The sequence below is a fragment of the Cavia porcellus genome, unplaced genomic scaffold (genome assembly GCF_034190915.1).
Source record: "Cavia porcellus strain 051 isolate PalLab524CR breed Dunkin Hartley unplaced genomic scaffold, mCavPor4.1 scaffold_23, whole genome shotgun sequence".
NCBI lineage: Eukaryota > Metazoa > Chordata > Mammalia > Rodentia > Caviidae > Cavia > Cavia porcellus.
The window spans coordinates 16,350,455-16,411,402 of NW_026947506.1; the positions used below are offsets into that span (position 1 = coordinate 16,350,455).

Consider the following 60,948-nt stretch of genomic DNA (forward strand, 5'->3'; position numbering starts at 1 on the left):
TCAAACATTTCATCCTTAGAGAGTTTCTTTTGGATCCAAACAATGGGCTTCTCTCCAATGACAAGCTTTCCTTCTTCTGTGAAGTGAAAGTAGCACAAGATCCCACCAATCATTCCAGCCAGAATATTAGGAAGCTGGTTAAGGTTCCTGAGGGCTGCTTGGCAGAGGATCTAGGAGGACTGTGGGAGCGATCCCAGCTCACAGACTGTTGCTTGTGTGTGGCTGGCCAGGAATTCCAGGCTCACAAAGCCATCTTAGCAGCTCGCTCTCCAGTTTTCATGGCGTTGTTGGAACATGAAAAGCAAGGAAGCAAAAAGAATCGTGTTGAAATCAGTGACATGGATCCTGAAGTTTTTAAGGAAATGATATACTTTATGTACACTGGAAAGGCACCAAACCTAGGGATCATGGCAACTGAACTGCTGGAGGCTGCAAGCAGGTTTGTTCTGGAGCGCCTGAAGCTCATGTGTGAGAACCACCTGTGCAGCAACCTCTCTGTGGAGAATGCTGTGGAAATCCTCATCTTGGCTGACCTCCACAGTGCACATCAGTTGAAAACCCGGACACTGGATTTCATCAATTTTCATGTTTCTGACATCCTGGAGACCTCTGAGTGGAAGGCCATGGTGGTGTCCCACCCTCACTTGGTGGCCGAAGCCTATCACTCTCTGGTTTCCATGCAGTGTGCATTCATGGTACCCCCATGCAAGCGTGTGAGACTGTCCTGAGATCCCACATCTATCTCCATTTATCTTCCCAAAACCCTGGCCACATTTGCTGCCCCTGAACCATAATATGCTAGGGCAATCCGTGGAAACTTCACTCTTCTATGTGGAAATATTAAATTGTGCCTCTCTAGGGGAGAGAAGGGACCACCGTCTTAAGGTCAGAAAAAGGAAATGCGATACTGAGAATTTAGAAGTCGTGTATCATGCATTTTCAAATTTGTGTTTTATAATATTGAGCAAAGTGGGTTTTTACAGTGTCAATGCCAAACGGAAACCAAAACTCCTGTCAATGTTGAAGGCAGACCTGGGGTGGGGCTACCCTTAGAGGCAGGGACCATGAACTTCACTCTGTAAATGCAAGACTCCTTCCTGGCTTTCTGCACCATCATGCATCCCTGGGCACCCCACTTTAACACGGGCTTTTTGCTGTCCCTCACTTTTCTCTGTAAATAAACCTGAATCTTACTTTGTACAGTTGTTTGGCTCCTCATCCTTTTTCTGTATGTTAGATTCAGAAGCTAAGAAAAATTTCAGTGTGCTGATGATTTCAGGCCCATCCACGGGATGAACACAGTGGATGTACAATGTCACTAATTAACATAGTAGATGGCAGAAATAAATGACCCAGAACTCAGGCTGCTGAAGCCAAAGGACAATCACACAATGCAAGTCTTTGCTCATGTTGTCCTGTCCCAGTGACACAGACAGGCAGCACAAGCACTACAGCACATTCCCGCAAAATCTAGGCCTCTGAGCGAGCAGTCCAATCATGGTCCTGGAGAAAAAAGAGAGGAAAATGCTCAGATTTACGAAAATGGCATGAAAGAGAATTAAAAGTAGAAGTGTTTTATGTATTTCAGAGGAATTCATGTTGAGGAAGCAAAATTTATTACTTACAACTGCACTGAGAAATGGCTGTTGGCAAATTCACACTATAAATCTCAAAAAGAGCTTTCTCACTGTGAACATTTAATATTCATAAGAATAGAATACATGTTTCTATGGTATTATGAAGAATAGAATTAAAATTAAAAATGAAAACGTAGTGGGTTTCATCTCAAAGTTTGGGCTTTTGTAAAAATCATTAGTGGTGTTACTCTGGAATCACCTAGAATCTGTAATGGCTCAGAGCTTCTAAAAATATATAAAGAAATGGATCCCCTTGTCTTGAACAGGTACAGATTTCAAAACATTTGTTTAATCAGGGCTTACAGCTGGTAACCCTTTATGTGCTGGTTGTGCAAATCTTCATGAATGTCAATATGGGATAACAACCTGTATAACAACTATGCAGTAAAATCACTAAGAGTTTTGTCTCTCTCTCTTTCTCTCTCTCTCTCTCTCTCCCTCTCTCTCTCTCTCTCTCTCTCTATATATATATATATATATATATATATATATATATGTCTATCTGTCTGTCTGTATGTCTGTCTATCTATCTCTATCTCTCTCAGTCTTTATCATGGCTTGAACTCACAACTCACAACCTGGTTATTGCCAGGCAAGTGCTTCTTTGGCTCAGTTTACTGCCTGACTTTTGCAGATATTTGGCATACATATGTCCTATTCTTGTGTCCTTACTCCTAGAAGTGTCCCTTTCTCACCTCAAGCCGACTGAGATTGTTGAAAATGAGACAAAATAATTCACTCTGTGTGCATATTTCTTGAAAAGAACTATGGTTCTTAGATGTTGTGGGAATATGTGTTTTGGTATTATAACCCTCAAGTTTTATTTCACGTCCATTCTCTCCTCCTCATTAAAGAGAATAAAACAGGAAAAGCTTTAAAGGAGGAAAAAAGGAAAATTTTTATTAATTTTTTGTGTGAAAACTTTCAGAACACAGATTCCTCAGCTGTCCATACCTGACTTGCTGATTATGTAGGAGTCATCCCAGTTGCTTGGGAATCGCTGTTCATCCTACAAGGGAGAACATTCAAATGTTAATTTTTTTCTTTCAAAATATGTAAATAATTATTATCTTTTACATGAAATGTGGAAATTAAAAAGTATGAGTTTCTATCACTGCATCAAATGAACAACAAAAAACATTGAAAATAACTTACAAAGTGTAATTTCCTCATAGTGAAATGAATGGAGCAAAGTGGATTAGGGCAGAAGATTTTTCAGGGCAAGCACAGGTCTTCTCAGCTTCTCTGAGTACAAATATGTGTTACAGTGAATTATTGTCAAGTGCTTCATAGAAACAGAAGTTATATTGAATGTACAAATTGACCAAAAGAATGTTTTCCTTGCAATTCTACAGAGGAACCAGGCAAGAATTGCAGCTTAAGTGGCTGAAGGGCAACCAGTGAGATATGGCGCTATATTAACACTCTTGTGAGAATGACATGCCAGCTGTTAAGCATTAGGAGTTAGGACTGAGAATGCCTGTTCATTCCCTCAGTTGGTGTCACAGTTGTGAACTCTTGAAGGCTGATGTGCTCCCATTTCCAGAAAACAATCATCCCTCTGTGATGTTGGGATTCGATGGGGGTTAATGCTAATCCAACATTACTAGCAGAAGACTTTTTTGAAGAAACCACTTGTTTGACTGCTTAATTCTAAGAAAAATATATGACAGAAGATGAACAAGAATTTGCCATAACTTTACAGGCATTCTGAAGCAAGGAAATCACCAACTGCATTTGGCAAGCACTGGAAGGCCTGCCAAAGTCCCCGGAGGCACCAATTTACCTGTATCATCCAAAGTAGTGTGTCACACATTCTCGAGCTACTAGTGAAGGCATCTTGTGACACTTCTAACTCTTATGTGCAAACAACACACTAATAAATAAAGTATCTATCCAGGAGTCCGGGATGATGAAAGTGGTAGGAGACTAGTGACAAATAGTAAAATTGCATGAACCATTTCGTTTCCTTCATTCAACTCTAATCACAATATGACTGATTATTTATGTGTATAGTTAGCATGTAGTGATCTGTCAGTCAGAAAATCAACAACCCTAGGAAAACATGGAAGAGATTTAGAGTTTTCTAACCAAAATGGGAAGCAACAGGAGCCAAATGTACCTGACCTTGAAATCAGGCACATGGATTAGCCTTATCACACCTCTGTGGAAGACATCTCGGTCTAAATTCTTAGGTACTGTAACCCTGAATCTTTAAAGTTTCTATTCCTCTTTACTTTCCATTTTGCACTTGTCATTCATCCTACTGTCATCTTGTAATCTCAATAAACCGCAACTTACTATGTATCACAAGGTATATGCCAGGCAATACTTTTGTATCTATACACAAGAATTTAGAAAAATTTTTGCCCCTTCAGTTCTAACACAGCTCTAGGGCTGGATTATAAACAAACGCAGCATTTTCCCACCTTTCATCAGCCTGGTTTAAAAGGCATTGGTACAGAAAAAGAATTCATGAAAAAATGTACAAAATGTTCCTACAAGGCTGATGACATTTTCCATGCAAATGGAATTCCACAGTGGATCCAAGGAAGAAACTTATACCATATTCTAAGAAGGGTTAATTTTGGAAAAATTTTACCATATTTAAAAGGCACATGAAGAACTTGCATTTCGTTAGCTTTACTACATTTTGTGTGTGTGTTTGTGTGTGTGTGTGTGTGTGTGTGTATCTCTAATAGTGAGCGTTATGCTCATATTTATAAAAGTAGCTATAGAGAAGAAAATTTATTACAAATTACCCATGATTTCTATTTTTCTTGTCATTTTGTACAAGAAAGTGTCTTCTTAATGTAGAAATATCAAAATCTACACAACTGAATTACAACCAGTGCACATATTTTGTATAAAATTCAGAACCTAAAATTAACTAAGAGAGCACAGCAATGATGATTGTTGGGTATTGTACTGATAGGGGCATTGAAGCTATTTTGGTTATGCTAGTTATTGCAGAATCAGGAAATCATCAACACTAGTGAGGGGAGATGTTTGGACCTGGGGACTCTTGTTCCTGGTAACAGTGGCAGCTAGTGAGGCCAGTGGACAATGCTGAGAGACTCGACATTGTAGGTAAGCAGCAGACATCGAGGTCTTTACTTTCTGGCACAGAATAGAGAAGGATTTTGTCATTCATCGGGAGGGAATGTTTGGCGGGAGCCATGTTGAAGTGAAGTCAGATGAACCTTAATCAAAACAGCTGCTGGCTTCCTTTACAAGACCCTAGTTGGGTGCAGACACATGGAAATTGATTGGAATGAGCTTATTCAAATGAGCCTCCTCTTGAGGCATGCTGGCTAATGCTGTCTACTACTCCATCATAAGGCAGTGCCTGGTTTGAAGGGAAAGAATGGCGGAACTCAGAACACTGTATCCATAGGGCATCTAATAATGAATCCAGAGAGAATCCTGGAAGAGAACGATTTTTTTTCCATTCATTTTTCTTTTTGGTTTGGTATTTTCTTGATTTATTCATCTGCTTTTTATTTCTCCTTTATTTTGTTCTTAATTTCTGCGGGTTAGTGTGATTCCTAACTTCCCTGTGGGTATGCTTTTGTTTGGATTTCAATTTTTCTCTTTCAAATCTCATTTAGTCCTTGCATCAGTTTCCCCCAGTAGGTGGGATCCATCTACCATCTCCGTTGTATTGTAATCTCTTTCCCTTTGGCCATTACTCTTCTTCCTCTGAAATATATTTTGAATCTTAACCCTTGAGGACAGATTGGACAAATCATGAATTCATATATTGTTTATGATTGTTTGCATTCTGTTTTATCGTCCCGAATTCAGATCATACTGTTAGGAAACTACCAAGTATCACTCCAGGAATTCAGTTGAAACAGAAAAGACATGAGAATACACAAATCAGACTAATCCTCTGGCACCCAGGCCAATAAAGCAAACCTGGGGGGAAATGAGGTTGCAAAATTTGAAAACCCAATGGTAGGTTACTTCAATGTGGCAACAAGGCAATTGAATGAGGCTGTGGAATATATTAAAACAGAAGTAATCTCTCAAGTAACCACAACTAACTACAGAGATTACCAAAATACACAACATTCTTAGTGATGTTAGTTCAGACACAGCCAAAAAAAAAAAGGCGAGCTTACAAGAACTGTTGAAGCACAACCTAAGAAATAAATGAACCCATTAAATAGATTCAAGCCGATATGCAAGAGAAAAAAATCCATTTTAAAAATTCAGAGCACTTTAGGCCAGTTTGAGGAAAGGACTTCACATACTGAGTACAGGCTGGCACTTAGTGACGAGGAGAGACAACAAATGACATTAAAAGCACTTTGTAGACATCATGACAGAAAGCTTTCCTGGTACAGAAGAGGATTTTAAACTACCAATAATTGAGGCAATTATTTCTCCAGTTAGCAGTGATTAAAAGAATTCTACCTGCCCATGTGTAATAGACAAGTTTGCAGACATTCAATAAAAAATAGAGTATTAAATTCTGTTAGGAATGGGCTGGGGATTTCTCTCAGTAGCATAAGCAACTTCCTGGCAAGCTGTAGTCCTGAGTTCTATCCCTGGTAACAATAAAAATGAAAAAGAGAAAAAAAAAATATCTGTTAGGCATGAGGACTGTTGTGCTCCTTCCAATAAGGTCCCCAAGTACATGAGGGAATGTAACACTTGTGAGGCTGGAGGAAAACTGGATCACACTCTGAGTATGTAAAACAGAACAAAGAGAAGCTTTGGAAGAAAGCCAGTGATATCTATCCCTGAAGTTGTAGCCCTTCTTACTGTCTACCTTCCTTCCTTCCTTCCTTCCTTCCTTCCTTCCTTCCTTCCTTCCTTCCTTCTTTGCTTCCTTCTTTCCTTCCTTCCTTCCTTCCATTCCTCATTCCCTCTGTCGTTTCATTCTTTTGATTTTTAATTCAAGTTAGTATTTAATCCCACATGTCCTTGAAACTGCAATGATATTCCTGCCTCAGCTTTGAGAGTGCTGGGATTAATGATGTGTTCGCCCACACCCTGCAAATCAGCATTGTTATTTTGTGCGAAAGGAGATAAAATTAAACACAACAAAACAGAGCAAAATTGGACATAAGAACTCAATGTAAGAGATATAAATTTCAAAACTAGATAATCTGAAATCTTCCCTATCTATCATGTTGTCTCTTGTTTTCCTCCAAATAGTTGTCCATGTCTTGCCACACAGAGAATTCATACTGAGCAACCTAGTATAAAATTAATCCAAACAGTCTGAGAAAGGAGTTTTAGGTCTTTAAAATCAGACAAAAAGGAAGTCACTAATGGCTGTGCTAGAATCTGTTGTTTGCTTCAAAATGCCTGTGCATACTTTCATGTATGTGGAAACTCAGTTAAACACAACCAGCTTAAAAAAAAAGACCATATTATATAGAACAAACCAAAACATGGATAAAAGTATTGGGCTTCAAAGAGATGATAGAAGGAAATCCCCTCCTTACTACATTGCCTAGGGTCAACCTCTCAAGGGACGTCCAGATTACTGGCTCCGACTTGCTAATGGGAGAGGGGGAGAAGATGTGATGTTTGTTTCTCAGCCTGCAGGCTGGCAGACTCACAGCTGCTCATGGTGGGGAGAGGGTTTGCCTGGACTCCTGGCACTCCCAGCATGACCCATGTCCCAGGAAATGCCAGTGGAACTCAGTAACATTACTATTTCCAAACATTGGGTCCAAGGAGTGAACTAGGTTAGTAGGAGATCTAAGAGCTCTGAGGAAGTAGCATTTACAGTTGTCCCACCCTAGACTTTAGGTTTAGAGACATTCTGACAATCTTCACGGTTTGTACCTGTCCCAAATCCATGTCCCTTGCTCCCGACACTGTATCAGATTACCCAGAAGAACCACCTCTTCACTCCCAGCACACCTATTTCTCATGGAGCCTTGAATCTGCTCCCTTCACATTACTTCCCTGCAACTGGCTTTCACCCATATGTGATCCCAAGGGAAAAGGTGCCTTATTGACCGATCTGTCCTGCTTTGCTCCTTACCACCAAAAAGGAATAAACACAGAGGGCCTACTGAGAACAGTGGCATGCTGGAGTTACTATCCTCCACCCTAGCCTCTCGTCTTCTGGAAATGGTAGGAAGACGATAGACCAGAGAACTCCCCCATATGAATGAGACAAAAGAAATTCTGGGCTAGTCAAACAGACTGTTTTCATAAACATATAGAAAAGACAGGTAGGATGAAAATTGACTGACTCTCACATTTTGAGTGAGACACACCTAGGGCAATTGGATTAGAATAGGGTGGGAAGAACCACCATAGGGTGGATCCTGTCCTAAGAGTTATAAAAGGGACACCAAGAAGGAAGAATCCTTTCTGTTTCCATGATGAGGTGGTTCCCTGTTTGAAACTTGGAATTCATATCCTTGCTTCCAGCCCAGATGAATTAGCCTCCTGAAAGGAACTCAGACGGGACTCAACAAGGCTTCGTATTTTAAGGTCTGTGCATTTTGGTGAGCTATTTCTTTGAGTGATCAAGAAACATTTCAGAATTGACTTATATACTAGGAAATCTCAGTCAGCTTATTTCTAAATAAGTATTTATTTTAATCTATAAACTAGGCTCTCTACTTGTGATTGCCATACTGCCCTGCCTGTCTTGGAAGTGCTGACTGCAGTGAAATTTGTGCCATCTGGTGAAGAAGAAATTTGATTCCTGTGACTTGACAAGCTTGCTGCACTTTCACTCTGCTGATGTTAAGCGTTTCCAGTACCGCAGGCCCAGCAGAAATGTCACAGGGGCCCACAGTGGACAGCAGGTACACCACAGACATCAAAGTAGTGAACGTGTCCTTTTTGTGGACCATTGATAACATTAGATTTTGCCTAAAGGAAATAGATGACTGCATTCAAAGTTCAATCTTTTCAGCTGAAGGAAATGATCAAGTGAAATGGTGCTTACGACACTACCCAAATGGTCTTGATGAACAAAGCAAAGATTATGTGTCCCTATACCTGGGAATGATCTGCTGTCCAAGGAGGGTAGCTCATGCAAAATTCACCTTTTCCATTCTGAATGCCAAAGGAGAGAAAACCAAGGTGCTCTCAAGTCCACAAGCTTATACATTTGTGCGAGGAAAGGACTGGGGATTCAAACATTTCATCCTTAGAGAGTTTCTTTTGGATCCAAACAATGGGCTTCTCTCCAATGACAAGCTTTCCTTCTTCTGTGAAGTGAAAGTAGCACCAGATCCCACCAATCATTCCAGCCAGAATATTAGGAAGCTGGTTAAGGTTCCTGAGGGCTGTTTGGCAGAGGATCTAGGAGGACTGTGGGAGCGATCCCAGCTCTCAAACTGTTGCTTGTGTGTGGCTGGCCAGGAATTCCAAGCTCACAAAGCCATCTTAGCAGGTTGCTCTCCAGTTTTCATGGCATTGTTGGAACATGAAAAGCAAGGAAGCAAAAAGAATTGTGTTGAAATCAGTGACATGGATCCTGAAGTTTTTAAGGAAATGATATACTTTATGTACACTGGAAAGGCACCAAACCTAGGGATAATGGCAACTGAACTGCTGGAGGCTGCAACCAGGATTGGTCTGGAGCGCCTGAAGCTCATGTGTGAGAACCACCTGTGCAGCAACCTCTCTGTGGAGAATGCCGTGGAAATCCACATCTTGGCTGACCTCCACAGTGCACATCAGTTGAAAACCTGGACAATGGATTTCAACAATTTTCATGTTTCTGACATCCTGGAGACCTCTGAGTGGAAGGCCATGGTGGTGTCCCACCCTCTCTTGGTGGCCGAAGCCTATCACTCTCTGGTTTCCATGCAGTGTGCATTCCTGGTACCCCCATGCAAGCATCTGAGACTGTGCTGAGATCCCACATCTCCATTTATCTTCCCAAAACCCTGGCCACATTTGCTGCCCCTGAACCATAATATGCTAGGGCAATCCGTGGAAACTTCACTCTTCTATGTGGAAATATTAAATTGTGCCTCTCTAGGGGAGAGAAGGGACCACCGTCTTAAGGTCAGAAAAAGGAAATTCGATACTGAGAATTTAGAAGTCGTGTATCATGCATTTTCAAATCTGTGTTTTATAATATTGTGCAAAGTGGGTTTTTGCAGTGTCGATGCCAAACTGAAACCAAAACTCCTGTCAATGTTGAAGGCAGACCTGGGGTGGGGCTACCCTTAGAGCCAGGGACCATGAACTTCACTCTGTAAATGCAAGACTCCTTCCTGGCTTTCTGCACCATCATGCATCCCTGGGCACCCCACTTGTAACACGGGCTTTTTGCTGTCCCTCACTTTTCTCTGTAAATAAACCTGAATCTTACTTTGTACAGTTGTTTGGCTCCTCATCCTTTTTCTGTATGTTAGATTCAGAAGCTAAGAAAAATTTCAGTGTGCTGATGATTTCAGGCCCATCCACGGGATGAACACAGTTGATGTACAATGTCACTAATTAACATAGTAGATGGCAGAAATAAATGACCCAGAACTCAGGCTGCTGAAGCCAAAGGACAATCACACAATGCAAGTCTTTGCTCATGTTGTCCTGTCCCAGTGACACAGACAGGCAGCACAAGCACTACAGCACATTCCCGCAAAATCTAGGCCTCTGAGCGAGCAGTCCAATCATGGTCCTGGAGAAAAAAGAGAGGAAAATGCTCAGATTTACGAAAATGGCATGAAAGAGAATTAAAAGTAGAAGTGTTTTATGTATTTCAGAGGAATTCATGTTGAGGAAGCAAAATTTATTACTTACAACTGCACTGAGAAATGGCTGTTGGCAAATTCACACTATAAATCTCAAAAAGAGCTTTCTCACTGTGAACATTTAATATTCATAAGAATAGAATACATGTTTCTATGGTATTATGAAGAATAGAATTAAAATTAAAAATGAAAACGTAGTGGGTTTCATCTCAAAGTTTGGGCTTTTGTAAAAATCATTAGTGGTGTTACTCTGGAATCACCTAGAATATGTAATGGCTCAGAGCTTCTAAAAATATATAAAGAAATGGATCCCCTTGTCTTGAACAGGTACAGGTTTCAAAACATTTGTTTAATCAGGGCTTACAGCTGGTAACCCTTTATGTGCTGGTTGTGTAAATCTTCATGAATGTCAATATGGGATAACAACAGGTATAACAATTATGCAGTAAAATCACTAAGAGTTTTGTCTCTTTCTCTTTCTCTCTCTCTCTCTCTCTCTCTCTCTCTCTCTATCTATCTATCTATATATATATATATATCTGTCTATCTGTCTGTCTGTCTGTCTGTCTGTCTGTCTATCTATCTCTATCTCTCTCAGTCTTTATCATGGCTTGAACTCACAACTCACAACCTGGTTATTGCCAGGCAAGTTCTTCTTTGGCTCAGTTTACTGCCTGACTTTTGCAGATATTTGGCATACATATGTCCTATTCTTGTGTCCTTGCTCCTAGAAGTGTCCCTTTCTCACCTCAAGCCCGCTGAGATTGTTGAAAATGAGACAAAATAATTCACTCTGTGTGCATATTTCTTGAAAAGAACTATGGTTCTTAGATGTTGTGAGAATATGTGTTTTGGTATTATCACCCTCAAGTTTTATTTCACATCCATTCTCTCCTCCTCATTAAAGAGAATAAAACAGGAAAAGCTTTAAAGGAAGAAAAAACGAAATTTTTTATTAATTTTTTGTGTGAAAACTTTCAGAACACAGATTCCTCAGCTGTCCATACCTGACTTGCTGATTAGGTAGGAGTCATCCCAGTTGCTTGGGAATGGCTGTTCATCCTACAAGGGAGAACATTCAAATGTTAATTTTTTTTTCTTTCCAAATATGTAAATAATTATTATCTTTTACATGAAATGTGAAAATTAAAAAGTATGAGTTTCTATCACTCCATCAAATGACCAACAAAAAACATTGAAAATAACTTACAAAGTGTAATTTCCTCATAGTGAAATGAATGGAGCAAAGTGGATTAGGGCAGAAGATTTTTCAGGGCAAGCACAGGTCTTCTCAGCTTCTCTGAGTACAAATTTGTGTTACAGTGACTTATTGTCAAGTGCTTCATAGAAACAGAAGTTATATTGAATGTACAAATTGACCAAAAGAATGTTTTCCTTGCAATTCTACAGAGGAACCAGCCAAGAATTGCAGCTTAAGTGGCTGAAGGGCAACCAGTGAGATATGGCGCTATATTAACACTCCTGTGAGAATGACATGCCAGCTGTTAAGCATTAGGAGTTAGGACTGAGAATGCCTGTTCATTCCCTCAGTTGGTGTCACAGTTGTGAACTCTTGAAGGCTGATGTGCTCCCGTTTCCAGAAAACAATCATCCCTCTGCGATGTTGGGATTCGATGGGGGTTAATGCTAATCCAACATTACTCTCAGAAGACTTTTTTGAAGAAACCACTTGTTTGACTGCTTAATTCTAAGAAAAACATATGACAGAAGATGAACAAGAATTTTCCATAACTTTACAGGCATTCTGAAGCAAGGAAATCACCAACTGCATTTGGCAAGCACTGAAAGGCCTGCCAAAGTCCCCGGAGGCACCAATTTACCTGTATCATCCAAATTGTGTGTCACACATTCTCGAGCTACTAGTGAAGGCATCTTGTGACACTTCCAACTCTTATGTGCAAACAACACACTAATAAATAAAGTATCTATCCAGGAGTCCCGGATGATGAAAGTGGTAGGAGACTAGTGACAAATAGTAAACTTGCATGAACCATTTCGTTTCCTTCATTCAAGTCTAATCACAATATGACTGATTATTTATGTGTATAGTTAGCATGTAGTGATCTCTCAGTCAGCAAATCAACAACCCTAGGAAAACATGGAACAGATTTAGAGTTTTCTAACCAAAATGGGAAGCAACAGGAGCCAAATGAACCTGACCTTGAAAGCAGGCACATGGATTAGTCTTATCACACCTCTGTGGAAGACATCTGGGTCTAAATTCTTAGGTACTGTAACCCTGAATCTTTAAAGATTCTATTCCTCTTTACTTTCCATTTTGCACTTGTAATTCATCCTACTCTTGATGCTGTCATCTTGCAATCTCAATAAACAGCAACTTACTACGTATCACAAGGTATATGCCAGGCAATACTCTTGTATGTGTACACAAGAATGTGGAAAAATTTTTGCCCATTCAGTTCTAACACAGCTCTAGGGCTGGATTAGAAACAAAAGCAGCATTTTCCCACCTTTCATCAGCCTGGTTTAAAAGGCATTGCTACACAAAGAGAATTAGTGAAAAAATGTACAAAATGTTCCTACAAGGCTGATGACATTTTCCATGCAAATGGAATTCCACAGTGTATCCAAGGAAGAAACTTATACAATATTCTAAGAAGGGTTAATTTTGGAAAAATTTTACCCTATTTAAAAGGCACTTCAAGAGCTTCCATTTCGTTAGCTTTAATACACTTTGTGTGTGCTGTGTGTGTGTGTGTGTCTGTGTGTGTGTGTTTATCTCTGATAGTGAGTGTTATGCTGATATCTATAAAAGAAACTATAGAGAAGAAAATTAATTGCAAATTACCCATGATTTCTATTTTTCTTGTCATTTTGTACAAGAAAGTATCTTCTTAATGTAGAATTATCAAAATCTACACAACTGAATTACAACTAGTGCACATATCTTGTATAAAACTCAGAACCTAAAATTAACTAAGAGAGCACAGCAATGATGATTGTTGGGTATTGTACTGATATGGGCATTGAAACTATTTTGGTTATGCTAGTTATTGCAGACTCAGGAAATCATCAACACTAGTGAGGGGAGATGTTTGGACCTGGGGACTCTTGTTCATGGTAACAGTGGCAGCTAGTGAGGCCAGTGGACAATGCTGAGAGACTCAGCAGTGTAGGTAAGCAGCAGACATCGAGGTCTTTACTGTCTGGCACAGAATGGAGAGGGATTTTGTCATTCAGCGCGAGGGAATGTTTGGCAGGAGCCATGTTGAAGTGAAGTCAGATGAACCTTAACCAGAACAGCTGCTGGCTTCTTTTAGAAGACCCTAGTTGGGTGCAGACACATGGAAATTGATTGGAATGAGTTTATTCCAATGAGTCTCGTCTGGAGGCAGGCTGGCTAATGCTGTCTACTACTCCATCAAAATGCCATGCCTGGTTTGAAGGGAAAGAATGGCAGAACTCAGAACACTCTATCCATAGGGTATCTAATAATGAATCCAGAGAGAATCCTGGAAGAGAATGATTTTTTTTATTCATTTTTCTTTTTGGTTTGGTATTTTCTTGTTTTATTCTTCTGCTTTTGATTTCTCCTTTATTTTGTTCTTAATTTCTGAGGGTGACTGTGATTCCTTACTTCCTTGTGGTTATGCTTTTGTTTGGATTTCAATTTTTCTCTTTCAAATCTCATTTAGTCTTCTGCATTAGTTTCCCCCAGTAGATGGGATCCATCTACCATCTCCTTTGTTTGTAATCTCTTTCCCTTTGGCCATTGTTCATGGTACTCTTCTTGCTCCAAAATATATTTTGAATCTTAATCCTTGAGGACAGATTGGACAAATCATGAATTCATATATTGTTTATGATTGTTTGCATTCTGTTTTATGTTCAGGAATTCAGTTCATACTGTTAGGAAACTAGCAAGTATCACTCCAGGAATTCAATTGAAAGAGAAAAGACATGAGAACACACAAATCAGACTAATCCTCTGGCACCCAGTCCACCAAAGCAAACCTGGGGGGAAATGAGGTTGGAAAATTTGAAAACCCAATGCTAGGTTAATTCAATGTGGCAACAAGGCAATTGAATGAGGCTGTGGAATATATTAAATCAGAAGTAATCTCTCAAGTAACCACAACTAACTACAGAGATTACCAAAATACACAACATTCTTAGTGATGTTAGTTCAGACACAGCCAAAAAACAGGCGAGTTTACAAGAACTGTTGAAGCACAACCTAAGAAATAAATGAACCCATTAAATAGATTCAAGCAGATATGCAAGAGAAAAAAATCCATTTTAAAACTTCAGAGCACTTTAGGCCAGTTTGAGGAAAGGACTTCAGATACTGAGTACAGGCTGGCACTTAGTGACAAGGAGAGACAACAAATGACATTAAAAGCACTTTGTAGACATCATGGCAGAAAGCTTTCCTGGTACAGAAGAGGAATTTAATCTACCAATCATTGAGGCAATTATTTCTCCAGTTAGCAGTGATTAAAAGAATTCTACCTGCCCATGTGTAATAGACAAGTTTGCAGACAATCAAATAAAAATAGAGTATTAAAATCTGTTAGGGATGGGCTGGGGGTTTCTCTCAGTAGCATAAGCAACTTCCTGGCAAGCAGTAGTCCTGAGTTCTACCCTGGTAACAATAAAAATGAAAAAGCCAAAAAAATATCTGTTAGGGATGAGGACTGTTGTGATCCTCCCAATAAGGTCCACAAGTACATGAGGGTATGTAACATTTCTGAGTCTGGTGGAAAACTGGAGCACACTCTGAGTATGTAAAACAGAAAAAAGAGAAGCTTTGGAAGAAAGCCAGTGATATCTATCCCTGAAGTGGTAGCCCTTCTTCCTGTCTACCTTCCTTCCTTCCATCCTTCCTTCCTTCCTTCCTTCCTTCCTTCCTTGCTTCCTTCTTTCCTTCCTTGCTTCCTTCCATCCCTCATTCCCTCTGTCCTTTCATTCTTTTGGTTTTTAATTCAAGTTAGTATTTAATCCCACGTGTCATTGAAACTGCAATGATATTCCTGCCTCAGCTTTGCGAGTGCTGGGATTAATGATGTGTTCGCCCACACCCAGCAAATCAGCATTGTTATTTTGTGTCAAAGGAGATAAAATTAAACACAACAAAACAGAGCAAAATTGGACATAAGAACTCAATGTAAGAGATATAAATTTCAAAACTAGATGATCTGAGTTCTTCCCTACCTATCATGTTGTCTTTTGTTTTCTTCCAAATAGTTGTCCATGTCTTGTCATACAGAGAATTCATACTGAGCAACCTAGTATAAAATTAATCCAAACAGTCTGATAAAGGAGTTTTAGGTCTTTAAAATCAGACAAAAAGGAAGTCACCAATGGCTGTGCTAGAATCTCTGGTTTGCTTCACAATACCTGTGCATACTTTCATGTATGTGGAAACTCAGTTAAACACAACCAGCTTAAAAAAAAAAAAAACGTATTATATAGAACAAACCAAAGCATGGATAAAAGTATTGGGCTTCAAAGAGATGATAGAAGGAAATCCCCTCCTTACTACACTGCCTAGGGTCAACCTCTCAAGGGACATCCAGATTACTTCCTCCGACTTGCTAATGGGAGAGGGGGAGAAGATGTGATGTTTGTTTCTCAGCCTGCAGGCTGGCAGACTCACAGCTGCTCATGGTGGGGAGAGGGTTTGCCTGGACTCCTGGCATTCCCAGCATGACCCATGTCCCAGGAAATGCCAGTGGAACTCAGTAATATTACTATTTCCAAACATTGGGTCCAAGGAGTGAACTAGGTTAGCAGTAGATCTAAAAGCTCTGAGGAAGTAGCATTTACAGTTGTCCCACACTAGACTTTAGGATTAGAGACATTCTGCCAATATTCACTGTTTGTGCCTGTCCCAAATCCATGTCCCTTGCTCCCGACACTGTATCAGATTACCCAGAAGAACCACCTCTTCACTCCCAGCACACCTATTTCTCATGGAGCCTTGAATCTGCTCCCTTCACATTACTTCCCTGCAACTGGCTTTCACCCACATGTGATCCCAAGGGAAAAGGTGCCTTATAGACTGATCTGTCCTGCTTTGTTCCTTACCACCGGAAAGCAATAAACACAGAGGGCCTACTGAGAACAGTGGCATGCTGGAGTTACTATCCTCCACCCTAGCCTCTCATCTTCTGGAAATGGCAGGAAGACGATAGACCAGAGAACTCCCCAATATGAATGAGACAAAAGAAATTCTGGGCTAGTAAAACAGACTGTTTTCATAAACATATAGAAAAGACAGGTAGGATGAAAATTGACTGGCTCTCACATTTTGAGTGAGACACACCTAGGGCAATTGGATTAGAATAGGGTGGGAAGAACCACCATAGGGTGGATCCTGTCCTAAGAGTTATAAAAGGGACACCAAGCAGGAAGAATCTTTTCTGTTTCCATGATGAGGTTGTTCCCTGCTTGAAACTTGGAATTCATATCCTTGCTTCCAGCCCAGATGAATTAGCCTCCTGAAAGGAACTCAGACGGGACTCAACAAGGCTTCGTATTTTCAGGTCTGTGCCTTTTGGTGAGCTATTTCTTTGAGTGATCAAGAAACATTTCAGAGTTGACTTATATACTAGGAAATCTCAGTCAGCTTATTTCTAAATACGTATTTCTTTTAATCTATACATTAGGCTCTCTACTTGTGATTGCCATACTGCCCTGCCTGGCTTGGAACTGCTGACTGCAGTGAAATTTGTGCCATCTGGTGAAGAAGAAATTTGATTCCTGTGACTTGACAAGCTTGCTGCACTTTCACTCTGCTGATGTTAAGCGTTTCCAGTACCGCAGGCCCAGCAGAAATGTCACAGGGGCCAGCAGTGGACAGCAGGTACACCACAGACATCAAAGTAGTGAACGTGTCCTTTTTGTGGATCATTGATAACATTAGATTTTGCCTAAAGGAAATAGATGACTGCATTCAAAGTTCAATCTTTTCAGCTGAAGGAAATGATCAAGTGAAATGGTGCTTACGACTCTACCCAAATGGTCTTGATGAACAAAGCAAAGATTATGTGTCCCTATACCTGGGAATGATCTGCTGTCCAAGGAGGGTAGCTCGTGCAAAATTCACCTTTTCCATTCTGAATGCCAAAGGAGAGAAAACCAAAGAGCTCTCAAGTCCACAAGCTTATACATTTGTGCGAGGAAAGGACTGGGGATTCAAACATTTCATCCTTAGAGAGTTTCTTTTGGATCCAAACAATGGGCTTCTCTCCAATGCCAAGCTTTCCTTCTTCTGTGAAGTGAAAGTAGCACAAGATCCCACCAATAATTCCAGCCAGAATATTATGAAGCTGGATAAGGTTCCTGAGGGCTGCTTGGCAGAGGATCTAGGAGGACTGTGGGAGCGATCCCAGCTCACAGATTGTTGCTTGTGTGTGGCTGGCCAGGAATTCCAGGCTCACAAAGCCATCTTAGCAGCTCGCTCTCCAGTTTTCATGGCGTTGTTTGAACTTGAAAAGCAAAGGAGCAAAAAGAATCGTGTTGAAATCAGTGACATGGATCCTGAAGTTTTTAAGGAAATGATATACTTTATGTACACTGGTAAGGCACCAAACCTAGGGATCATGGCAACTGAACTGCTGGAGGCTGCAACCAGGTTTGGTCTGGAGCGCCTGAAGCTCATGTGTGAGAACCACCCCTGCAGCAACCTCTCTGTGGAGAATGCCGTGGAAATCCTCATCTTGGCTGACCTCCACAGTGCACCTCAGTTGAAAACCCGGACACTGGATTTCATCAATTTTCATGTTTCTGACATCCTGGAGACCTCTGAGTGGAAGGCCATGGTGGTGTCCCACCCTCACTTGGTGGCCGAAGCCTATCACTCTCTGGTTTCCATGCAGTGTGCATTCATGGTACCCCCATGCAAGTGTCTCAGACTGTCCTAAGACCCCACATCTCCATTTATGTTCCCAAAACCCTGGCCACATTTGCTGCCACTGAACCATAATATGCTAAGGCAATCCGTGGAAATTTCACTCTTCTATGTGGAAATATTAAATTGTGCCTCTCTAGGGGAGAGAAGGGACCACCGTCTTAAGGTCAGAAAATGAAATGGGATCTTGAGAATTTAGAAGTCGTGTATCATGCATTTTCAAATCTGTGTTTTATAATATTGTGCAAAGTGGGTTTTTACAATGTGGATGCCAAACTGAAACCAAAACTCCTGTCAATGTTGCAGACAGACCTGGGGTGGGGCTACCCTTAGAGGCAGGGATCATGAACTTCACTCTGTAAATGCAAGACTCCTTCCTGCCTTTCTGCACCATCATGCAGCCCTAGGCACCCCACTTGTAACAAGGGCTTTTTACTGTCCCTCACTTTTCTCTATTGATAAACCTGTGTCTTACATTATACGGTTGTTTGGCTCCTCATCCTTTTTCTGTATGTTAGATTCAGAAGCTAAGAAAAATTTCAGAGTGTGCTGATGATTTCAGGCCCATCCACAGGATGAACACAGTGGATGTACAGTGTCACTAATTAACATAGTAGATGGGAGAAATAAATGACCCAGAACTCAGGCTGCTGAAGCCAAGGACAATCACACAATGCAAGTCTTTGCTCATGTTGTCCTGTCCCAGTGACACAGACAGGCAGCACAAGCACTACAGCACATTCCCGCAAAATCTAGGCCTCTGAGAGAGCAGTGCAATCATGGTCCTGGAGAAAAAAAGAGAGGAAAATGCTCAGATTTATGAAAATGGCATAAAAGAGAATTAAAAGTAGAAGTGTTTTATGTATTTCAGAGGAATTCATGTTGAGGAAGCAAAATTTATTACTTACAACTGCACTGAGAAATGGCTGTTGGCAAATTCACACTATAAATCTCAAAAAGAACTTTCTCACTGTGAACATTTAATATCCATAAGAATAGAATACATATTTCTATGGTATTATGAAGAATAGAAGTAAAATTAAAAATGAAAAGGTAGTGGGTTTCATCTCAAAGTTTGGGCTTTTGAAAAATCATTAGTGGTGTTACTCTGGAATCACCTAGAATCTGTAATGGCTCAGAGCTTTTAAAAATATCTAAAGAAATGGATCCCTTTGTCTTGAACAGGCACAGATTTCAAAACATTTGTTTAATCAGGGATTACAGCTGGTAACCCTTTATGTGCTGGTTGTGTAAATCTTCATGAATGTCAATATTGGATAACAACCTGTATAACAATTATGCAGTAAAATCACTAAGAGTTCTCTCTCTCTCTCTCTCTCTCTCTCTCTCTATATATATATATATATATATATATATATATATATATATATATCTGTATATCTGTCTATCTGTCTGTCTGTCTGTCTGTCTTTCGATCTCTATCTCTCTCAGTCTTTATCATGGCTTGAACTCACAACTCACAACCTGGTTATTGCCAGGTAAGTGCTTCTTTGGCTCAGTTTACTGCCTGACTTTTGCAGATATTTGGCATACATATGTCCTATTCTTGTGTCCTTGCTCCTAGAAGTGTCCCTTTCTCACCTCAAGCAGGCTGAGATTGTTGAAAATGAGACAAAATAATTCACTCTGTGTGCATATTTCTTGAAAAGAACGATGGTTCTTAGATGTTGTGGGAATATGTGTTTTGGTATTATCACCCTCAAGTTTTATTTCACGTCCATTCTCTCCTCCTCATTCAAGAGAATAAAACAGGAAAAGCTTTAAAGGAGGAAAAAAGGAAATTTTTTATTAATTTTTTATGTGAAAACTTTCAGAACACAGATTCCTCAGCTGTCCATACCTGACTTACTGATTATGTAGGAGTCATCCCAGTTGCTTGGGAATCGCTGTTCATCCTACAAGGGAGAACATTCAAATGTTAATTTTTTTTCTTTCCAAATATATAAATAATTATTATCTTTTACATGAAATGTGGAAATTAAAAAGTATGAGTTTCTATCACTGCATCAAATGAACAACAAAAAACATTGAAAATAACTTACAAAGTGTAATTTCCTCATAGTGAAATGAATGGAGCAAAGTGGATTAGGGCAGAGGATTTTTCAGGGCAAGCACAGGTCTTCTCTGCTTCTCTGAGTACAAATATGTGTTACAGTGACTTATTGTCAAGTGCTTCATAGAAACAGAAGTTATATTGAATGTACAAATTGACCAAAAGAATGTTTTCCTTGCAATTCTACAGAGGAACCAGGCAAGAACTGCAGCTTAAGTGGCTGAAGGGCAACCAGTGAGATATGGCGCTATATTAACACTCTTGTGAGAATGACATGCCAGCTGTTAAGCATTAGGAGTTAGGACTGAGAATGCGTGTTCATTCCCCCAGTTGGTGTCACAGTGGTGAACTCTTGAAGGCTGATGTGCTCCCGTTTCCAGAAAACAATCATCCCTCTGTGATGTTGGGATTCGATGGGGGTTATTGCTAATCCAACATTACTAGCAGAAGACTTTTTTGAAGAAACCACTTGTTTGACTGCTTAATTCTAAGAAAAATATATGACAGAAGATGAACAAGAATTTGCCATAACTGTACAGGCATTCTGAAGCAAGGAAATCACCAACTGCATTTGGCAAGCACTGAAAGGCCTGCCAAAGTCCCCGGAGGCACCAATTTACCTGTATCATCCAAAGTTGTGTGTCACACATTCTCCAGCTACTAGTGACGGCATCTTGTGACACTTCCAACTCTTATGTGCAAACAACACACTAATAAATAAAGTATCTATCCAGGAGTCCCGGATGATGAAAGTGGTAGGAGACTAGTGACAAATAGTAAAATTGCATGAACCATTTCGTTTCCTTCATTCAACTCTAATCACAATATGACTGATTATTTATATGTATAGTTAGCATGTAGTGATCTCTCACTCAGAAAATCAACAACCCTAGGAAAACATGGAACAGATTTAGAGTTTTCTAACCAAAATGGGAAGCAACAGGAGCCAAATGTACCTGACCTTGAAAGCAGGCACATGGATTAGCCTTATCACACCTCTGTGGAAGACATCTGGGTCTAAATTCTTAGGTACTGTAACCCTGAATCTTTAAAGATTCTATTCCTCTTTACTTTCCATTTTGCACTTGTAATTCATCCTACTCTTGATGCTGTCATATTGCAATCTCAATAAACAGCAACTTACTAAGTATCACAAGGTATATGCCAGGCAATACTCTTGTATGTGTACACAAGAATGTGGAAAAATTTTTGCCCATTCAGTTCTAACACAGCTCTAGGGCTGGATTAGAAACAAAAGCAGCATTTTCCCACCTTTCATCAGCCTGGTTTAAAAGGCATTGCTACACAAAGAGAATTAGTGAAAAAATGTACAAAATGTTCCTACAAGGCTGATGACATTTTCCATGCAAATGGAATTCCACAGTGTATCCAAGGAAGAAACTTATACAATATTCTAAGAAGGGTTAATTTTGGAAAAATTTTACCCTATTTAAAAGGCACTTCAAGAGCTTCCATTTCGTTAGCTTTAATACTCTTTGTGTGTGCTGTGTGTGTGTGTGTGTGTGTGTGTGTGTTTATCTCTGATAGTGAGTGTTATGCTGATATCTATAAAAGAAGCTATAGAGAAGAAAATTAATTGCAAATTACCCATGATTTCTATTTTTCTTGTCATTTTGTACAAGAAAGTATCTTCTTAATGTAGAAATATCAAAATCTACACAACTGAATTACAACTAGTGCACATATCTTGTATAAAACTCAGAACCTAAAATTAACTAAGAGAGCACAGCAATGATGATTGTTGGGTATTGTACTGATATGGGCATTGAACCTATTTTGGTTATGCTAGTTATTGCATACTCAGGAAATCATCAACACTAGTGAGGGGAGATGTTTGGACCTGGGGACTCTTGTTCATGGTAACAGTGGCAGCTAGTGAGGCCAGTGGACAATGCTGAGAGACTCAGCAGTGTAGGTAAGCAGCAGACATCGAGGTCTTTACTGTCTGGCACAGAATGGAGAAGGATTTTGTCATTCAGCGCGAGGGAATGTTTGGCGGGAGCCATGTTGAAGTGAAGTCAGATGAACCTTAACCAGAACAGCTGCTGGCTTCCTTTAGAAGACCCTAGTTGGGTGCAGACACATGGAAATTGATTGGAATGAGTTTATTCCAATGAGTCTCGTCTTGAGGCAGGCTGGCTAATGCTGTCTACTACTCCATCAAAATGCCATGCCTGGTTTGAAGGGAAAGAATGGCAGAACTCAGAACACTCTATCCATAGGGTATCTAATAATGAATCCAGAGAGAATCCTGGAAGAGAATGATTTTTTTTATTCATTTTTCTTTTTGGTTTGGTATTTTCTTGTTTTATTCTTCTGCTTTTGATTTCTCCTTTATTTTGTTCTTAATTTCTGAGGGTGACTGTGATTCCTTACTTCCTTGTGGTTATGCTTTTGTTTGGATTTCAATTTTTCTCTTTCAAATCTCATTTAGTCTTCTGCATTAGTTTCCCCCAGTAGATGGGATCCATCTACCCTCTCCTTTGTTTGTAATCTCTTTCCCTTTGGCCATTGTTCATGGTACTCTTCTTGCTCCAAAATATATTTTGAATCTTAACCCTTGAGGACAGATTGGACATATCATGAATTCATATATTGTTTATGATTGTTTGTATTCTGTTTTATGTTCAGGAATTCAGTTCATACTGTTAGGAAACTAGCAAGTATCACTCCAGGAATTCAATTGAAAGAGAAAAGACATGAGAACACACAAATCAGACTAATCCTCTGGCACCCAGGCCACCAAAGCAAACCTGGGGGGAAATGAGGTTGGAAAATTTGAAAACCCAATGCTAGGTTACTTCAATGTGGCAACAAGGCAATTGAATGAGGCTGTGCAATATATTAAATCAGAAGTAATCTCTCAAGTAACCACAACTAACTACAGAGATTACCAAAATACACAACATTCTTAGTGATGTTAGTTCAGACACAGCCAAAAAACAGGCGAGTTTACAAGAACTGTTGAAGCACAACCTAAGAAATAAATGAACCCGAGATCTGGGGTGCCCTCACTGGCCTCTCTGCGTGTCTGGAGGACTCTGGATTTCTGCGCCCAGACTGCTGGAGTTCCCTCAGGCTTCCAGGTGCAGCGAAGGCGAGAGGTGGGTTTGAGGCTTCCACATTAGCCTCCCCATTCCAGGCTTCATTTGGAGACCTGCTGAGCTCCCAATAGGTGGGCTGGCCCACACAACCAGCCTAGCCCAGCCTGTTTAGCTGCCGCGCCTGGCCACAGGTCTGCAGAGGAGGAGCTGGGCAGATCTGGGGTGCCCTCACTGGCCTCTCTGCGTGTCTGGAGGACTGTGGATATCTCTGCAACCAGGGAGGGTCCACAGGTTCCTGAAGCACTGCGGCCTGTGGTGAGTACCCTAACCCGGCTGCGATTGAAGAACTGTGGAGCTTCCAAGGGGCAGGTGGGCGCACAGTGTCCCTGAGGCCCAGCTTGTCTGGAACTGTGGAGTTCTGAGCAGGCAGAGGAGGGCCACTGGTTCTGTAGGCCTAATGGCTTGGAGTAGCGCGGCGCCAGAGTCCCAGTAGCTCCAAACATAGAAGGGGATTTTCAACAGGTCCTGAGGAAGCTTTCAAGTAACACTTGAAACACAGAAATATAGGAAAATGACAAAACGAAAGACCAAATTACAACCTCAAACCTCCAGCCCATCTCAAGAAACCCTAGGAGCGATGTATATAGAAGAAAATATATCCCATCCACCTCATATATCGGACACAATAGCCACTGAAATTGACAAGCAACTCCAGGAAGCTTTAAAGAAATTCAAACTCGAAATAATCTCCCAGATAAAAGAAGAAATGATAAAAGAAATGAAAGAGATTCTAAATATATCTAAAGAAAACACAGATAAAAAATTGGAGGAACTAAACAAAAAGATAGAATCCCTAGACGAGCAATATAAGAAACAAACAGAATACATAATGCAGATGCACAGAGATATACAGGAAATAAAAAACTCCACTGAAAGTTGTAAAAACCGCCTTAATGAAAGTGAAGATAGAATTTCAGACCTTGAAGACAGGATTGCAGCTAGTGAACAGGAAAGGAAAGATCTTTTAAAAATAACAAGGAACCAGGAAACAACAATTCAACAACTGCAAGACGATAGAAAGAATAACATAAGAATGATAGGGATTAATGAAAGAGAGGGAGACAACATGAAGGATGTCAGGAGGATATTTAGAGAAGTAATAGCTGAAAATTTCCCAAGCATGAGATCAGAAACTGACATCAGGATCAGTGAAGCATATAGAACTCCAAACAGTCATAACCAAAATAAAACTACACCCAGACATATAATAGTCACCACCCCAGAAATCCAACACAAGAATAGATTATTAAAAGCTGTCAGAGAGAAAAGACAAATCACTTATAAAGGAAAACCTATCAGAATCACAGCAGACTTCTCAGCACAAACGATAAAGTCAAGAAGAGCATGGAGTGAAGTATTCCAGATCCTAAAGCAAAATGATTTCCAACCAAGACTGGTATATCCTGCAAAACTATCATTCAAAATAGATGGTGCAATACGATACTTCCATGACAAAGAACAGCTGAAGAACTTCATGAACACCAAACCAACCCTGCAAAAAATATTGAAAGACAGTTTAGATACACAAAGGAAAAAACCACTAAGCAAAGCAAATAATTAAACAGAACACAAAGATAAAGATGCAACAGCAGAGAGATAACATTCCTACAATTAACCAGCATTTAACAGTAATAACCATTAATGTAAATGGTCTCAATGCACCAATCAAAAGAAACAGACTAGCAGAATGGATCAAGAAACAAAATCCAACCATATGCTGTTTACAGGAAACCCATCTAACCCAGAAAGATACTCACAGACTGAAAGTCAAAGGATGGAAAACAATTCTTCATGCAGCAGGAATCCAAAAAAAGGCAGGAGTAGCCATTCTGTTTGCAGACAACGTGAACTTTAAACCAACAATGACCATAAAGGACAAAGAAGGTCACTACATACTCGTAAGGGGAAAATTCCAAGAGGAAGAGATAACTATCTTAAATATATACGCACCAAACTCCAGAGCACCCAGTTATATAAAACAATTATTAACAGAAATGAAAACTCAAATTATCAGTAACACAATTGTAACAGGAGACCTTAATACACCACTGACACCAAGGGACAGATCAACCAGACAGAAAATGAGCAAAGAAATAACAGAACTGAATCACACCTGTGAACAAATGGGTTTGATAGACATATACAGAATGTTCCACCCAACAACATCAGAATACACATTCTTCTCAGCAGTACATGGATCATTTTCTAAAATAGACCATATATTAGCTCACAGAACATATTTAAGCAAATGCAAAAGAGTTGAAATCATCCCTTGCATATTATCAGATCATAGCGCTCTGAAATTAGAAATTAATGACAAAGGATACTGCAAAAATCCCGCAAACACAGGGAAACTGAATAACACACTCTTGAGTAATCAGTGGGTCACAGAAGAAATTAAAGAAGAAATTAAACAATACCTAAAAGAAAATGAAAATGCAGATACAACTTACTGGAATCTGTGGGATGCAATGAAAGCCGTTCTGAGAGGAAAATTTATTGCACTGAGTTCCCACATCAGGAAAACAGAACGAATACAAGTAAATAACTTGATGCTACACCTCAAACAGCTAGAAAAAGAAGAGCAAGTCAAGCCCAAAGCCAAAAGAAGAGAGGAAATTATAAGAATCAGAGCAGAAATCAATGCAATAGAGACTAAGAAAACAATCCAAAGAATCAACGAATCAAAGAGTTGGTTCTTTGAAAGAATAAATAAAATCGATAAGCCCCTAGCCAACCTTATTAAAAAAAGGAAAGAAAAAGCTCAAATTCATGCAATAAGAAATGAAAAAGGAGAAATCACTACAGACCCAATAGAAATACAGAGGATCATCAACACCTATTTCGAAAACCTCTACTCTCAAAAGTTTGATAACACAGAAGAAATAGACAGATTCTTAGAAGCATATGAAGTACCAAAGCTAGATCAAGAGGATATAAAACTGTTGAATAACCCAATCTCTGCTAATGAAATTGAGAATGTAATTGGGTCCTTGCCCACCAAGAAGAGCCCAGGCCCAGATGGATTCACTGCAGAATTCTACAAGAAATATAAAGAAGACCTAATGCCAACACTCCTCAAACTATTCAATGAAATTGAAAGGGAAGCAATCCTTCCTAAGTCATTCCTGGAAGCAAATATTACTCTAGTACCAAAACCTGAGAAAGACCCAACTATAAAAGAGAACTATAGACCAATCTCCCTAATGAACACAGATGCAAAAATCCTCAATAAAATATTGGCAAATAGGATCCAGCAAATCATCAAGAAGATTATACACCATGACCAGGTGGGATTCATCCCAGGAATGCAAGGATGGTTCAACATACGCAAATCAATAAATGTAATCCACCATATCAATAAAGCCAAAAATAAGAATCACATGATCATCTCTATAGATGCAGAAAAAGCCTTCGATAAGGTCCAACACTTATTCATGATAAGAACTTTACAGAAAATTGGAATAAATGGTCTTTACCTCAATATAATAAAGGCCATTTATGACAAACCAACAGCCAGCATCATACTAAATGGCCAAAAATTGAAAGCCTTTACTTTAAAATCGGGTACAAGCCAAGGATGTCCTTTATCACCACTCCTATTTAATATAGTACTGGAAGTACTAGCCAGAGCAATTAGGCAAGAAAGAGAAATAAAAGGGGTAAAGATAGGAAAAGAAGAAGTTAAATTATCATTGTTTGCAGATGACATGATACTCTACATAGAAGACCCCCTAAACTCCATTGAAATACTCTTAGATACAATAAATAAATTCAGTAATGTGGCTGGATACAAAATCAATACTCAGAAATCAATAGCATTCCTATACACGAACAACAAAATTACAGAGAGGGAAATAAGAGAAACTGGACTATTCACATTAGCAAGAAAAAAAATGAAATATTTAGGAATTACTCTTACGAAAGAAGTGAAAGACTTATACAGTGAAAATTATAATACACTGAAAAAGGAAATTGAAGATGATCTCAGAAAATGGAAAGACATCCCTTGCTCATGGATAGGAAGAACAAACATTGTGAAAATGGCCATTCTCCCAAAACTGTTATACAGATTCAATGCAATCCCAATAGAAATACCATCAACATACCTTATAGATCTAGAGAAATCACTCCTAAATTTCATCTGGAACCAGAAGAGACCTAGAATCGCAAAGGCAATTCTAAGCAGCAAAGACAAAGCAGGAGGCATCACAATCCCTGACTTGAAGTTATACTACAAAGCAACAGTAGTAAAATCAACATGGTATTGGAATCAAAACAGAGCTGAAGATCAGTGGAATAGATTAGAAGATACAACCACAACTACGAACACACTCAACCACCTTATTTTTGATAAAGGAGCCAAGCAGGTTCACTGGAAGAACGACAGTCTCTTTAATAAATGATGCTGGAAAAACTGGCTCTCCATTTGCCGAAAACTAAAGCTAGACCCATGTCTATCACCATGTACTAAATTAAAATGTAAATGGGTCAAAGATCTGAATATTAAAACAGAAACACTAAATCTATTGGAAGACAAAATAGGTAGAAACCTTGGAGACATAGGAGTAGGTAAAGAATTCATGAACAGGACTAAAACCGCACGGGAAATACTTCCGAGAATCAATAACTGGGACCACTTCTTATTAAAAAGTTTCTGCATGTCAAAAGAAATCTCCAGCATAGTGAAAAGAAAACCCACAAACTGGGAAAAGATTTTAGTGAACTCTCTCTCAGACAAGGGCCTCTTGTCTAAAACATATAAAGAATTAAAGAAACTCAGACCTCCGAAATTCAAAGATCCAATCCTAAAATGGGCATCTGAGATGAATATGCAATTCTCAGATGAAGAAATACAAATGGCAAATAAATACATGAAAAAATGCTCATCATCATTGGTCATTAGAGAAATACAAATTAAAACCACACTGAGATACCATCTCACTCCTGAAAGAATGGCCAGGATCAAGAAAACCGACAACAAATGCTGGAGAGGCTGTGGGGAAAAAGGAACTCTCCTGCACTGCTGGTGGGAGTGTAGACTGGTACAGCCTTTGTGGAGATCTGTCTGGAGATTTCTCAAAACGTTGGGACCGGAAATCCCATTTATTCCAGCTATTCCACTTCTAGGCATATTCCCAGAAGAACTGAAAGCATCATACCACAGTGATATATGTGCACCTATGTTTATAGCAGCACAATTTGTAATCGCCAGATGTTGGAAACAACCCAAGTGCCCATCAACTGAGGAATGGATAAAAAAGTTGTGGTATTTCTATACAATGGAGTATTATTCAGCTATAAAGAAGGATCACATTGAGATATTTATCAATAAATGGGCACAGCTTGAGACCATACTCATAAGTGAAATAAATCAATCTCGCATGTGTGAATACCGAATAGGTTCCCTAATGTAAGTAATGATTCAAATATATAAAAATATGTGGTAATCATGATTCCCCATTAGGTGGCCTTGAAGCCTTATAAAGTTTTCACTCATTAATTAGAAAGGCTTTATTCTGGGCTTCTTGATATGAAAATATTTGAAGCTAGAGTATATGAAGTTTTACCCAAATATTTCAAGGAAAAAGACACTATGGTAACTACTATTAAGTCAGGTTATAAGGTGGTTAAGTACTAGGTTATTGAAACAGTCATGCTGTGACCTCTATTGTTATATTGTTACGTCCTGTTTTATCTCAATCTCCCCCTTATTGTTTCAAAAAAAATTATTTAGTCATTTCTTATGTTTGTCTTAATTAAAGAAAAAATTCAAAAAAATTAGGATATATAAATAGTAACTCTTTTTGATTTCCTATTAACTTGTTTTGAAGTCCTGTAGTACTCCCACGATCTTGTTTTGACTGATTAGACTCTGTTCCATTCTATATGATAGTATCAAGTTTGAAGACATAGGCAACTACTTTGAAGACAATAAGATTCACTAAGATACCCATTCTGGTTTGACTATTGTCTTCTTTGGAAGTCCTGTAATGTTTACAACGCCTAAGTTTTATTGGTCTTGTTCTCTACTGTTTTGTCCAACTTTATAATATCTAATAAGATAGACAATTCTTTTTAAGGAAACAAGGGACAACGTTGATAACCATTGTTGATAAACTTGTACTCTGTTCTACACCATGTGCTACGTCTATCCTTGGTATTGACTGACAGCTTTGTTTTGCCATATTTGACTGTATTCTTCCCCCCCCCAAAGAAAGTAATAAGCACTAAGGAGTAATAAAATCCAAGATGTGTAAATTTTGTTGTAAAAAAGAGAGGGAAAAAAAAAAGAAACGGAGCTCTAACGGATATAACAGCAAGTGTGTTTGGGGGTGTTAAATAGTTGACTTTATCAATGTTTTTGGAACATTGAACACAGCTGTTTGCAGTCTCCCTGTTTGAATGTCCACCTTGTGTTCTTTGATACTGTGATTTGAGGAACTATTTTCAAGAAAATAGTGTGTAATCTACTAGCAGGTAATTTCTTAATGTTATGGTTTTTTGTTTTGTTTTGCTTTGTTTTGTAGTTCTGTATTGCGTGTACCCTTACGCCGCTTTGGTTTGTTTTGTGTTTTTCACTTTTTCCTCTTAAATAAAAAAAAAAAAGAAATAAATGAACCCATTAAATAGATTCAAGCAGATATGCAAGAGAAAAAAAATCCATTTTAAAACTTCAGAGCACTTTAGGCCAGTTTGAGGAAAGGACTTCAGATACTGAGTACAGGCTGGCACTTAGTGACAAGGAGAGACAACAAATGACATTAAAAGCACTTTGTAGACATCATGGCAGAAAGCTTTCCTGGTACAGAAGAGGAATTTAATCTACCAATCATTGAGGCAATTATTTCTCCAGTTAGCAGTGATTAAAAGAATTCTACCTGCCCATGTGTAATAGACAAGTTTGCAGACAATCAAATAAAAATAGAGTATTAAAATCTGTTAGGGATGGGCTGGGGGTTTCTCTCAGTAGCATAAGCAACTTCCTGGCAAGCAGTAGTCCTGAGTTCTACCCTGGTAACAATAAAAATGAAAAAGCCAAAAAAAATATCTGTTAGGGATGAGGACTGTTGTGATCCTCCCAATAAGGTCCACAAGTACATGAGGGTATGTAACACTTCTGAGTCTGGTGGAAAACTGGAGCACACTCTGAGTATGTAAAACAGAAAAAAGAGAAGCTTTGGAAGAGAGCCAGTGATATCTATCCCTGAAGTGGTAGCCCTTCTTCCTGTCTTCCTTCCTTCCTTCCTTCCTTCCTTCCTTCCTTCCTTCCTTCCTTCCTTGCTTCCTTCTTTCCTTCCTTGCTTCCTTCCATCCCTCATTCCCTCTGTCCTTTCATTCTTTTGGTTTTTAATTCAAGTTAGTATTTAATCCCACATGTCCTTGAAACTGCAATGATATTCCTGCCTCAGCTTTGCGAGTGCTGGGATTAATGATGTGTTCGCCCACACCCAGCAAATCAGCATTGTTATTTTGTGTCAAAGGAGATAAAATTAAACACAACAAAACAGAGCAAAATTGGACATAAGAACTCAATGTAAGAGATATAAATTTCAAAACTAGATAATCTGAGTTCTTCCCTACCTATCATGTTGTCTTTTGTTTTCTTCCAAATAGTTGTCCATGTCTTGTCATACAGAGAATTCATACTGAGCAACCTAGTATAAAATTAATCCAAACAGTCTGATAAAGGAGTTTTAGGTCTTTAAAATCAGACAAAAAGGAAGTCACCAATGGCTGTGCTAGAATCTCTGGTTTGCTTCACAATACCTGTGCATACTTTCATGTATGTGGAAACTCAGTTAAACACAACCAGCTTAAAAAAAAAAAAACAAAACGTATTATATAGAACAAACCAAAGCATGGATAAACTATTGGGATTCAAAGAGATGATAGAAGGAAATCCCCTCCTTACTACACTGCCTAGGGTCAACCTCTCAAGGGACATGCAGATTACTTCCTCCGACTTGCTAATGGGAGAGGGGGAGAAGATGTGATGTTTGTTTCTCAGCCTGCAGGCTGGCAGACTGACAGCTGCTCATGGTGGGGAGAGGCTTTGCCTGGACTCCTGGCACTCCCAGCATGACCCATGTCCCAGGATATGCCAGTGGAACTCAGTAATATTACTATTTCCAAACATTGGGTCCAAGGAGTGATCTAGGTGAGTAGGAGATCTAAGAGTTCTGAGCAAGTAGCATTTACATTGTCCCACACTAGACTTTAGGTTTAGAGACATTCGGCCAATATTCACAGTTTGTACCTGTCCCAAATCCATGTCCCTTGCTCCTGAGACTGTATCAGATTACCCAGAAGAACCACCTCTTCACTCCCAGCACACCTATTTCTCATGGAGCCTTGAATCTGCTCCCTTCACATTACTTCCCTGCAACTGGCTTTCACCCACATGTGATCCCAAGGGAAAAGTTGCCTTATTGACCGATCTGTCCTGCTTTGCTCCTTACCACCAGAAAGGAATAAACACAGAGGGCCTACTGAGAACAGTGGCATGCTGGAGTTACTATCCTCCACCCTAGCCTCTCATCTTCTGGAAATGGCAAGAAGACGATAGACCAGAGAACTCCCCCATATGAATGAGACAAAAGAAATTCTGGGCTAGTAAAACAGACTGTTTTCATAAACATATAGAAAAGACAGGTAGGATGAAAATTGACTGGCTCTCACATTTTGAGTGAGACACACCTAGGGCAATTGGATTAGAATAGGGTGGGAAGAACCACCATAGGGTGGATCCTGTCCTAAGAGTTATAAAAGGGACACCAAGCAGGAAGAATCCTTTCTGTTTCCATGATGAGGTGGTTCCCTGCTTGAAACTTGGAATTCATATCCTTGCTTCCAGCCCAGATGAATTAGCCTCCTGAAAGGAACTCAGACGGGACTCAAAAAGGCTTCATATTTTCAGGTCTGTGCCTTTTGGTGAGCTATTTCTTTGAGTGATCAAGAAACATTTCAGAGTTGACTTATATACTAGGAAATCTCAGTCAGCTTATTTCTAAATACGTATTTCTTTTAATCTATACATTAGGCTCTCTACTTGTGATTGCCATACTGCCCTGCCTGGCTTGGAACTGCTGACTGCAGTGAAATTTGTGCCATCTGGTGAAGAAGAAATTTGATTCCTGTGACTTGACAAGCTTGCTGCACTTTCACTCTGCTGATGTTAAGGGTTTCCAGTACCGCAGGCCCAGCAGAAATGTCACAGGGGCCAGCAGTGGACAGCAGGTACACCACAGACATCAAAGTAGTGAATGTGTCCTTTTTGTGGACCATTGATAACATTAGATTTTGCCTGAAGGAAATAGATGACTGCATTCAAAGTTCAAGCTTTTCACCTGAAGGAAATGATCAAGTGAAATGGTGCTTACGACTCTACCCAAATGGTCTTGATGAACAAAGCAAAGATTATGTGTCCCTATACCTGGGAATGATCTGCTGTCCAAGGAGGGTAGCTCGTGCAAAATTCACCTTTTCCATTCTGAATGCCAAAGGAGAGAAAACCAAGGTGCTCTCAAGTCCACAAGCTTATACATTTGTGCGAGGAAAGGACTGGGGATTCAAACATTTCATCATTAGAGAGTTTCTTTTGGATCCAAACAATGGACTTCTCTCCAATGACAAGCTTTCCTTCTTCTGTGAAGTGAAAGTAGCACAAGATCCCACCAATAATTCCAGCCAGAATATTATGAAGCTGGATAAGGTTCCTGAGGGCTGCTTGGCAGAGGATCTAGGAGGACTGTGGGAGCGATCCCAGCTCACAGACTGTTGCTTGTGTGTGGCTGGCCAGGAATTCCAGGCTCACAAAGCCATCTTAGCAGCTCGCTCTCCAGTTTTCATGGCATTGTTTGAACTTGAAAAACAAAGGAGCAAAAAGAATCATGTTGAAATCAGTGACATGGATCCTGAAGTTTTTAAGGAAATGATATACTTTATGTACACTGGAAAGGCACCAAACCTAGGGATCATGGCAACTGAACTGGTGGAGGCTGCAACCAGGTTTGTCTGGAGCGCCTGAAGCTCATGTGTGAGAACCACCTCTGCAGCAACCTCTCTGTGGAGAATGCCGTGGAAATCCTCATCTTGGCTGACCTCCACAGTGCACCTCAGTTGAAAACCCGGACACTGGATTTCATCAATTTTCATGTTTCTGACATCCTGGAGACCTCTGAGTGGAAGGCCATGGTGGTGTCCCACCCTCACTTGGTGGCCGAAGCCTATCACTCTCTGGTTTCCATGCAGTGTGCATTCATGGTACCCCCATGCAAGTGTCTCAGACTGTCCTAAGACCCCACATCTCCATTTATGTTCCCAAAACCCTGGCCACATTTGCTGCCACTGAACTATAATATGCTAAGGCAATCCGTGGAAATTTCACTCTTCTATGTGGAAATATTAAATTGTGCCACTCTAGGGGAGAGAAGGGACCACCGTCTTAAGGTCAGAAAAAGGAAATGGGATCTTGAGAATTTAGAAGTCGTGTATCATGCATTTTCAAATCTGTGTTTTATAATATTGTGCAAAGTGGGTTTTTACAATGTAGATGCCAAACTGAAACCAAAACTCCTGTCAATGTTGCAGACAGACCTGGGGTGGGGCTACCTTTAGAGGCAGGGATCATGAACTTCACTCTGTAAATGCAAGACTCCTTCCTGCGTTTCTGCACCATCATGCAGCCCTGGGCACCCCACTTGTAACAAGGGCTTTTTACTGTCCCTCACTTTTCTGTATAAATAAACCTGTATCTTATATTATACGGTTGTTTGGCTCCTCATCCTTTTTCTTTATGTTAGATTCAGAAGCTAAGAAAAATTTCAGAGTGTGCTGATGATTTCAGGCCCATCCACAGGATGAACACAGTGGATGTACAGTGTCACTAATTAACATAGTAGATGGGAGAAATAAATGACCCAGAACTCAGGCTGCTGAAGCCAAGGACAATCACACAATGCAAGTCTTTGCTCATGTTGTCCTGTCCCAGTGACACAGACAGGCAGCACAAGCACTACAGCACATTCCCGCAAAATCTAGGCCTCTGAGAGAGTAGTGCAATCATGGTCCTGGAGAAAAAAAGAGAGGAAAATGCTCAGATTTACGAAAATGGCATAAAAGAGAATTAAAAGTAGAAGTGTTTTATGTATTTCAGAGGAATTCATGTTGAGGAAGCAAAATTTATTACTTACAACTGCACTGAGAAATGGCTGTTGGCAAATTCACACTATAAATCTCAAAAAGAACTTTCTCACTGTGAACATTTAATATCCATAAGAATAGAATACATGTTTCTATGGTATTATGAAGAATAGAAGTAAAATTAAAAATGAAAAGGTAGTGGGTTTCATCTCAAAGTTTGGGCTTTTGTAAAAATCATTAGTGGTGTTACTCTGGAATCACCTAGAATCTGTAATGGCTCAGAGCTTTAAAAATATCTAAAGAAATGGATCCCCTTGTCTTGAACAGGTACAGATTTCAAAACGTTTAATCAGGGCTTACAGCTGGTAACCCTTTATGTGCTGGTTGTGTAAATCTTCATGAATGTCAATATTGGATAACAACCTGTATAACAATCATGCAGTAAAATCACTAAGAGTTCTGTCTCTCTCTCTCTCTCTCTCTCTCTCTCTCTCTCTCTCTCTCTCTCTCTCTGTATATATATATATATATATATATATATATATATATATATATATCTGTCTATCTATCTATCTGTCTGTCTGTCTGTCTTTCTATCTCTATCTCTCTCAGTCTTTATCATGGCTTGAACTCACAACTCACAACCTGGTTATTGCCAGGTAAGTGCTTCTTTGGCTCAGTTTACTGCCTGACTTTTGCAGATATTTGGCATACATATGTCCTATTCTTGTGTCCTTGCTCCTAGAAGTGTCCCTTTCTCACCTCAAGCAGGCTGAGATTGTTGAAAATGAGACAAAATAATTCACTCTGTGTGCATATTTCTTGAAAAGAACGATGGTTCTTGAGATGTTGTGGGAATATGTGTTTTGGTATTATCACCCTCAAGCTTTATTTCACGTCCATTCTCTCCTCCTCATTAAAGAGAATAAAACAGGAAAAGCTTTAAAGGAGGAAAAAGGAAATTTTTTATTAATTTTTACGTGAAAACTTTCAGAACATAGATTCCTCAGCTGTCCATACCTGACTTACTGATTATGTAGGAGTCATCCCAGTTGCTTGGGAATCGCTGTTCATCCTACAAGGGAGAACATTCAAATGTTAATTTTTTTTCTTTCCAAATATATAAATAATTATTATCTTTTACATGAAATGTGGAAATTAAAAAGTATGAGTTTCTGTCACTGCCTCAAATGAACAGCAAAAAACATTGAAAATAACTTACAAAGTGTAATTTCCTCATAGTGAAATGAATGGAGCAAAGTGGATTAGGGCAGAAGATTTTTCAGGGTAAGCACAGGTCTTCTCTGCTTCTCTGAGTACAAATATGTGTTACAGTGACTTATTGTCAAGTGCTTCATAGAAACAGAAGTTATATTGAATGTACAAATTGACCAAAAGAATGTTTTCCTTGCAATTCTACAGAGGAACCAGGCAAGAATTGCAGCTTAAATGGCTGAAGGGCAACCAGTGAGATATGGCGCTATATTAACACTCTTGTGAGAATGACATGCCAGCTGTTAAGCATTAGGAGTTAGGACTGAGAATGCGTGTTCATTCCCCCAGTTGGTGTCACAGTGGTGAACTCTTGAAGGCTGATGTGCTCCCATTTCCAGAAAACAATCATCCCTCTGTGATGTTGGGATTCGATGGGGGTTAATGCTAATCCAACATTACTAGCAGGAGACTTTTTTGAAGAAACCACTTGTTTGACTGCTTAATTCTAAGAAAAATATATGACAGAAGATGAACAAGAATTTGCCATAACTGTACAGGCATTCTGAAGCAAGGAAATCACCAACTGCATTTGGCAAGCACTGAAAGGCCTGCCAAAGTTCCCGGAGGCAACAATTGACGTGTATCATCCAAAGTTGTGTGTCACACATTCTCGAGCTACTAGTGAAGGCATCTTGTGACACTTCCAACTCTTATGTGCAAACAACACACTAATAAATAAAGTATCTATCCAGGAGTCCCGGATGATGAAAGTGGTAGGAGACTAGTGACAAATAGTAAACTTGCATGAACCATTTCGTTTCCTTCATTCAAGTCTAATCACAATATGACTGATTATTTATGTGTATAGTTAGCATGTAGTGATCTCTCACTCAGAAAATCAACAACCCTAGGAAAACATGGAACAGATTTAGAGTTTTCTAACCAAAATGGGAAGCAACAGGAGCCAAATGTACCTGACCTTGAAAGCAGGCACATGGATTAGCCTTATCACACCTCTGTGGAAGACATCTCGGTCTAAATTCTTAGGTACTGTAACCCTGAATCTTTAAAGATTCTATTCCTCTTTACTTTCCATTTTGCACTTGTAATTCATCCTACTCTTGATGCTGTCATCTTGCAATCTCAATAAACAGCAACTTACTACGTATCACAAGGTATATGCCAGGCAATACTCTTGTATGTGTACACAAGAATGTGGAAAAATTTTTGCCCATTCAGTTCTAACACAGCTCTAGGGCTGGATTAGAAACAAAAGCAGCATTTTCCCACCTTTCATCAGCCTGGTTTAAAAGGCATTGCTACACAAAGAGAATTAGTGAAAAAATGTACAAAATGTTCCTACAAGGCTGATGACATTTTCCATGCAAATGGAATTCCACAGTGTATCCAAGGAAGAAACTTATACAATATTCTAAGAAGGGTTAATTTTGGAAAAATTTTACCCTATTTAAAAGGCACTTCAAGAGCTTCCATTTCGTTAGTTTTAATACACTTTGTGTGTGCTGTGTGTGTGTGTGTGTGTGTGTCTGTGTGTGTGTGTTTATCTCTGATAGTGAGTGTTATGCTGATATCTATAAAAGAAGCTATAGAGAAGAAAATTAATTGCAAATTACCCATGATTTCTATTTTTCTTGTCATTTTGTACAAGAAAGTATCTTCTTAATGTAGAAATATCAAAATCTACACAACTGAATTACAACTAGTGCACATATCTTGTATAAAACTCAGAACCTAAAATTAACTAAGAGAGCACAGCAATGATGATTGTTGGGTATTGTACTGATATGGGCATTGAACCTATTTTGGTTATGCTAGTTATTGCAGAATCAGGAAATCATCAACACTAGTGAGGGGAGATGTTTGGACCTGGGGACTCTTGTTCATGGTAACAGTGGCAGCTAGTGAGGCCAGTGGACAATGCTGAGAGACTCAGCAGTGTAGGTAAGCAGCAGACAACGAGGTCTTTACTGTCTGGCACAGAATGGAGAAGGATTTTGTCATTCAGCGCGAGGGAATGTTTGGCGGGAGCCATGTTGAAGTGAAGTCAGATGAACCTTAACCAGAACAGCTGCTGGCTTCCTTTAGAAGACCCTAGTTGGGTGCAGACACATGGAAATTGATTGGAATGAGTTTATTCCAATGAGTCTCGTCTTGAGGCAGGCTGGCTAATGCTGTCTACTACTCCATCAAAATGCCATGCCTGGTTTGAAGGGAAAGAATGGCAGAACTCAGAACACTCTATCCATAGGGTATCTAATAATGAATCCAGAGAGAATCCTGGAAGAGAATGATTTTTTTTATTCATTTTTCTTTTTGGTTTGGTATTTTCTTGTTTTATTCTTCTGCTTTTGATTTCTCCTTTATTTTGTTCTTAATTTCTGAGGGTGACTGTGATTCCTTACTTCCTTGGGGTTATGCTTTTGTTTGGATTTCAATTTTTCTCTTTCAAATCTCATTTAGTCTTCTGCATTAGTTTCCCCCAGTAGATGGGATCCATCTACCATCTCCTTTGTTTGTAATCTCTTTCCCTTTGGCCATTGTTCATGGTACTCTTCTTGCTCCAAAATATATTTTGAATCTTAACCCTTGAGGACAGATTGGACATATCATGAATTCATATATTGTTTATGATTGTTTGCATTCTGTTTTATGTTCAGGAATTCAGTTCATACTGTTAGGAAACTAGCAAGTATCACTCCAGGAATTCAATTGAAACAGAAAAGACATGAGAACACACAAATCAGACTAATCCTCTGGCACCCAGGCCACCAAAGCAAACCTGGGGGGAAATGAGGTTGGAAAATTTGAAAATCCAATGCCAGGTTACTTCAATGTGGCAACAAGGCAATTGAATGAGGCTGTGGAATATATTAAATCAGAAGTAATCTCTCAAGTAACCACAACTAACTACAGAGATTACCAAAATACACAACATTCTTAGTGATGTTAGTTCAGACACAGCCAAAAAACAGGCGAGTTTACAAGAACTGTTGAAGCACAACCTAAGAAATAAATGAACCCATTAAATAGATTCAAGCCGATATGCAAGAGAAAAAAATCCATTTTAAAACTTCAGAGCACTTTAGGCCAGTTTGAGGAAAGGACTTCAGATACTGAGTACAGGCTGGCACTTAGTGACAAGGAGAGACAACAAATGACATTAAAAGCACTTTGTAGACATCATGGCAGAAAGCTTTCCTGGTACAGAAGAGGAATTTAATCTACCAATCATTGAGGCAATTATTTCTCCAGTTAGCAGTGATTAAAAGAATTCTACCTGCCCATGTGTAATAGACAAGTTTGCAGACAATCAAATAAAAATAGAGTATTAAAATCTGTTAGGGATGGGCTGGGGGTTTCTCTCAGTAGCATAAGCAACTTCCTGGCAAGCAGTAGTCCTGAGTTCTACCCTGGTAACAATAAAAATGAAAAAGCCAAAAAAATATCTGTTAGGGATGAGGACTGTTGTGATCCTCCCAATAAGGTCCACAAGTACATGAGGGTATGTAACACTTCTGAGTCTGGTGGAAAACTGGAGCACACTCTGAGTATGTAAAACAGAAAAAAGAGAAGCTTTGGAAGAGAGCCAGTGATATCTATCCCTGAAGTGGTAGCCCTTCTTCCTGTCTTCCTTCCTTCCTTCCTTCCTTCCTTCCTTCCTTCCTTCCTTCCTTCCTTCCTTTCTTGCTTCCTTCTTTCCTTCCTTGCTTCCTTCCATCCCTCATTCCCTCTGTCCTTTCATTCTTTTGGTTTTTAATTCCAGTTAGTATTTAATCCCACATGTCCTTGAAACTGCAATGATATTCCTGCCTCAGCTTTGCGAGTGCTGGGATTAATGATGTGTTCGCCCACACCCAGCAAATCAGCATTGTTATTTTGTGTCAAAGGAGATAAAATTAAACACAACAAAACAGAGCAAAATTGGACATAAGAACTCAATGTAAGAGATATAAATTTCAAAACTAGATAATCTGAGTTCTTCCCTACCTATCATGTTGTCTTTTGTTTTCTTCCAAATAGTTGTCCATGTCTTGCCATACAGAGAATTCATACTGAGCAACCTAGTATAAAATTAATCCAAACAGTCTGATAAAGGAGTTTTAGGTCTTTAAAATCAGACAAAAAGGAAGTCACCAATGGCTGTGCTAGAATCTCTGGTTTGCTTCACAATACCTGTGCATACTTTCATGTATGTGGAAACTCAGTTAAACACAACCAGCTTAAAAAAAAAAACGTATTATATAGAACAAACCAAAGCATGGATAAAAGTATTGGTCTTCAAAGAGATGATAGAAGGAAATCCCCTCCTTACTACACTGCCTAGGGTCAACCTCTCAAGGGACATGCAGATTACTTCCTCCGACTTGCTAATGGGAGAGGGGGAGAAGATGTGATGTTTGTTTCTCAGCCTGCAGGCTGGCAGACTGACAGCTGCTCATGGTGGGGAGAGGCTTTGCCTGGACTCCTGGCATTCCCAGCATGACCCATGTCCCAGGATATGCCAGTGGAACTCAGTAATATTACTATTTCCAAACATTGGGTCCAAGGAGTGATCTAGGTTAGTAGGAGATCTAAGAGTTCTGAGCAAGTAGCATTTACAGTTGTCCCACACTAGACTTTAGGTTTAGAGACATTCTGCCAATATTCACAGTTTGTACCTGTCCCAAATCCATGGCCCTTGCTCCTGACACTGTATCAGATTACCCAGAAGAACCACCTCTTCACTCCCAGCACACCTATTTCTCATGGAGCCTTGAATCTGCTCCCTTCACATTACTTCCCTGCAAATGGCTTTCACCCACATGTGATCCCAAGGGAAAAGTTGCCTTATTGACCTCTCTGTCCTGCTTTGCTCCTTACCACCAGAAAGGAATAAACACAGAGGGCCTACTGAGAACAGTGGCATGCTGGAGTTACTATCCTCCACCCTAGCCTCTCATCTTCTGGAAATGGCAGGAAGACGATAGACCAGAGAACTCCCCCATATGAATGAGACAAAAGAAATTCTGGGCTAGTAAAACAGACTGTTTTCATAAACATATAGAAAAGACAGGTAGGATGAAAATTGACTGGCTCTCACATTTTGAGTGAGACACACCTAGGGCAATTGGATTAGAATAGGGTGGGAAGAACCACCATAGGGTGGATCCTGTCCTAAGAGTTATAAAAGGGACACCAAGCAGGAAGAATCCTTTCTGTTTCCATGATGAGGTGGTTCCCTGCTTGAAACTTGGAATTCATATCCTTGCTTCCAGCCCAGATGAATTAGCCTCCTGAAAGGAACTCAGACGGGACTCAAAAAGGCTTCATATTTTCAGGTCTGTGCCTTTTGGTGAGCTATTTCTTTGAGTGATCAAGAAACATTTCAGAGTTGACTTATATACTAGGAAATCTCAGTCAGCTTATTTCTAAATACGTATTTCTTTTAATCTATACATTAGGCTCTCTACTTGTGATTGCCATACTGCCCTGCCTGGCTTGGAAGTGCTGACTGCAGTGAAATTTGTGCCATCTGGTGAAGAAGAAATTGGATTCCTGTGACTTGACAAGCTTGCTGCACTTTCACTCTGCTGATGTTAAGGGTTTCCAGTACCGCAGGCCCAGCAGAAATGTCACAGGGGCCAGCAGTGGACAGCAGGTACACCACAGACATCAAAGTAGTGAATGTGTCCTTTTTGTGGACCATTGATAACATTAGATTTTGCCTAAAGGAAATAGATGACTGAATTCAAAGTTCAAGCTTTTCACCTGAAGGAAATGATCAAGTGAAATGGTGCTTACGACTCTACCCAAATGGTCTTGATGAACAAAGCAAAGATTATGTGTCCCTATACCTGGGAATGATCTGCTGTCCAAGGAGGGTAGCTCGTGCAAAATTCACCTTTTCCATTCTGAATGCCAAAGGAGAGAAAACCAAGGTGCTCTCAAGTCCACAAGCTTATACATTTGTGCGAGGAAAGGACTGGGGATTCAAACATTTGATCCTTAGAGAGTTTCTTTTGGATCCAAACAATGGGCTTCTCTCCAATGACAAGCTTTCCTTCTTCTGTGAAGTGAAAGTAGCACAAGATCCCACCAATAATTCCAGCCAGAATATTATGAAGCTGGTTAAGGTTCCTGAGGACTGCTTGGCAGAGGATCTAGGAGGACTGTGGGAGCGATCCCAGCTCACAGACTGTTGCTTGTGTGTGGCTGGCCAGGAATTCCAGGCTCACAAAGCCATCTTAGCAGCTCGCTCTCCAGTTTTCATGGCATTGTTGGAACTTGAAAAGCAAAGGAGCAAAAAGAATCGTGTTGAAATCAGTGACATGGATCCTGAAGTTTTTAAGGAAATGATATACTTTATGTACACTGGAAAGGCACCAAACCTAGGGATCATGGCAACTGAACTGCTGGAGGCTGCAACCAGGTTTGGTCTGGAGCGCCTGAAGCTCATGTGTGAGAACCACCTCTGCAGCAACCTCTCTGTGGAGAATGCCGTGGAAATCCTTATCTTGGCTGACCTCCACAGTGCACCTCAGTTGAAAACCCAGACACTGGATTTCATCAATTTTCATGTTTCTGACATCCTGGAGACCTCTGAGTGGAAGGCCATGGTGGTGTCCCACCCTCACTTGGTGGCCGAAGCCTATCACTCTCTGGTTTCCATGCAGTGTGCATTCATGGTACCCCCATGCAAGCGTCTGAGACTGTCCTAAGACCCCACATCTCCATTTATGTTCCCAAAACCCTGGCCACATTTGCTGCCACTGAACCATAATATGCTAAGGCAATCCGTGGAAATTTCACTCTTCCATGTGGAAATATTAAATTGTGCCTCTCTAGGGGAGAGAAGGGACCACCGTCTTAAGGTCAGAAAAAGGAAATGGGATCTTGAGAATTTAGAAGTCGTGTATCACGCATTTTCAAATCTGTGTTTTATAATATTGTGCAAAGTGGGTTTTTACAATGTCGATGACAAACTGAAACCAAAACTCCTGTCAATGTTGCAGACAGACCTGGGGTGGGGCTACCCTTAGAGGCAGGGATCATGAACTTCACTCTGTAAATGCAAGACTCCTTCCTGCCTTTCTACACCATCATGCAGCCCTGGGCACCCCACTTGTAACAAGGGCTTTTTACTGTCCCTCACTTTTCTCTATAAATAAACCTGTATCTTATATTATACGGTTGTTTGGCTCCTCATCCTTTTTCTGTATGTTAGATTCAGAAGCTAAGAAATATTTCAGAGTGTGCTGATGATTTCAGGCCCATCCACAGGATGAACACAGTGGATGTAAAGTGTCACTAATTAACATAGTAGATGGGAGAAATAAATGACCCAGAACTCAGGCTGCTGAAGCCAAGGACAATCACACAATGCAAGTCTTTGCTCATGTTGTCCTGTCCCAGTGACACAGACAGGCAGCACAAGCACTACAGCACATTCCCGCAAAATCTAGGCCTCTGAGAGAGCAGTGCAATCATGGTCCTGGAGAAAAAAAGAGAGGAAAATGCTCAGATTTATGAAAATGGCATAAAAGAGAATTAAAAGTAGAAGTGTTTTATGTATTTCAGAGGAATTCATGTTGAGGAAGCAAAATTTATTACTTACAACTGCACTGAGAAATGGCTGTTGGCAAATTCACACTATAAATCTCAAAAAGAACTTTCTCACTGTGAACATTTAATATCCATAAGAATAGAATACATGTTTCTATGGTATTATGAAGAATAGAAGTAAAATTAAAAATGAAAAGGTAGTGGGTTTCATCTCAAAGTTTGGGCTTTGTAAAAATCATTAGTGGTGTTACTCTGGAATCACCTAGAATCTGTAATGGCTCAGAGCTTTTAAAAATATCTAAAGAAATGGATCCCCTTGTCTTGAACAGGTACAGATTTCAAAACATTTGTTTAATCAGGGCTTACAGCTGGTAACCCTTTATGTGCTGGTTGTGTAAATCTTCATGAATGTCAATATTGGATAACAACCTGTATAACAATTATGCAGTAAAATCACTAAGAGTTCTGTCTCTCTCTCTCTCTCTCTCTCTCTCTCTCTCTATATATATATATATATATATATATATATATATATATATGTCTGTCTATCTGTCTATCTGTCTATCTGTCTGTCTGTCTGTCTGTCTGTCTTTCTATCTCTATCTCTCTCAGTCTTTATCATGGCTTGAACTCACAACTCACAACCTGGTTATTGCCAGGTAAGTGCTTCTTTGGCTCAGTTTACTGCCTGACTTTTGCAGATATTTGGCATACATATGTCCTATTCTTGTGTCCTTGCTCCTAGAAGTGTCCCTTTCTCACCTCAAGCAGGCTGAGATTGTTGAAAATGAGACAAAATAATTCACTCTGTGTGCATATTTCTTGAAAAGAACGATGGTTCTTGAGATGTTGTGGGAATATGTGTTTTGGTATTATCACCCTCAAGCTTTATTTCACGTCCATTCTCTCCTCCTCATTAAAGAGAATAAAACAGGGAAAGCTTTAAAGGAGGAAAAAGGAAATTTTTTATTAATTTTTACGTGAAAACTTTCAGAACATAGATTCCTCAGCTGTCCATACCTGACTTACTGATTATGTAGGAGTCATCCCAGTTGCTTGGGAATCGCTGTTCATCCTACAAGCGAGAACATTCAAATGTTAATTTTTTTCTTTCCAAATATATAAATAATTATTATCTTTTACATGAAATGTGGAAATTAAAAAGTATGAGTTTCTGTCACTGCCTCAAATGAACAGCAAAAAACATTGAAAATAACTTACAAAGTGTAATTTCCTCATAGTGAAATGAATGGAGCAAAGTGGATTAGGGCAGAAGATTTTTCAGGGCAAGCACAGGTCTTCTCTGCTTCTCTGAGTACAAATATGTGTTACAGTGACTTATTGTCAAGTGCTTCATAGAAACAGAAGTTATATTGAATGTACAAATTGACCAAAAGAATGTTTTCCTTGCAATTCTACAGAGGAACCAGGCAAGAACTGCAGCTTAAGTGGCTGAAGGGCAACCAGTGAGATATGGCGCTATATTAACACTCTTGTGAGAATGACATGCCAGCTGTTAAGCGTTAGGAGTTAGGACTGAGAATGCGTGTTCATTCCCCCAGTTGGTGTCACAGTGGTGAACTCTTGAAGGCTGATGTGCTCCCATTTCCAGAAAACAATCATCCCTCTGTGATGTTGGGATTCGATGGGGGTTAATGCTAATCCAACATTACTAGCAGAAGACTTTTTTGAAGAAACCACTTGTTTGACTGCTTAATTCTAAGAAAAATATATGACAGAAGATGAACAAGAATTTGCCATAACTGTACAGGCATTCTGAAGCAAGGAAATCACCAACTGCATTTGGCAAGCACTGAAAGGCCTGCCAAAGTCCCCGGAGGCACCAATTTACCTGTATCATCCAAAGTTTTGTGTCACACATTCTCGAGCTACTAGTGAAGGCATCTTGTGACACTTCCAACTCTTATGTGCAAACAACACACTAATAAATAAAGTATCTATCCAGGAGTCCCGGATGATGAAAGTGGTAGGAGACTAGTGACAAATAGTAAACTTGCATGAACCATTTCGTTTCCTACATTCAAGTCTAATCACAATATGACTGATTATTTATGTGTATAGTTAGCATGTAGTGATCTCTCACTCAGAAAATCAACAACCCTAGGAAAACATGGAACAGATTTAGAGTTTTCTAACCAAAATGGGAAGCAACAGGAGCCAAATGTACCTGACCTTGAAAGCAGGCACATGGATTAGCCTTATCACACCTCTGTGGAAGACATCTCGGTCTAAATTCTTAGGTACTGTAACCCTGAATCTTTAAAGATTCTATTCCTCTTTACTTTCCATTTTGCACTTGTAATTCATCCTACTCTTGATGCTGTCATCTTGCAATCTCAATAAACAGCAACTTACTACGTATCACAAGGTATATGCCAGGCAATACTCTTGTATGTGTACACAAGAATGTGGAAAAATTTTTGCCCATTCAGTTCTAACACAGCTCTAGGGCTGGATTAGAAACAAAAGCAGCATTTTCCCACCTTTCATCAGCCTGGTTTAAAAGGCATTGCTACACAAAGAGAATTAGTGAAAAAATGTACAAAATGTTCCTACAAGGCTGATGACATTTTCCATGCAAATGGAATTCCACAGTGTATCCAAGGAAGAAACTTATACAATATTCTAAGAAGGGTTAATTTTGGAAAAATTTTACCCTATTTAAAAGGCACTTCAAGAGCTTCCATTTCGTTAGTTTTAATACACTTTGTGTGTGCTGTGTGTGTGTGTGTGTGTGTGTCTGTGTGTGTGTGTTTATCTCTGATAGTGAGTGTTATGCTGATATCTATAAAAGAAGCTATAGAGAAGAAAATTAATTGCAAATTACCCATGATTTCTATTTTTCTTGTCATTTTGTACAAGAAAGTATCTTCTTAATGTAGAAATATCAAAATCTACACAACTGAATTACAACTAGTGCACATATCTTGTATAAAACTCAGAACCTAAAATTAACTAAGAGAGCACAGCAATGATGATTGTTGGGTATTGTACTGATATGGGCATTGAACCTATTTTGGTTATGCTAGTTATTGCAGAATCAGGAAATCATCAACACTAGTGAGGGGAGATGTTTGGACCTGGGGACTCTTGTTCATGGTAACAGTGGCAGCTAGTGATTCCAGTGGACAATGCTGAGAGACTCAGCAGTGTAGGTAAGCAGCAGACAACGAGGTCTTTACTGTCTGACACAGAATGGAGAAGGATTTTGTCATTCAGCGCGAGGGAATGTTTGGCGGGAGCCATGTTGAAGTGAAGTCAGATGAACCTTAACCAGAACAGCTGCTGGCTTCCTTTAGAAGACCCTAGTTGGGTGCAGACACATGGAAATTGATTGGAATGAGTTTATTCCAATGAGTCTCGTCTTGAGGCAGGCTGGCTAATGCTGTCTACTACTCCATCAAAATGCCATGCCTGGTTTGAAGGGAAAGAATGGCAGAACTCAGAACACTCTATCCATAGGGTATCTAATAATGAATCCAGAGAGAATCCTGGAAGAGAATGATTTTTTTTATTCATTTTTCTTTTTGGTTTGGTATTTTCTTGTTTTATTCTTCTGCTTTTGATTTCTCCTTTATTTTGTTCTTAATTTCTGAGGGTGACTGTGATTCCTTACTTCCTTGTGGTTATGCTTTTGTTTGGATTTCAATTTTTCTCTTTCAAATCTCATTTAGTCTTCTGCATTAGTTTCCCCCAGTAGATGGGATCCATCTACCATCTCCTTTGTTTGTAATCTCTTTCCCTTTGGCCATTGTTCATGGTACTCTTCTTGCTCCAAAATATATTTTGAATCTTAACCCTTGAGGACAGATTGGACATATCATGAATTCATATATTGTTTATGATTGTTTGCATTCTGTTTTATGTTCAGGAATTCAGTTCATACTGTTAGGAAACTAGCAAGTATCACTCCAGGAATTCAATTGAAAGAGAAAAGACATGAGAACACACAAATCAGACTAATCCTCTGGCACCCAGGCCACCAAAGCAAACCTGGGGGGAAATGAGGTTGGAAAATTTGAAAATCCAATGCTAGGTTACTTCAATGTGGCAACAAGGCAATTGAATGAGGCTGTGGAATATATTAAATCAGAAGTAATCTCTCAAGTAACCACAACTAACTACAGAGATTACCAAAATACACAACATTCTTAGTGATGTTAGTTCAGACACAGCCAAAAAACAGGCGAGTTTACAAGAACTGTTGAAGCACAACCTAAGAAATAAATGAACCCATTAAATAGATTCAAGCCGATATGCAAGAGAAAAAAATCCATTTTAAAACTTCAGAGCACTTTAGGCCAGTTTGAGGAAAGGACTTCAGATACTGAGTACAGGCTGGCACTTAGTGACAAGGAGAGACAACAAATGACATTAAAAGCACTTTGTAGACATCATGGCAGAAAGCTTTCCTGGTACAGAAGAGGAATTTAATCTACCAATCATTGAGGCAATTATTTCTCCAGTTAGCAGTGATTAAAAGAATTCTACCTGCCCATGTGTAATAGACAAGTTTGCAGACAATCAAATAAAAATAGAGTATTAAAATCTGTTAGGGATGGGCTGGGGGTTTCTCTCAGTAGCATAAGCAACTTCCTGGCAAGCAGTAGTCCTGAGTTCTACCCTGGTAACAATAAAAATGAAAAAGCCAAAAAAATATCTGTTAGGGATGAGGACTGTTGTGATCCTCCCAATAAGGTCCACAAGTACATGAGGGTATGTAACACTTCTGAGTCTGGTGGAAAACTGGAGCACACTCTGAGTATGTAAAACAGAAAAAAGAGAAGCTTTGGAAGAGAGCCAGTGATATCTATCCCTGAAGTGGTAGCCCTTCTTCCTGTCTTCCTTCCTTCCTTCCTTCCTTCCTTCCTTCCTTCCTTCCTTCCTTTCTTGCTTCCTTCTTTCCTTCCTTGCTTCCTTCCATCCCTCATTCCCTCTGTCCTTTCATTCTTTTGGTTTTTAATTCAAGTTAGTATTTAATCCCACATGTCCTTGAAACTGCAATGATATTCCTGCCTCAGCTTTGCGAGTGCTGGGATTAATGATGTGTTCGCCCACACCCAGCAAATCAGCATTGTTATTTTGTGTCAAAGGAGATAAAATTAAACACAACAAAACAGAGCAAAATTGGACATAAGAACTCAATGTAAGAGATATAAATTTCAAAACTAGATAATCTGAGTTCTTCCCTACCTATCATGTTGTCTTTTGTTTTCTTCCAAATAGTTGTCCATGTCTTGCCATACAGAGAATTCATACTGAGCAACCTAGTATAAAATTAATCCAAACAGTCTGATAAAGGAGTTTTAGGTCTTTAAAATCAGAAAAAAAGGAAGTCACCAATGGCTGTGCTAGAATCTCTGGTTTGCTTCACAATACCTGTGCATACTTTCATGTATGTGGAAACTCAGTTAAACACAACCAGCTTAAAAAAAAAACGTATTATATAGAACAAACCAAAGCATGGATAAAAGTATTGGGCTTCAAAGAGATGATAGAAGGAAATCCCCTCCTTACTACACTGCCTAGGGTCAACCTCTCAAGGGACATGCAGATTACTTCCTCCGACTTGCTAATGGGAGAGGGGGAGAAGATGTGATGTTTGTTTCTCAGCCTGCAGGCTGGCAGACTGACAGCTGCTCATGGTGGGGAGAGGCTTTGCCTGGACTCCTGGCATTCCCAGCATGACCCATGTCCCAGGATATGCCAGTGGAACTCAGTAATATTACTATTTCCAAACATTGGGTCCAAGGAGTGATCTAGGTTAGTAGGAGATCTAAGAGTTCTGAGCAAGTAGCATTTACAGTTGTCCCACACTAGACTTTAGGTTTAGAGACATTCTGCCAATATTCACAGTTTGTACCTGTCCCAAATCCATGGGCCTTGCTCCTGACACTGTATCAGATTACCCAGAAGAACCACCTCTTCACTCCCAGCACACCTATTTCTCATGGAGCCTTGAATCTGCTCCCTTCACATTACTTCCCTGCAAATGGCTTTCACCCACATGTGATCCTAAGGGAAAAGTTGCCTTATTGACCTCTCTGTCCTGCTTTGCTCCTTACCACCAGAAAGGAATAAACACAGAGGGCCTACTGAGAACAGTGGCATGCTGGAGTTACTATCCTCCACCCTAGCCTCTCATCTTCTGGAAATGGCAGGAAGACGATAGACCAGAGAACTCCCCCATATGAATGAGACAAAAGAAATTCTGGGCTAGTAAAACAGACTGTTTTCATAAACATATAGAAAAGACAGGTAGGATGAAAATTGACTGGCTCTCACATTTTGAGTGAGACACACCTAGGGCAATTGGATTAGAATAGGGTGGGAAGAACCACCATAGGGTGGATCCTGTCCTAAGAGTTATAAAAGGGACACCAAGCAGGAAGAATCCTTTCTGTTTCCATGATGAGGTGGTTCCCTGCTTGAAACTTGGAATTCATATCCTTGCTTCCAGCCCAGATGAATTAGCCTCCTGAAAGGAACTCAGACGGGACTCAAAAAGGCTTCATATTTTCAGGTCTGTGCCTTTTGGTGAGCTATTTCTTTGAGTGATCAAGAAACATTTCAGAGTTGACTTATATACTAGGAAATCTCAGTCAGCTTATTTCTAAATACGTATTTCTTTTAATCTATACATTAGGCTCTCTACTTGTGATTGCCATACTGCCCTGCCTGGCTTGGAAGTGCTGACTGCAGTGAAATTTGTGCCATCTGGTGAAGAAGAAATTGGATTCCTGTGACTTGACAAGCTTGCTGCACTTTCACTCTGCTGATGTTAAGGGTTTCCAGTACCGCAGGCCCAGCAGAAATGTCACAGGGGCCAGCAGTGGACAGCAGGTACACCACAGACATCAAAGTAGTGAATGTGTCCTTTTTGTGGACCATTGATAACATTAGATTTTGCCTAAAGGAAATAGATGACTGAATTCAAAGTTCAAGCTTTTCACCTGAAGGAAATGATCAAGTGAAATGGTGCTTACGACTCTACCCAAATGGTCTTGATGAACAAAGCAAAGATTATGTGTCCCTATACCTGGGAATGATCTGCTGTCCAAGGAGGGTAGCTCGTGCAAAATTCACCTTTTCCATTCTGAATGCCAAAGGAGAGAAAACCAAGGTGCTCTCAAGTCCACAAGCTTATACATTTGTGCGAGGAAAGGACTGGGGATTCAAACATTTGATCCTTAGAGAGTTTCTTTTGGATCCAAACAATGGGCTTCTCTCCAATGACAAGCTTTCCTTCTTCTGTGAAGTGAAAGTAGCACAAGATCCCACCAATAATTCCAGCCAGAATATTATGAAGCTGGTTAAGGTTCCTGAGGACTGCTGGCAGAGGATCTAGGAGGACTGTGGGAGCGATCCCAGCTCACAGACTGTTGCTTGTGTGTGGCTGGCCAGGAATTCCAGGCTCACAAAGCCATCTTAGCAGCTCGCTCTCCAGTTTTCATGGCATTGTTGGAACTTGAAAAGCAAAGGAGCAAAAAGAATCGTGTTGAAATCAGTGACATGGATCCTGATGTTTTTAAGGAAATGATATACTTTATGTACACTGGAAAGGCACCAAACCTAGGGATCATGGCAACTGAACTGCTGGAGGCTGCAACCAGGTTTGGTCTGGAGCGCCTGAAGCTCATGTGTGAGAACCACCTCTGCAGCAACCCCTCTGTGGAGAATGCCGTGGAAATCCTTATCTTGGCTGACCTCCACAGTGCACCTCAGTTGAAAACCCAGACACTGGATTTCATCAATTGTTATGTTTCTGACATCCTGGAGACCTCTGAGTGGAAGGCCATGGTGTTGTCACACCCTCACTTGGTGGCCGAAGCCTATCACTCTCTGGTTTCCATGCAGTGTGCATTCATGGTACCCCCATGCAAGCGTCTGAGACTGTCCTAAGACCCCACATCTCCATTTATGTTCCCAAAACCCTGGCCACATTTGCTGCCACTGAACCATAATATGCTAAGGCAATCCGTGGAAATTTCACTCTTCCATGTGGAAATATTAAATTGTGCCTCTCTAGGGGAGAGAAGGGACCACCGTCTTAAGGTCAGAAAAAGGAAATGGGATCTTGAGAATTTAGAAGTCGTGTATCATGCATTTTCAAATCTGTGTTTTATAATATTGTGCAAAGTGGGTTTTTACAATGTCGATGACGAACTGAAACCAAAACTCCTGTCAATGTTGCAGACAGACCTGGGGTGGGGCTACCCTTAGAGGCAGGGATCATGAACTTCACTCTGTAAATGCAAGACTCCTTCCTGCCTTTCTACACCATCATGCAGCCCTGGGCACCCCACTTGTAACAAGGGCTTTTTACTGTCCCTCACTTTTCTCTATAAATAAACCTGTATCTTATATTATACGGTTGTTTGGCTCCTCATCCTTTTTCTGTATGTTAGACTCAGAAGCTAAGAAATATTTCAGAGTGTGCTGATGATTTCAGGCCCATCCACAGGATGAACACAGTGGATGTAAAGTGTCACTAATTAACATAGTAGATGGGAGAAATAAATGACCCAGAACTCAGGCTGCTGAAGCCAAGGACAATCACACAATGCAAGTCTTTGCTCATGTTGTCCTGTCCCAGTGACACAGACAGGCAGCACAAGCACTACAGCACATTCCCGCAAAATCTAGGCCTCTGAGAGAGCAGTGCAATCATGGTCCTGGAGAAAAAAAGAGAGGAAAATGCTCAGATTTATGAAAATGGCATAAAAGAGAATTAAAAGTAGAAGTGTTTTATGTATTTCAGAGGAATTCATGTTGAGGAAGCAAAATTTATTACTTACAACTGCACTGAGAAATGGCTGTTGGCAAATTCACACTATAAATCTCAAAAAGAACTTTCTCACTGTGAACATTTAATATCCATAAGAATAGAATACATGTTTCTATGGTATTATGAAGAATAGAAGTAAAATTAAAAATGAAAAGGTAGTGGGTTTCATCTCAAAGTTTGGGCTTTGTAAAAATCATTAGTGGTGTTACTCTGGAATCACCTAGAATCTGTAATGGCTCAGAGCTTTTAAAAATATCTAAAGAAATGGATCCCCTTGTCTTGAACAGGTACAGATTTCAAAACATTTGTTTAATCAGGGCTTACAGCTGGTAACCCTTTATGTGCTGGTTGTGTAAATCTTCATGAATGTCAATATTGGATAACAACCTGTATAACAATTATGCAGTAAAATCACTAAGAGTTCTGTCTCTCTCTCTCTCTCTCTCTCTCTCTCTATATATATATATATATATATATATATATATATATATATATATATATATGTCTGTCTATCTGTCTATCTGTCTATCTGTCTGTCTGTCTGTCTGTCTGTCTTTCTATCTCTATCTCTCTCAGTCTTTATCATGGCTTGAACTCACAACTCACAACCTGGTTATTGCCAGGTAAGTGCTTCTTTGGCTCAGTTTACTGCCTGACTTTTGCAGATATTTGGCATACATATGTCCTATTCTTGTGTCCTTGCTCCTAGAAGTGTCCCTTTCTCACCTCAAGCAGGCTGAGATTGTTGAAAATGAGACAAAATAATTCACTCTGTGTGCATATTTCTTGAAAAGAACGATGGCTCTTGAGATGTTGTGGGAATATGTGTTTTGGTATTATCACCCTCAAGCTTTATTTCACGTCCATTCTCTCCTCCTCATTAAAGAGAATAAAACAGGAAAAGCTTTAAAGGAGGAAAAAGGAAATTTTTTATTAATTTTTACGTGAAAACTTTCAGAACATAGATTCCTCAGCTGTCCATACCTGACTTACTGATTATGTAGGAGTCATCACAGTTGCTTGGGAATCGCTGTTCATCCTACAAGGGAGAACATTCAAATGTTAATTTTTTTCTTTCCAAATATATAAATAATTATTATCTTTTACATGAAATGTGGAAATTAAAAAGTATGAGTTTCTGTCACTGCCACAAATGAACAGCAAAAAACATTGAAAATAACTTACAAAGTGTAATTTCCTCATAGTGAAATGAATGGAGCAAAGTGGATTAGGGCAGAAGATTTTTCAGGGTAAGCACAGGTCTTCTCTGCTTCTCTGAGTACAAATATGTGTTACAGTGACTTATTGTCAAGTGCTTCATAGAAACAGAAGTTATATTGAATGTACAAATTGACCAAAAGAATGTTTTCCTTGCAATTCTACAGAGGAACCAGGCAAGAACTGCAGCTTAAGTGGCTGAAGGGCAACCAGTGAGATATGGCGCTATATTAACACTCTTGTGAGAATGACATGCCAGCTGTTAAGCGTTAGGAGTTAGGACTGAGAATGCGTGTTCATTCCCCCAGTTGGTGTCACAGTGGTGAACTCTTGAAGGCTGATGTGCTCCCATTTCCAGAAAACAATCATCCCTCTGTGATGTTGGGATTCGATGGGGGTTAATGCTAATCCAACATTACTAGCAGAAGACTTTTTTGAAGAAACCACTTGTTTGACTGCTTAATTCTAAGAAAAATATATGACAGAAGATGAACAAGAATTTGCCATAACTGTACAGGCATTCTGAAGCAAGGAAATCACCAACTGCATTTGGCAAGCACTGAAAGGCCTGCCAAAGTCCCCAGAGGCACCAATTTACCTGTATCATCCAAAGTTTTGTGTCACACATTCTCGAGCTACTAGTGAAGGCATCTTGTGACACTTCCAACTCTTATGTGCAAACAACACACTAATAAATAAAGTATCTATCCAGGAGTCCCGGATGATGAAAGTGGTAGGAGACTAGTGACAAATAGTAAACTTGCATGAACCATTTCGTTTCCTACATTCAAGTCTAATCACAATATGACTGATTATTTATGTGTATAGTTAGCATGTAGTGATCTCTCACTCAGAAAATCAACAACCCTAGGAAAACATGGAACAGATTTAGAGTTTTCTAACCAAAATGGGAAGCAACAGGAGCCAAATGTACCTGACCTTGAAAGCAGGCACATGGATTAGCCTTATCACACCTCTGTGGAAGACATCTCGGTCTAAATTCTTAGGTACTGTAACCCTGAATCTTTAAAGATTCTATTCCTCTTTACTTTCCATTTTGCACTTGTAATTCATCCTACTCTTGATGCTGTCATCTTGCAATCTCAATAAACAGCAACTTACTACGTATCACAAGGTATATGCCAGGCAATACTCTTGTATGTGTACACAAGAATGTGGAAAAATTTTTGCCCATTCAGTTCTAACACAGCTCTAGGGCTGGATTAGAAACAAAAGCAGCATTTTCCCACCTTTCATCAGCCTGGTTTAAAAGGCATTGCTACACAAAGAGAATTAGTGAAAAAATGTACAAAATGTTCCTACAAGGCTGATGACATTTTCCATGCAAATGGAATTCCACAGTGTATCCAAAGAAGAAACTTATACAATATTCTAAGAAGGGTTAATTTTGGAAAAATTTTACCCTATTTAAAAGGCACTTCAAGAGCTTCCATTTCGTTAGCTTTAATACACTTTGTGCGTGTGTGTGTGTGTGTGTGTGTGTTTATCTTTGATAGTGAGTGTTATGCTGATATCTATAAAAGAAGCTATAGAGAAGAAAATTAATTGCAAATTACCCATGATTTCTATTTTTCTTGTCATTTTGTACAAGAAAGTATCTTCTTAATGTAGAAATATCAAAATCTACACAACTGAATTACAACTAGTGCACATATCTTGTATAAAACTCAGAACCTAAAATTAACTAAGAGAGCACAGCAATGATGATTGTTGGGTATTGTACTGATAGGAGCATTGAACCTATTTTGGTTATGCTAGTTATTGCAGACTCAGGAAATCATCAACACTAGTGAGGGGAGATGTTTGGACCTGGGGACTCTTGTTCATGGTAACAGTGGCAGCTAGTTGAGGCCAGTGGACAATGCTGAGAGACTCAGCAGTGTAGGTAAGCAGCAGACAACGAGGTCTTTACTGTCTGGCACAGAATGGAGAAGGATTTTGTCATTCAGCGCGAGGGAATGTTTGGCGGGAGCCATGTTGAAGTGAAGTCAGATGAACCTTAACCAGAACAGCTGCTGGCTTCCTTTAGAAGACCCTAGTTGGGTGCAGACACATGGAAATTGATTGGAATGAGTTTATTCCAATGAGTCTCGTCTTGAGGCAGGCTGGCTAATGCTGTCTACTACTCCATCAAAATGCCATGCCTGGTTTGAAGGGAAAGAATGGCAGAACTCAGAACACTCTATCCATAGGGTATCTAATAATGAATCCAGAGAGAATCCTGGAAGAGAATGATTTTTTTTATTCATTTTTCTTTTTGGTTTGGTATTTTCTTGTTTTATTCTTCTGCTTTTGATTTCTCCTTTATTTTGTTCTTAATTTCTGAGGGTGACTGTGATTCCTTACTTCCTTGTGGTTATGCTTTTGTTTGGATTTCAATTTTTCTCTTTCAAATCTCATTTAGTCTTCTGCATTAGTTTCCCCCAGTAGATGGGATCCATCTACCATCTCCTTTGTTTGTAATCTCTTTCCCTTTGGCCATTGTTCATGGTACTCTTCTTGCTCCAAAATATATTTTGAATCTTAACCCTTGAGGACAGATTGGACATATCATGAATTCATATATTGTTTATGATTGTTTGCATTCTGTTTTATGTTCAGGAATTCAGTTCATACTGTTAGGAAACTAGCAAGTATCACTCCAGGAATTCAATTGAAAGAGAAAAGACATGAGAACACACAAATCAGACTAATCCTCTGGCACCCAGGCCACCAAAGCAAACCTGGGGGGAAATGAGGTTGGAAAATTTGAAAATCCAATGCTAGGTTACTTCAATGTGGCAACAAGGCAATTGAATGAGGCTGTGGAATATATTAAATCAGAAGTAATCTCTCAAGTAACCACAACTAACTACAGAGATTACCAAAATACACAACATTCTTAGTGATGTTAGTTCAGACACAGCCAAAAAACAGGCGAGTTTACAAGAACTGTTGAAGCACAACCTAAGAAATAAATGAACCCATTAAATAGATTCAAGCCGATATGCAAGAGAAAAAAATCCATTTTAAAACTTCAGAGCACTTTAGGCCAGTTTGAGGAAAGGACTTCAGATACTGAGTACAGGCTGGCACTTAGTGACAAGGAGAGACAACAAATGACATTAAAAGCACTTTGTAGACATCATGGCAGAAAGCTTTCCTGGTACAGAAGAGGAATTTAATCTACCAATCATTGAGGCAATTATTTCTCCAGTTAGCAGTGATTAAAAGAATTCTACCTGCCCATGTGTAATAGACAAGTTTGCAGACAATCAAATAAAAATAGAGTATTAAAATCTGTTAGGGATGGGCTGGGGGTTTCTCTCAGTAGCATAAGCAACTTCCTGGCAAGCAGTAGTCCTGAGTTCTACCCTGGTAACAATAAAAATGAAAAAGCCAAAAAAATATCTGTTAGGGATGAGGACTGTTGTGATCCTCCCAATAAGGTCCACAAGTACATGAGGGTATGTAACACTTCTGAGTCTGGTGGAAAACTGGAGCACACTCTGAGTATGTAAAACAGAAAAAAGAGAAGCTTTGGAAGAGAGCCAGTGATATCTATCCCTGAAGTGGTAGCCCTTCTTCCTGTCTTCCTTCCTTCCTTCCTTCCTTCCTTCCTTCCTTCCTTCCTTCCTTTCTTGCTTCCTTCTTTCCTTCCTTGCTTCCTTCCATCCCTCATTCCCTCTGTCCTTTCATTCTTTTGGTTTTTAATTCAAGTTAGTATTTAATCCCACATGTCCTTGAAACTGCAATGATATTCCTGCCTCAGCTTTGCGAGTGCTGGGATTAATGATGTGTTCGCCCACACCCAGCAAATCAGCATTGTTATTTTGTGTCAAAGGAGATAAAATTAAACACAACAAAACAGAGCAAAATTGGACATAAGAACTCAATGTAAGAGATATAAATTTCAAAACTAGATAATCTGAGTTCTTCCCTACCTATCATGTTGTCTTTTGTTTTCTTCCAAATAGTTGTCCATGTCTTGCCATACAGAGAATTCATACTGAGCAACCTAGTATAAAATTAATCCAAACAGTCTGATAAAGGAGTTTTAGGTCTTTAAAATCAGAAAAAAAGGAAGTCACCAATGGCTGTGCTAGAATCTCTGGTTTGCTTCACAATACCTGTGCATACTTTCATGTATGTGGAAACTCAGTTAAACACAACCAGCTTAAAAAAAAAACGTATTATATAGAACAAACCAAAGCATGGATAAAAGTATTGGGCTTCAAAGAGATGATAGAAGGAAATCCCCTCCTTACTACACTGCCTAGGGTCAACCTCTCAAGGGACATGCAGATTACTTCCTCCGACTTGCTAATGGGAGAGGGGGAGAAGATGTGATGTTTGTTTCTCAGCCTGCAGGCTGGCAGACTGACAGCTGCTCATGGTGGGGAGAGGCTTTGCCTGGACTCCTGGCATTCCCAGCATGACCCATGTCCCAGGATATGCCAGTGGAACTCAGTAATATTACTATTTCCAAACATTGGGTCCAAGGAGTGATCTAGGTTAGTAGGAGATCTAAGAGTTCTGAGCAAGTAGCATTTACAGTTGTCCCACACTAGACTTTAGGTTTAGAGACATTCTGCCAATATTCACAGTTTGTACCTGTCCCAAATCCATGGGCCTTGCTCCTGACACTGTATCAGATTACCCAGAAGAACCACCTCTTCACTCCCAGCACACCTATTTCTCATGGAGCCTTGAATCTGCTCCCTTCACATTACTTCCCTGCAAATGGCTTTCACCCACATGTGATCCTAAGGGAAAAGTTGCCTTATTGACCTCTCTGTCCTGCTTTGCTCCTTACCACCAGAAAGGAATAAACACAGAGGGCCTACTGAGAACAGTGGCATGCTGGAGTTACTATCCTCCACCCTAGCCTCTCATCTTCTGGAAATGGCAGGAAGACGATAGACCAGAGAACTCCCCCATATGAATGAGACAAAAGAAATTCTGGGCTAGTAAAACAGACTGTTTTCATAAACATATAGAAAAGACAGGTAGGATGAAAATTGACTGGCTCTCACATTTTGAGTGAGACACACCTAGGGCAATTGGATTAGAATAGGGTGGGAAGAACCACCATAGGGTGGATCCTGTCCTAAGAGTTATAAAAGGGACACCAAGCAGGAAGAATCCTTTCTGTTTCCATGATGAGGTGGTTCCCTGCTTGAAACTTGGAATTCATATCCTTGCTTCCAGCCCAGATGAATTAGCCTCCTGAAAGGAACTCAGACGGGACTCAAAAAGGCTTCATATTTTCAGGTCTGTGCCTTTTGGTGAGCTATTTCTTTGAGTGATCAAGAAACATTTCAGAGTTGACTTATATACTAGGAAATCTCAGTCAGCTTATTTCTAAATACGTATTTCTTTTAATCTATACATTAGGCTCTCTACTTGTGATTGCCATACTGCCCTGCCTGGCTTGGAAGTGCTGACTGCAGTGAAATTTGTGCCATCTGGTGAAGAAGAAATTGGATTCCTGTGACTTGACAAGCTTGCTGCACTTTCACTCTGCTGATGTTAAGGGTTTCCAGTACCGCAGGCCCAGCAGAAATGTCACAGGGGCCAGCAGTGGACAGCAGGTACACCACAGACATCAAAGTAGTGAATGTGTCCTTTTTGTGGACCATTGATAACATTAGATTTTGCCTAAAGGAAATAGATGACTGAATTCAAAGTTCAAGCTTTTCACCTGAAGGAAATGATCAAGTGAAATGGTGCTTACGACTCTACCCAAATGGTCTTGATGAACAAAGCAAAGATTATGTGTCCCTATACCTGGGAATGATCTGCTGTCCAAGGAGGGTAGCTCGTGCAAAATTCACCTTTTCCATTCTGAATGCCAAAGGAGAGAAAACCAAGGTGCTCTCAAGTCCACAAGCTTATACATTTGTGCGAGGAAAGGACTGGGGATTCAAACATTTGATCCTTAGAGAGTTTCTTTTGGATCCAAACAATGGGCTTCTCTCCAATGACAAGCTTTCCTTCTTCTGTGAAGTGAAAGTAGCACAAGATCCCACCAATAATTCCAGCCAGAATATTATGAAGCTGGTTAAGGTTCCTGAGGACTGCTGGCAGAGGATCTAGGAGGACTGTGGGAGCGATCCCAGCTCACAGACTGTTGCTTGTGTGTGGCTGGCCAGGAATTCCAGGCTCACAAAGCCATCTTAGCAGCTCGCTCTCCAGTTTTCATGGCATTGTTGGAACTTGAAAAGCAAAGGAGCAAAAAGAATCGTGTTGAAATCAGTGACATGGATCCTGATGTTTTTAAGGAAATGATATACTTTATGTACACTGGAAAGGCACCAAACCTAGGGATCATGGCAACTGAACTGCTGGAGGCTGCAACCAGGTTTGGTCTGGAGCGCCTGAAGCTCATGTGTGAGAACCACCTCTGCAGCAACCCCTCTGTGGAGAATGCCGTGGAAATCCTTATCTTGGCTGACCTCCACAGTGCACCTCAGTTGAAAACCCAGACACTGGATTTCATCAATTGTTATGTTTCTGACATCCTGGAGACCTCTGAGTGGAAGGCCATGGTGTTGTCACACCCTCACTTGGTGGCCGAAGCCTATCACTCTCTGGTTTCCATGCAGTGTGCATTCATGGTACCCCCATGCAAGCGTCTGAGACTGTCCTAAGACCCCACATCTCCATTTATGTTCCCAAAACCCTGGCCACATTTGCTGCCACTGAACCATAATATGCTAAGGCAATCCGTGGAAATTTCACTCTTCCATGTGGAAATATTAAATTGTGCCTCTCTAGGGGAGAGAAGGGACCACCGTCTTAAGGTCAGAAAAAGGAAATGGGATCTTGAGAATTTAGAAGTCGTGTATCATGCATTTTCAAATCTGTGTTTTATAATATTGTGCAAAGTGGGTTTTTACAATGTCGATGACGAACTGAAACCAAAACTCCTGTCAATGTTGCAGACAGACCTGGGGTGGGGCTACCCTTAGAGGCAGGGATCATGAACTTCACTCTGTAAATGCAAGACTCCTTCCTGCCTTTCTACACCATCATGCAGCCCTGGGCACCCCACTTGTAACAAGGGCTTTTTACTGTCCCTCACTTTTCTCTATAAATAAACCTGTATCTTATATTATACGGTTGTTTGGCTCCTCATCCTTTTTCTGTATGTTAGACTCAGAAGCTAAGAAATATTTCAGAGTGTGCTGATGATTTCAGGCCCATCCACAGGATGAACACAGTGGATGTAAAGTGTCACTAATTAACATAGTAGATGGGAGAAATAAATGACCCAGAACTCAGGCTGCTGAAGCCAAGGACAATCACACAATGCAAGTCTTTGCTCATGTTGTCCTGTCCCAGTGACACAGACAGGCAGCACAAGCACTACAGCACATTCCCGCAAAATCTAGGCCTCTGAGAGAGCAGTGCAATCATGGTCCTGGAGAAAAAAAGAGAGGAAAATGCTCAGATTTATGAAAATGGCATAAAAGAGAATTAAAAGTAGAAGTGTTTTATGTATTTCAGAGGAATTCATGTTGAGGAAGCAAAATTTATTACTTACAACTGCACTGAGAAATGGCTGTT

At 39.9% G+C, this 60,948-nt stretch overlaps 3 protein-coding genes and 2 pseudogenes across 3 annotated transcripts in view; all 5 read left to right on the top strand.

Moving 5' to 3' along the window:
* The window catches only part of LOC134472335 (speckle-type POZ protein-like), a gene marked incomplete at its 3' end in the record, with an annotated part of 1,041 nt that extends 361 nt beyond the window's left edge, over positions 1–680 (top strand). Inside the window, exon 1 of the mRNA XM_063233658.1 lies at positions 1–680. This exon is cut by the window's left edge and continues 361 nt beyond it. Coding sequence (XP_063089728.1) covers positions 1–680 — 680 coding nt within the window.
* Positions 681–32,601: 31,921 nt separating this feature from the next.
* Positions 32,602–33,725, top strand: LOC100736021 (speckle-type POZ protein-like). Its single transcript, XM_063233659.1, is given in 2 exon segments — positions 32,602–33,439; positions 33,442–33,725. Coding segments are annotated over 2 exon segments (1,122 nt in total).
* A 7,608-nt stretch (positions 33,726–41,333) lies between these two features.
* Positions 41,334–42,505, top strand: LOC100717496 (speckle-type POZ protein-like). Its single transcript, XM_063233660.1, is given in 1 exon segment — positions 41,334–42,505. A coding segment is annotated over 1 exon segment (1,125 nt). The 5' UTR covers positions 41,334–41,380.
* A 7,643-nt stretch (positions 42,506–50,148) lies between these two features.
* LOC100729357 (speckle-type POZ protein-like) lies at positions 50,149–51,283 on the top strand (annotated as a pseudogene).
* Positions 51,284–58,905: 7,622 nt separating this feature from the next.
* On the top strand, positions 58,906–60,040 carry LOC134472336 (speckle-type POZ protein-like; annotated as a pseudogene).
* The last annotated feature ends 908 nt before the right edge of the window (positions 60,041–60,948 follow it).